Source organism: Dromiciops gliroides, chromosome 5, assembly GCF_019393635.1.
Source record: "Dromiciops gliroides isolate mDroGli1 chromosome 5, mDroGli1.pri, whole genome shotgun sequence".
Classification (NCBI taxonomy): Eukaryota; Metazoa; Chordata; class Mammalia; order Microbiotheria; family Microbiotheriidae; genus Dromiciops; species Dromiciops gliroides.
Window position 1 is genome coordinate 286,700,540 of NC_057865.1, and position 69,890 is coordinate 286,770,429.

Genomic DNA, 69,890 nt, shown 5'->3' on the forward strand with positions numbered 1-69,890 from the left:
AGATCTAGTGCCGGAAAGGAGGCTGGCCTGCCCAAACCCTTGTTTTACAGAGGGGGAAACTGAGGCCCAGGGAACTGAAGGTGACCCCGCTAGGGTCATGAGACCAGAATGTCTAGGGCTGGAAGGGCCCTCCTGCCTTTTCTCTGCCTCCCTTCCTCCTGCCAGCCCTCTCTCTCCCTCTGATACCCAAGGGCATGTCTGACCACATCTGCTGCTCCTTTAACTTAGAATAGTTGTGCTCACCTCCCAAGTTTATTGACATTTAAAAAGAGAATCCTAGAATAGTACTTAATTTTTTTAAAAATGGAACTCTAATGATAGGATATCAGGCAGAATTGGAGCAAGATTTTTTAAGGGAAGGGAGAGTGTGACATGGGAGAAGGAAGATAAAACTTGCTGATCTTAGAATCAAATCATAGCTTGATGAGGAAAGCTGAGAATCATAGAAAATCAGAGCTGGGAGGGGCCTCAGAGCAGGGAATGGCAGAGCTTGGACAGCTCTAGAACAAGGAATGTCAGAGCTGGAAAGGGCCTTAGAACATGGGATGTCATATAATTTGAGACAGGGCATATGTGGGAATTTGTTTATGTATCTTTGTGCTGAAGGCTCATTTTTCTATTTCTTTTTTAAAATTTCCTCAGGTGTTAGGCTGGATTAACAAAATAAAAGAATTAAAACTAGGGAATGGCTATCTGAGAAGGTGATGGAGAGGCATCCAGATAGATGGAAAGCTGGGTTATGTAAAAATAGAACCTATCAGGACAACTATGTGGTGCAGTGGATAAAACACCGGCCCTGGATTCAGGAGGACCTGAGTTCAAATATGATTTCAGACACTTGATACTTACTAGCTGTGTGACCTTGGGCAAGTCACTTGACCCCTACTGCCAAAACAACAACCAAAAAAAGAGCCTATCAATAAGAGTTATTTAAAAAAATGTGAAAGAACAACGTCCAGACTAGAAGGATCTTCCATGACAATGGTGGACACTTACATAGAACTCCAAGGTTTGCAAAACTCTTTATAGTAAAGGAGATTCCAGTGATTTAGCCACGGTCAAACACTGGCACAACCAGGGCTCCCCTGCCCAGGTCTCCCAGGTCTCCTAAGTCCCAGTCTAGCAGTCATGGTGTTTGTCTCATGCCCCCAGGTAAGGGCAGGTCTGAGAGAGGAGGAGAGGGGGTGACTTCTGGAACATTCTGGTTGTGGTGAGAGAAAGGGAAGTCAGGCAGTTGTTATCTGAGTCAGCAGCCAGAAACATTCATGAATCCAACCTATGACCTCCACAGGAGCCCCATGGTCCTGACCAATATAAGGCCCTTGCCCTCATTCTCTACTTACTGTTGGACTCAATGGTATTTTTTTTTTGTGGGGCAATTGGGGTTAAGTAACTTGCCCAGGGTCACACAGCTAGTAAGTGTCAAGTGTATGAGGCCGGATTTGAACTCAGGTCCTCCCGAATCCAGGGCCAGTGCTCTATCCACTGCGCCACCTAGCTCCCAGCACACTGGCCTCCCTGAGATCTGGGCTAGACTAGTCCTGTGGGTCTGGGGCCTCTTTGTCAGTCCTTGGGTCTGGGGCCTCTTTGAAGCACATCAGTCTTCCCAGAACAACAGTGCCCTTTCATTGGGCCTGTAGATGAGAACCCTATACCTCATGTCCCTAGTTAAGATGTAAACTCCATGGGGTCAGGGCCCAAGTCCTACTGCTTGTATCAGAGTGGAAAGAATGCTAAGATTCAGACCGGCAGTTCAGGTCCAAATCACAGCACCTGTGATTATGAAGGTCGTGACCTCGGGCAAGATTCTTTCAGCTGTTTCCCTTTCCTCACTTGTAAATTGAGAAGATGGGTCCAGATAATCACTAAAGTCCCTTCTACCTTTAAATTTCTGAGCCAGTTTTTTGTTTTCAATCAACAGATATTCTTTGGTCTGGGTCACATTTAAGAAATTAGATGGAATGTTCAGTTATTTTAAACTGGTCACTTTTACCAAAATCTGTGTTTTGTTTTGTGAGACAATTGGGGTTAAGTGACTCACCCAGGTCACACAGCTAGTGTCAAGTGTTTGAGGTTGGATTTGAACTCAGGTACTCCTGACTCCAGGGCCGGTGCTTTATCCATTGTGCCACCTAGCTGCCCCTCAAAATCCGTGTTTTTAAGGCCAGTATTCTCCCTGCAACAATCTATAGCTGTGAATCATGGCAGTAGGTAGATTGGAAAGATTACTAGATCTCAAGTCAGGGGACCTGGGTTTGAATTCCAGCTGGGTCACTTACCATTTTAGCATCTCTTGGCCTCAGTTTCTTCTGGAGAGACTGGCCTTGGTGGCCTCTAAAGTCCCTTGCAGCCTTAAGTCTTTGATTTTTTTCGTCTTTGAAAAATCAAAATGGTGGTTAACCAAAAGGGTAGTAGAATGAATCATAAGGGTCACACATAATAAGGCTGTTGCAGGTTACTGATGATGACTGGAGAAAGGGAAGACAATATCAAGGTCACAAAATTAGCTTGGTGGTACAGTGAATAGAGCGCTGAACTTGGAATCAGGAAGATCCATTGTCATGAGTTCAAATCTGGCCTCAGACACTTACTAGCTGTGTGACCCTGAGCAAATCACTTAACCCTCTGGGCCTCAGTTTCCCTCATCTGTCAAATGAGCTGGAGAAGGAAATGGCAAACCCCTCCAGTATCTTTGCCAAGAAAACCCCCAATGAGTTCATGAATGAAATGACAGCAGTGAAATGAAATGAAACAACAATCTTCCTACCTAGATTACGGTAGCCACCATTATGGGATACTATAACCTACACTCAGTCTTCTCTTCTCCAAGAGAAATGCCTCTTATTCTTCGAGCCACAGATCATACATAACATTTCTCTTTTTGGCAACTAGGTGGGACAATAAAGGACAATAAAGTCCATCCTGGGTTGAAGGAGTTTTACCTGATGAGCAATGAAGAAAATGAAGGATCCTGTTTGTTTCCATGTTCTCTCCCACCCCAACCCCAGAGGGTAAATTGCTTTCGGCTTTATCCAGAAGGTAGAAAGAATGGAGCTAACGGATCTGGATTCAAATCCCGACTCTGCCACTTCTAGTTCTGTGACGTTGATCTAGTCATTTAATCTCTGGGCCTCAGTTTCCTCATTTGCAAAAGGAGAGTCTGAGACTAGATGACCCCTAAAGTTTCTTCCAGTTCTCAATCTATGATCTTTCAGCTGACTAGGAGGAGATCAGAGCAAGGGGTGTTTTCATTGGAAGTGTCCTCCTCTGACTGGGAAAGTTACTGAAGGGGAGAGGATTGAACACATTTTTGAGGGATAAAATCCCAAAGATTCCACAAACTCATCTCACTGGGCAAACCTCAGTAGCATCCCTGTGCCAAGCCCTCCTATCGAAGGAGAGGGGCAGGCAGCTAGGTGGCCCAGTGGATAAAGCACCGGCCCTGGATTCAGGAGGGCCTGAGTTCAAATCCGGCCTCAGACACTTGACACTTACTAGCTGTGTGACCCTGGGCAAGTCACTTAATCTTCATTGCCCCGAAATAAAATAAACACTTGTTCGGGGACTACACTGCCTCTAGTCTGGTCCCTCCCAGAACAAGAACCCCTCCGTGAGCATCCCCAAGAAGCAGCCCCATCTTGCCTCTGCGTGCAGAGTTCCTCCAGTATCGGGAGTCTCACACCCCAAAAGGGGGCGGTTCAGGGTACTATGGGACCCCTCCAGTTGGCAGCCAGCCTCTTCACCTAGCAAGATGCCAATTCTGCCCTCAGGAGCCAAGCGGGGCCGGCCCAATTCGTACTCGAGTAACTGGGGGGGTGGGGGGGGAAGGCTCAGCTCACGGGCAGGGGGTGAAGAGAGAGGGAGGAGCGGTGGGCGCCCCAAAGCAAAGCTGACCCCGCGCTTCCTTCACCCCTTTGTGGGGTCTCTTTTGTTTCGGAAGCACATCCTGTGGCCACGCTTTGTGCGGGAGGATATCCCAGGCCTCCCGTGCACCCGTTCGCCACCTCTATTGTCCTTCAGGGGTGGGGCCAGATGTTTGCACTGGTCCCCGGGGAGGCAGTGTTGCAATCAGCCCGGGGGAGGGCTTAGCGGAGGCAGCTGCGGTTCCCCACGTGACACCCCTCCCTCTTCGCCACGCCCCCACAGGGTATTAAAGCCGGCTGCGGGGCAGCGGCCGAACCAACTCAGTCTTTGCGATCCCAGGGCTTAGCGCGCAGCTGGCATTCGGCACCGCGCACTCTGGACCAAAGGAAACGCACTCAGCAGCCGGCGGAGGAGGACGCGATGGAAGCTACGAGGACACCGCAGCCCAAGAGGTGAGCGAGGGTTCGAATCCCGCCCCTGCTGCTCAGGGGCTGGGAGCCCGGGGGTGGGACGGGGGGGGGGAGGCGGGGAGCTCCCTGCCACCTCCGTGACCCACCGGGTGCCCACTTGGGCTCGGAAGACCCCAAACTCTAGCCTTGGGCTCGAAAGACCCAGACGGTCTCAGCTGTCATTTACCCCGGGGTAGTCTCGGACCGTGACTTCTCCTCGTTGGCCGAAGTTGGCTCAAACGTAAATTGTGGGTAGAGGAGACTCCTGGAGTCTGGGGCGCTCTCTCTGGAGCCAGCCCGCCCCAACTCTCCTGATCTGGGGAGATGATGCCCAGACCCTCCCCAATCCCGCTAGAGGGAAATGCGACGTGGGTTCGAAGGGTGGAGAGGGATGCTGATGTGGGGGCACCCGCAAAGCATCCCTCCCCCATCTAGAGGATTCTCCTGGCACCCAGAGCCAGGGACCTCTCAGTTTGGGGCACGCACGCCTTCAGCATTCTGAGCTTCCTCAGTTTCCCCATCCATAGTATGAGAAGCGTAGGCAGTGCGGTGTAGTGGGAAGAACTTCTTCATATTGTTTTCCAGGAAGGTTACCGACTTTTGGGGGAGGCTCTGGACTTGTTCTAGAGCTCTCTCCCCAGTTACTTTAGGATAGGGGTAACCAGGCGGAGAGAAACCTGACACACTGGACCATAGTTCAGATCCTAGCAGTGACTGGGGGCAAGTCATTTCCACTTCTCTGAGGGTCTCGTACTGACTGTCCCATCTTCTGGGGAGGAAAACATTTTATAGGATTTAATAGATTTAGAGCTAGGAGGAACCCTGGAGACCCTCTAATCCAACACACCCACATATTACTCATTCAGAGGCTGGGGTCTACAGAAGAAGTAGTGAATTGTCTCTTATTTTGTGTGTGTGTGTGGGGGGGGGGCAATGGGGGTTAAGTGACTTGCCCAGGGTCACACAGCTAGTAAGTGTCAAGTGTCTGAGGCCAGATTTGAACTCAGGTACTCCTGAATCCACGGCTGGAGCTTTATCCATTATACCACCTAGCTGCCCCCCCCCCTTTTTTTTTTTTGCTGAGGCAATTGGGGTTAAGTGACTTGCCCAAGGTCACACAGCTAGTATTAAGTGTCTGAGGCCAGATTTGAACTCAGGTCCTCCTGACTCCAGGGCCGGTGCTCTATCCACTGTGCCACCAAGCTGCCCTCGTGAATTATGTCCAAGTAAATGACAGCAGGATTTGAACCCAGGGCTGTCTTTGCACTGCTCAGTGCTATGTTTTTAGTAGACAAAGGAGGGGGCCTGGATGCCTGGACTGGAGATTTCATGGGTATAGGGAGGAGAGGTCCATAGATAATTTTAATAATCATTTTATTTTTCTTAATTTGATTTAATCTATCTGTATTGTGAAAAAGCGTGGAATCCATGTAACATTTCAATGTGTATATTTGTGTCTGCTTGTCTGTCTATCCATCTCTTAACATTGATACCTGAGAGTGTAACTTGACTTCTTAGAGGAAGTTGCCTGGGACCCCGATAGGTTGAGCAACTTGTCTGGAGTCACACAGCTGGTCTGTGTCCAAGGCAGGACTTGACCCCAGGTCTGAATTCAGGGCTTTCTGGATATCTTTATGCTCTTGCCTGTGCTATCTCTCTAATCTATGCTAGAAAAGAGCATTAAACCCACCCCCTCCCCCACCCAGTATGACCCCTCCCCCACTCCATGAGAAAGACTAGTTTGAGGAAACAATGAAAGCATAATGTTCATTGATTGGCCCATGAGCCCCCTCCACTGATTGGACTTGGCAGTTCCTCTTGTGACTTTTACTTGCCTGCTTGGGATGAACTTGGACCCTGGTCTCCCTTACCCCAAGTTGGGCCCTATTCATTTGGCCAACTTCCTCATTTTTTTCTTTAATGTAGAAGAAAACGTTTTCTTCCATTTTGAGGAGCATGGATTTTTTTTAAAGATGATATTGTTTTAAAAAATGAATATTCAATAGGAAGTCAGATTATCCTGTCTGTGGTTGTTTTTTCATTGGCCTTTGGTGAGCCCCCTGGTGAGGTCACCTTCCCTCCAGCAGACACCTGGAAGGCAGGATGGCTGCCAGGGTGAGGCCACCTCACAAGGGAAGCCCTCAAAGAATGTAAGAATGTGGGTCTTTTTCATGGGAGTCCCAGTAACAATGTGATTCTCTGGCCTTCCTTTCCCAGCATGCCTCAGGATTTGTCAGAGGCCCTGAAAGAAGCCACAAAGGATGTTCACACCCAGGCTGAGAATGTGGAATTCCTGAAGAATTTCCAGAAGGGGCAGGTGCCCCGGGAAGGCTTCAAGGTATGGTGGGACACCTGGTATGAACAGGGGGATGGGGCAGGTGAGGTCTGACCCTAGCAAGGGGTACAGCTTGAGTGATGACTGAAGCCTGGCTGAATAACATGACCTGGCTACACTTAATTAGCTATGTGACTTCTTGAATCAACAGGTATGTGCCAAGTGCCAACTCCCTGCTAGGCACTGGGGATGCAAAGATGAAGAATCAGTTAACCAGTCAGCAGGTATTTAGGTGTGTCGGGCACTAAGGATGAAAAGATCAGCCAGCCAATCTAGAAGTATTTATTAATCACCAATTGTGTGGCAGGCGCTGGGGATGAAGTGTTGTGATTGAGGAAGAGGAGGGAAAGAGAAGGTCAGTTATGTGGATCAGAGAATGAGAGGGAGAGGAGGTCGGTTCGTGGGGGCTTTCAGAGATTAAAAACCGTTTGTTTTTTTTATCTTTGAGATAATAGGGAGCCACTGGGATTGTTTCCATAGAGAAACACCATGGTCAGATCTGCATGTGAGATCACTTTGGTGTAGTGGCATGTAGGATGGACCAATTAGGAAATTTAAAATAATCTAGGCAGGTGATCAGAGGCTGAACCAAGGGATGTGAATTGAGAGTAGGGGTTGAGTGCGAGAAGTGTTACAAAGGTAAAACCCACAAGACTTAGTTGGTAGGTATGTGGGGTAAGGAAGAGTGAGGACTCTAGGATGAAGCAGATCCTGGGAGACCAGAAGGATGGTGGTGCTGCCTTCAAAAGAAACAAGGAAGTTTGGAAGAGAGGAGGGTTTAGGGGGAAAAGTAATGACTTCAGTTTGAGACCTGTTGAATGTAAAGGGTCTCCCTGTTTAAAATGACTGATGGGGCAGCTAGGTGGCACAGTGGATAGAGCACTGGCCCTGGAGTCAGGAGGACCTGAGTTCAAATCCGGCTTCAGACACTTAACACTTACTAGCTGTGTGACCCTGGGCAAGTCACTTAACCCCCATTGCCCTGCCAAAAAAGAAAAAAGACTAGAACACCCACAGTTGGCGGGGATATGAATGATTAGCCAAACAGGAGCCAGTAGACAGGCAGGAGAAGACTAGAGAAAGATCGGGGTCACAGAACCTCAAAGAGGGAAAGAGTATGGGGGGACAGGGGGTCTATAGCATGAAAGGCAGCAGGGCCAACAAGAAGGAAGAAGGCAAAGAAAAGACCAGCAGATCTGACTAACGAAATAATTGCTGACTTTGGAAGGAAGTGGTTTCTGTTGAGTGAGGAGGTCAGAAGCTAGATTACAAAGGGCCCAGGAGAAAGAAGCAAAGGAAGCAGGTGTAGACAACTTTCTCAAGGTGCTTATCCGCATTTTAGGTTCCTAGGATAACTAGAACCCAAAGGGGCCTTAGATCACCTAGTCTAACCCACCCTACCCTGATTTATTTGTTTTTTTTTGTTTTTTTGAGGGGCAATGAGGGTTAAGGGACTTGCCCAGGGTCACACAGCTAGTAACTGTCAAGTGTCTGAGGCTGGATTTGAACTCGGGTATTCCTGAAGCCAAGACTAGTGCTTTATCCACTGCACCACTTGGCTGCCTTCCCCCCCCCCCATTTAAAGATGAACGCCCTAAGGCCCAGAGAGTGGAGGTGACTTGCCCAAGGTCACCTGATTGCTTAGGAATTGAACCCTGCTCTTCCTCTCCCAGGGCCAGCTTTCTCTCACACAGGCTGCCTCCTTGGTATTTACAAAAATACTGACTCCTCAGTCCTTCGTTTCGACTTTGTTCCCCTCTTGACTTTTCACCTGAGTGGCTAATAGATGACTGGAGTTAATGAATAAATGACCGATTGAATGAAAAGCAATTACTGTTGGCAAAGCCCAGTGCCAAGGCTGAGCATAGTCAGGCGGCCCCTGGTATCTTGGGCTTATTGGGGTCAGATGGAAGGGGTCAGTGGTCCTTAGGGCACAGCAATAGGCAGATGGCCACCTTCTTTTCCTGTCAACCCATTAATTATCCCTGCTGTCAGGGCTTGCTCTCTCCCACCCCGCCCTTTCTCAGGAAGGTTAAGTGGCTTATTCAGGGTCACAGGGAGGCAAGGTCAGAACCCAGTTTCTGGCTCTAAATCCTATGGCACTTCCATGGGGGGGGTGGGGGGGGCAGGGTGTCTTGCTCGTTGCTCTCCTCTCCTTGCCTAGAGCATATGTTCCTGGAGGGCAGGCGCTGTGTCTTAGATTCGCACTGTGCCTAGCACAGGCCCGGCCCCAGAAGTGGAGCTCGGAGCCTTCCCGAAGGCCTCTCCTGCTAGTGCTTTCTCTATCCCCATCATCCTGTCTGTAGCTTGCTTTGTGTTTGCTCGCCTGCAGGTTGCCTAAGCTCTTTGAGGAGGCTCCTTGTGTCCCCAGGGCTCAGTACATAGTAGGTCCTTAATGAATGTGGGTTGATTGACCTCCTTTCTTTGGCTGACCAGCTCAGACCCGTGTCAGTGATCACTTGTTTGGTTTCAGATGGTGATGTCTGCCCTGTATCACATCTATTTGGCCTTGGAAGAGGAGATGATGCGGAACAAGACGCACCCTGCCATCACCCCCATCTACTTCCCTGAGGAGCTGAACCGCACACCTGCTCTGGAGCAGGACATGGAGTTCTGGTACGGCCCCCAGTGGAGGAAGGAGATCCCGTACACGGCCGCCACCCAGAAGTACGTGAATCGGCTTCGCGAGTTGGGCCACGGGGAGCCTGAGCTGCTGGTGGCCCACGCCTACACCCGTTACCTGGGGGACCTCTCCGGAGGTCAGATCCTCAAGAAGATTGCCCAGAAGTCCCTGGGGCTCCCCAGCACCGGGGAAGGGGTGGCCTTCTTCAATTTCCCGGCCATCCCCAACGCCACCAAATTCAAGCAGCTTTACCGTTCCCGAATGAATGCCATCGAGATGAGCCTGGCCACCAAGAAGAAGGTGGTGGAGGAAGCACAAACCTCCTTCCTCCTGAACATCCAGGTGAGGCCCCCCCTCCAGCAGAGACTGCAGGCTAGCACAGGCAGGGAGGCGACCTTGGAGTCGCTCCATTGAGGGCCCCATAGGTGCTTCATAAATGCTTGTTGACTTGACAGCGCCTTCCAAAAATGTGTAGTCGCATTCCTAGGGACCAGGGAACCACAGGCGCTAGGGAGACAAGGAGATGGCGTCCCCCTGCATGGGCTGCGTGCCAGCTCGCATCCAGCATCTCTGGACCCTTCCGCAGTCCTAAGAGTTTTGTCATCCCTAGGCCATGTTACATTCCCTCCCCTGGGGCCATCCGGGGGCTCTCGCCCAGGTCAGCTCTCCTCACTCTTTAATGGGAGTTCTCACACCATCCCCACCCTTGCCCTGGTCTTCATCCTCTTTCCCAGTGGAAAAGAGCCTCCTAGCCAAAAGAAGGGATGACCGGTCCCTGGGTGTCCCCGCCCCCGCCCTCCACATTAGATCCAAAAGCCCAGCTTGGCTCGCGCTGCCGTCCTGCACGAGCACCTTCTGACCTAGGGTGCTCCTTCTTGGGTCCATAGGTGTTTGAGGAGCTGCAGGCGTTATTATCTAAGAACCCGGAGAATGGGAACCTTCCTGAGAAGCAGGAGCTTCGGAAAAGGCCCGGCAACAGAGGACAAGGTGAGGCCAGTCTCCCTGCTGTCCACGAACCTCCCAAGTGAAGCTGCTGAGCTGGGGATCTTGGGGTACCGGGTCAGCAAGAATGACTCCTCCCCTCTCCCCCCTCATTAACGTCCGCAATCATCTGTTCCACAAGCCTTATGCTTGATCTGCTCAGCCTTAGAGGATGGAACTGGAAGCAATGGGAGGCACTTACAGGGAGACAGATCTCTGTTTCAAAGCACTGGACCTGGAGTTGGGAAGACTAGAGTTCAAATCTAGCATCAGATACTTAGTTGCTGTGTGACCCTGGACAAATCACTTAATCCTGTTTGCCTCAGTTTCCTCATCTGTGAAATGGAAATAACAAAATAGCCATATGTGAGGATCAAATGAGATGATGTCTATAAAGCACTTTGCAAGCCTTAAGTGACACCTAAATGCCATTGTTATTTTAACACTTCCAACTGTTAAAGTGGGATGGGTCACCTTTGGGGTTTCCTATTCCTGCTCAGAGGGGGTTGGGGGGGGATGGCTTTCAGGGCAGGGGGGTCCTTGTAGCTCTAAGAAGCTGAGATTTCATTAGCATCTGCATGGTGAAAAGCTCAAGCACCAGTAAGCAATGATTAAGCACCTACTATGTGCCAGTGCTAAGCACTAGAGATACAAAGAGTCAAAAAACCCCTGCCCTCGAGGAGCTTATGCTCTTAATGCCCAACCCCCTCTTTTTACCGATGAGGAAAATGAAGCCTTGGGAAGTTAAGTGATTGACCCAAGGTCATACAGCTAATAAAATGAGATTATAAGGCCCCTGAGGGCAGGGATTGTTTTTTGACTCTAGGTATCTCCAGTGTTTAGGGTAGTGCCTGGTACTCAATAAATGTTTATGAATTGGATTGAAGAGTTTGAGATTTGAACCCAGATCCTCAGACTTGAAGGTGCTTTTTCTGCCACCAGATGTTGCCTTTGACCTGAGATAAATCACCCCCAGAAATCTCAGTTCTCTTATCTATAGAATGGATTAGTTGGGAGCCTCTTTCCAAAGACCTTTCCATCTGTCCATCCTGTGACCTCCTTATTCTCCCAACTTCCCAGTGGCATCAGTGACTGTCCCATTTTGTTCTTGGGGACATATTTTCTCCCTTCCCTAACGCTTAGGCAGCTCCTGTTTGCGTGGATTGGCTGTGTGTTGTATGGTCTGGGAGATGTGACGTCAGTCAGAGAGGCTTTTGGGAATTGGCCATGGGGGCACTCCAGGGCCCAGAGGAAAACCAGCTGCTGGGGGAGGCTTCAGAAGGCTTCGTCATTAAGGGACCGTCCCTCCCTCGGGGCACAGCCCCAGCGAGCCCCGGTGGTGGTGCTTGCTGATCCTGGAATCCGTGTTAACCCTGCCCCCTTCAGAGCCATCCTTCACTGGGCATACACAGGAGAAGCAGTACTAGTGAGGAAAGCAAGGCCCCCCCTATACTTGGGAGACAGTGGGAGAGTAGAAGGAGCCTTGACTCTGGAGCCAAAAGGGACCTGGGTTTGACTCTCTCTTTTTTTTTTTTTTCTTTTTTTTGTGGGGCAATGGGGGTTAAGTGACTTGCCCAGGGTCACACAGCTAGTAAGTGTCAAGTGTCTGAGGCTAGATTAGAACTCGGGTCCTCCTGACTCCAGGGCCGGTGCTCTATCCACTGCGCCACCTAGCTGCCCCCAGCGGATCTGGGATTGAAATCCTACCTAGGAGACTTAAACTACCTTGGTGATTAGGAGCAGGTCATTTAATTTCCCTAAAATGAGGGAATCGCGGCCTCTGGGGACCCTTGCAGCCCTGCAGAGCCATAGGCTTAGGCTCTCCTCAGAGGAGCTCCTCACCTTCTCTGTCACCTGCACTGGAATATGAGGGCCTTCGAGGCCAGGAGTAGGACTGTTTTTACCTTTGTGTTTGTTCTCTGGGCCTGGTACAGGCCAGTAATTTGTAAACGCCCAATGATTTGTTTGTTGACTGACTGACTGCCCACTTGAGGAATGCAGATCACCTTTGCGCTCCCCAATTTCCCTGGGGAAGTTCAGTTTTGATTCACAAGACGGGCCAAAGGACTCATGAAACCTTGGATCAAGGAACCTGTCCCTCCTTTGCCTGAGCCAAACCAAGCAAACCAGCATTTATTCAACTCCTGTGTGCCAAGCAGTGAGGAAACAAAGATAAGAACGACCTTGCCCTCAGGAAGCTTACGTTCCATTGGGGAAAACCCAAATTCAGTTCAGCCCTAGAAGTGGAGGCCCTAGAGTATCATGTCTGACTTGCCCAAGGTCACATGCCTAGTAGTGGTGGATTTGAATTCGTACCTTCTGACTCCTAAATCTCAGCTTTTCCTATCACCCCTGTATTGTTCTCACTTCGGATCTGTAGCTGGGAGAGACCTCTGGGACATACATACAATCTAAACTCCTTGGTTTACTTTTTTTTATTTGTTTGTTTTGCAAGGCAATGGGGGTTAAGTGACTTGCCCAGGGTCATACAGCTAGTAAGTGTCTGAGGCCAGATTTGAACTCAGGTCTTCCTGAATCCAAGGCTGGTGCTTTATCCACTGTGCCACCTAGCTGCCCCTAAAACTCCTTGATTTACAAAGGAGGAAACTGAGGCAAACAGGATTAAGTGACTTGCTCAGGGTCACAGAATCTTAAGGTTAGATTTGAACTCAGCTCCCCGTTCCTGACAGCCTTTTCCCTAGAATTCTGCGCCCACAAGGGAAACTTGGAAAGGGGCTCACTCTCTCCAAAACAACTCTTATGAGTTGTGCATCTTTTGAATACCATTATCTCTATCCCTATTTAATATGCTTGGCACATGGCTCATAGTAAGTGCTTAATAAATGCTTCTTGACAGACCGATTACAAAGGAAATAAATGTTATTGAAATACAGGTATCAAAATATTTAGGGGGGGGGGCAGCTAGGTGGCGCAGTGGATAGAGCAACGGCCCTGGAGTCAGGAGGACCTGAATTCAAATCTAGCCTCAAACACTTGACACTAGCTGTGTGACCCTGGGCAAGTCACTTAACCCTCCTTGCCCCACCAAAAAAAAAAGGGCCCTTATTTTCTATTCCTCTTCCATATAGCTTGCTTTGTATACATTTGGATGTAACGGAGGGGCAGGGACTGTCTTTTGCCTCTTTATATCCTCGGTGCTTAGCATGGTGCCCGGCACATAGTAGGCACTTACAGATATTGACTGGCCCCTAGCCTGATATCAGGCGTATAAAGGGTCAGTGTTGCTGGGGGCCTTCTAGTAGAAGCCAGACGACCCGTTTTGGGGCTGTTGTAGAGCTGGATTTGGGTTAGAGGCCCCTTCTCACAGAAGCTTTTTTCTCTCCTAGGCCCGACTTCCACCGAGCCTGCTCCCCAGAAGCCCCAGCAGAGTCTCCTCTCCCACTTGCCCATCCGTTGGATCCTCACCCTCTCCATCGTGGCCACCGTCGCCATGGGGTTCTATGCCATGTGAATGAAAGAGGCTTCCCCTTTGGAGTCTGGACTGCTTCCAGCCTAAAAGTCACTCCGTGAGCCTCCTTGGGTCACGGTGGGTCAGGTTCCCTGGGACCCCGGCCCTGGTACTTTCCCCTCCGCTGGAAAAGATGGAGGAGAGCCCGACGCTGACCTAAAGCACCTCTGTCCTGAGGGACTTGAACTTTTAAGGCGGCCTTCTGTGGCTGCCCCCAGATGTAGCACTCTCCCCCAGAGACCCGACCCAGGAGTGACCGCTTTCCCTTTGGCCTCTTTGAGAATGTTGTGTCTTCCTTAGGAGCCAGGTTTCTGGGGGATTTTGTTTGGTCCCATTTCACAATGTTTGGGTTTGTTTTGTTTTTCCCCCAGGGTCAGGGGTTTTACCTCATTTTGTTGGGGGGTGTGTGTGTGTGTGTGTGTGTGTGTGTGTGTGTGTGTGTGTGTGTGTGTTTTTAAATACTACGGTTCCAATGCCAGTGTCCTTGAGCCCATCTGTAAACTTTCAATAAACAGTGTTGTCTTAACTTCTCAATATCTGACTCCCCTTGGAAGTTTGCTTTATTATTGTACACATGCTTCGGGCAAGGGTCAAATTCCAGGTGTCTTGCTTTGCCCTCAGGACTCCAGGGGCCCAGTTCGGAGAGGCTGGGCCATCAGTCAAGTCTGGCAAGATCCCAGCCAAGCTCTGGGTCATAAGTCACATGAGCATATCTTCCTAGATGAGGAACCTCACAGAGGTTCTGGCTCAACCACCTCACTCAAAAGATGAGGAAACTGAGGCATGGAAGAAAATGACTTGGGATCGTGAAGTCAGATTTAGATATGGTCTTTCAGGTTACGGAGATAGCCCCCTCATTTCACAACTGGGGAAACTGAGGCAGAGGAGAAGAGACTTGGCACTTGGCCCTTGGGATCATCAGTTCAGACCTGAATGAGGTCCAGAGAGAGCCAGTGATTTGTGCAAGATCACTAAAGCAGAATGTGGAAAGGGTGGAAGGTGACCCCAGATTCTTCGACCTGTACCCCAGACTGCCTCCCACACAGCCTAGGGCTGGGATGGGGAGAGGCTTGTCAAAGCATCGTCAGCTTCCTGTTGCTGTCTAGTTGACCTTGACCCGACAGATCTGGGGGGGAAAGGAGGCAAGCAAGGTATCTGGGCACTAATTCTACTGACCCAAAGCCGAGAAGGCTGAGACTCAAAGTCCAGCACGTTTAGGGTCCTGCCTCGGAGGCTTAATACCTGTGTGACTCTGGTGAGGCCCCTTCCAGCCCTTCATCTGTGAGCTAAGTCATTTTCCTTTCCTGGGCCTCAGTTTCCCCCTTTTGTAAAATGACAGAGTTGGGCCAGAGGGCTTGTGCCAGTGCTAACTCTGGCACTATAAGCCTAAAGGAAGGAGCGGAGACCTGGGCACTAGCCCGGCCTCGACCTCCAAGGCAGATCTTCATCTTTCTGGGCCTCAGCTTTCTCATCTGGAAACTGGGGATAATGAAGGGCTGCTGAGCGCTACCAAGTGCCAAGCTTGGCACACCTCCCAGTGGCAACATGGAGAAAATACTGAACCTGGAGTTGGGAAGACCTGGGTTCCAATCCTTCCCCTGGCACTTGCCAGCTGTGTGACCCTGGACAAGTGACTTAAACTTTCTGAGCCTCAGCTTCCTCCCCTGTATGGGGTGGGGGGTGAGGATACCTCTACTACCCCTTGAGATCCAGGACGACTTGTGCCTCTCTGTCCCCCGAGCGCCTGGCACAGGAGTAAGTATTTCACAGGAGGATGAGACAGTGCCTGTAAAGTGCGCTTTAATCTCCAGCCGGGTCGCCCACTGCTGCATCAAGCTCCACCCAACCAAAGTTGAGCTCCTCATCCCGTCCTCCCCACCCCGAGCCTGCCCCTCCCCTGACTTCTCCAGTCCTGTCGATGATAGCACCAACATTCAGGGTCCCTAGAGCCCCACCCTCCTCCATCACCCTCCACGACCAATCGGTTATGGAGGGAAACAGGCTACAGTAGTCTCACATCTGTCTCCTTTCCAGTCCCACTGCAAACAACTTCTTTCAGGCATGAGGATCTGCAGGAACACGGGCCTAGAGCTGGAGGGGACCTCTGAGGTCATCTTCATTTTCATGTGGGGAAACTGAGGCCCAGCCTGCTGATGGGGCTTGCCCACAATCATATAGCTAGTAAGTGGCAGAGACAGGATTTGAACCCGGGTCCTCTGCTTTTACTCATTGCCTTCTTTATCTCTCCCGTAGACTATAAGCACCTCCCAACTGGGATTTTGCTTCTGGGCTGATGCTGCTGTCCAAGCAGTCTCCCCAGTGTCCCTTTGCACCCTGCCGCCTCTCGCTGGTGGCTCACCACTGCCTCTTGCAAAGGCCTTCACCCAGGCACCATCCTTTCCAGCCTCACCTCTCCCACATTCCCTAGGTGACTCTCAAGCCCCTGTTCCCATCCTGTCCTAACTGGGAACATTCAGAGGAGATTGGAGGGACCAGGAAGTGACCCTAAGCTTGTAAAGAAGGATTAGGTCCCAGAGAACCAAGCAGGACTGGGAGTGATGAGTGGCAGGAGGCCGGGCACAAGCTTTCCCAGGGCATGTGCTGCCTCCACAGGGGGGCGGGTCACCTCTCTCTGGAGGTGCGTGGCCAGGGGTTGGATGGGGGTGACTTTCCGTCCCATTGGCTGGTGAGAGCCCCCCGAGGAGGGTGCTGCTGCTGGGCCACCAGCTGGGGCAGAGCCACGGGGCTGACTTAGTCCCTGGCTAGTTGGCAGAACAGAGAAACCGGACCTCCCGATGTTCCTGTCTGGTCCCAAATCATGAGCCCAGCAGCCAGATGGAGGAGCCGCACGGGCAGAGGCAAGCTGGGATCCCCAAGAGCTTTGAGACAGACGCTGGTGAGAGGCTAGGTCTGAAGAGACAAGGGACAGGGGCCTGGTCTGGCCAAAGGAAGGCTCTCAGGCTCACAAGACCTGGGGGCTCAGCAGGGACAGGAAGCAGGGTGTGGCCCCAGAGCTTCCTCTCAGGGAGCTGCCCTCCTTGGTTTTCTTGGGGAGGGAAGCTCCAGGCCTGGGGCTGCGGCCTCTGAAAAGGCCAATGCAGCGGGCCATTGCCTCCCTTCCCAAAGAGCTCTTGTTGGGGGCCTTAACTGAGGCTTGGAAAGAATTATTTATGGAAGATAAATAGCAAAGGAGTGTGACTTTGAGTCTGCCCTGGTGTGGCCCTCACTAGGCCAGGGGGTTCTCCTTCATCAATGAAAGGGTCTTCTATGGCCCCTCCCAGCTCTCATATCTCCTGTTCTAAGCTCCCTCTCAGGCCTGACATCCCCTGTTCTGAGCTCCCTCCCAGCCCTGACATCCCCTGCTCTGAGCTCCCCCCCAGCCCTGACATCCTCTGTTCTGAGCTCCCTCCCAGCCCTGACATCCCCTGTTCTGAGGCCCCTCCCAGCTCTGCCATTCTATACAAAATTCAGATAAGACACAGTCTCTGATCTCACAGAACTTACAGCTTAGTAAGAAGGTAAAATTCAAACCTAGCTATAATCACAATGTTACATCATAAATACATCAGGGAGGGGCCACACAAATGATCTTAATCCCAAGAGTGGTTATTACATGGGGGAATGAGGGATGGCTTTGCACATAGTAGGCCCTTCAGAAATGTCAGCTGAATGTTGTTTTCCTGCACTGATTTATGTGGTGTTGAATCCAGATGTTTATACTCTACATAGGTTGGAGACGTTTGCTTTCTTTGCATTCTTCATGTTGCCTAGCCCAGTCCTTGGCACACAGTAGGCCCTCAGTATAGCATTGTTCATAGATGTAGCATTGGAAGGACTTTAGAGATCAGCCAGGCCAAGCCCCTCAGTTTATAGATGAAGAAACTGAGATTCAGAAAAGCATCTGTGACTTGTTTGAGGTCACCCAGGAAGTAAGGGGCAGAGTCAGGATTTGAACCCAGATCCTTTGAATTCCAACTCGGTCGTCCTTCCAACCCTCAACTTTACAGATTCAGGGGAGGTTGAGTAAGTGGCCCAAGGTCACTAGAGTGGGCATTTAAGCCATGCTTTCCAAGGTGGAATGATTGAGCCCAGGTCTCCTGACTCTAGATGCAGGGCTCCCCCCGCCCTCATCCTGGGCGCTCTATGGATGCTGGGGGCTTAAACAAGAACTCCAGGACAAAGGCTATGTGGCTCTGGGTTGGTCACTCTCCCCTCTCTGGTACCAGATATGGGGTTCTTCATCTTTTCTGTGTCCTAGACCCCTTGGACAGTCTGGAGAATGGAGGCACTCCTCAACATCAGGCTTTTAAATAATTGAAGGAAATGAGGAGCTTCAGATGGAGGCTCATGAAAATTAAGATGCAATTTCCCCCATTCAAGTTCATGGATCCCTTCCAATCTGCCAGTGGGTATACTGGGGGGCTGCAGACCCCAGGTGAAGACCCTCCGGCCCCCAGGTTGATGATCCTGCTGACAATCTTTGCTTTCAAAGGAGGGCAGGGCCTTCCTGAGACACAGGATGTGGCAGTAAGCCAAAACAAGCCAGGCATAACTGAGTGTCAACGAATATAGCCAATAGTTTATTCAACAAACATTTATGATGAGTCTTGTATGTGTCCATGGCAGACACAAAATTTAGATTAGATGAGGTGCCTGCCTTCATGGACCACAGAACATGAGCTTTTGAGATCCATCCAGCTCTAAGATTCTCTCATTCTGGCCCTGCGGGAGAAGGGGGCAAAGAGGAAGGAAGGGGGGATGAAGGAAAGAAGGAAGGAAGGAAAGAAAGAAGGAAGGAAGGAAAGAAAGAAGGAAGGAAGGAAGGAAGGAAGGAAGGAAGGAAGAAGGGACGGAAGAGGGAGGGAAGGAAGAAAGGAAGGAAGGAAAGGAGGGAAGGGAGGAAGGGATGAAAGAAGGAAGAAATTAAGGGAGAAAGGGAGGAAGAACAAACAAAATACAAAGCTGAAACCCCCACAACAGTCCCGGCCCTTGATTATTTACATTCTGTTCATATCAGAAGACCTGAGTTCAAATCCACCCTTAGACACTCACTAGCTGTGTGACCATGGGCAAGTGATTAAATGTCAGTTTCTCTCATCTGCAAAGTGAGGACCTAATAGCACTTACCTCCCCAGGCTGTTGTGAGGATCAAGTGAAACAATATTTACGGAAGCTCTTAGTTCAGTGCCAGGTGTATAATTGGCGCCATATGAATGCCAGCCATTATTATCCCTGTCATAAGAGGGGGGAGCTGGCCTATGTTTAGGACTTCAAGGGACCCTCCAGGTCCTCAAATCTACCTTCCTCATTTTATGGATGGGAAAACAGACCCCAAGGGGTTAAGTGACTTGCCCAGGGTCACACAGCTAATATAGTCTATGTCTGGTTATATGCATTATTTTTGTTTTATTTCATTTTTTTTTTCAGGGCAATGAGGGTTAAGTGACTTGCCCGGGGTCACACAGTTAGCAAATATCAAGTGTCTGAGGTCATATTTGAACTCAAGGTCCTCCTGAATCCAGGGCCAGTGCTTTATCCACTGCACCATCTAGCTGCCCCTGGTTATACGCATTTTTTTTTTTTTGGTGAGGCAATTGGGGTTAAGTGACTTGCCCAGGGTCACACAGCCAGTAAGTGTTAAGTGTCTGAGGCTAGATTTGAACTCAGGTCATCCTGACTCCAGGGCCAGTGCTCTATCCACTGCGCCATCTAGCTGCCCGGTTATATGCATTATTAGGCCAGGAAATTCGGGCTGGCCTAGATGGATGGCTTCTGAGGTCTATTCCAGCTCTCTTCTGTTAGTAGGTGAGTCATTCCCCACCCAGCCTCAATTTACCCCTCTGTTAAATGAGGAGGTTGGACCAGCTGATCTCTGAGGCACTTCTCTCCACAGACTCACTGCCAGCACCATCTCTCTCTTTTATCTGAGCCCTGAGCTCAGAGGGTGATTGTAACGGACATTTGTTGAACAAATATTTGTTGCCTCCTTCTACTCTGTCCAGGCTGAGAAATTTCCCTCGGATGGATGCATCCGCAATGCTCAGCGACTTGGGCTCCTCCTCCCTGGACAAAGGGGTCCTGGGGGCTCAGAGCACAGAAAACAAGGTCATGTGTGCTGCTCGCCAGGCCTGGGTGGGGGGAGGTGGCCGGGGGGATCGAAGGGGATGGCGAGGCTGGGACGTGGGCCCAGACTCCTGGGCTCCAGCCTTGACCACAGCAGCAGCCCGCAAACCTGCCCCCTTCTTCTCTTCTGGCCTGTCAGCAAGAGGACAGCCTGAGATAACAGAAAGGAGGGGCAAACAACACTGACTGAAAGAGACAGACAGAGAGAGACAGGGAGAGAGACAGAGAGACAGATAGAGAAAGAGACAGAGAGAGACAGGGAGAGAGACAGAGACAGACACAGAGACAGAGACAGGGAGACAGAGAGAGATAGAGATAGACAGAAACAGAAAGACAGAGGGAGACAGAGACAGACATTAAGAGAAAGAGACAGAGAGAGGGAAACAGAGAGAGAGAGAGAGAAAGAGGAGGGAGAGAGTGTGTGAAGGGTTAGGGCTCAGTTTATCCACTTATTTAATTCAATATCTTATTAAACACATGCCTTAGCCAACAGTGGAGAGTAGTGGAAAGAGTGTGGGTATTGGGAGGCACAAGACCTGAGTTCAAATTCCGGCTCTTTAACTTTATGATATGTGGGCTTGGTTAAATTGGATGTGAGCTCTTGGAAGGCAGTGGATTTCTTGCTTTTCTATCTGTGCCATCCACACCCACAGAGCCTAGCCCCCAGCAGATGCTTAATAAACGCTTTTTGATTGGCTGAAATAAAAATCTCATAGCCCCAGTTTCCTCGTCCATCAGATGAGAGTGTTGGATTCAGTGATGTGTATTTTATAAGGTCCTTTTCAATAGTGATTCCATAACCCTACAAGGACCCGAAGCTTATTCCCTGGGTGACCTTGGGACCTTGTAAAATCGATCACTATATTAACATTCACCATAACAGCAAGCATTGCTAATGCGCTTCATATGTTATCTCATTAGTTCCTCACTACAACTCTTCGAGGTAGGTGCTATTATTACCCCCGCTTGACAGAAGAGGAAACTGAGGCACACAGAGGTTAGTTGACTTGTCCAGGGTCACACAGCTAGTAAGCATTTGATAAATGTTTGTTGAAATCGAATACATGATCTCTGATTTGCTCCTAGCTGTAAAACCTTGCCCTGCTCTCTCTGCTGGGTATCCTTGAGTAAGTCCCACTAACCCCTTTTGTATTTCAGTTCCCCAATCTCTCACTGGGGTGTTTTGTTCCAGCTTTAACCTTCTAACCAGATCTGGAAGGTCAGTTTGAGGTTTGTGATCCAGAGAGACCCTGGAATTGTGGTTTTGTCAAGAAGCAGATGGGGGGCGGGGAGCTCTGAGGAGGACAGCTGGATTCGGATGGGTGGAATTTGCATTTTTGAAAGTGTTTCCCTTTCACCAGAATCCTTGATGGATCATAACTGCTTTGGGAGGCACATCTATAAGTTAATTCCTGAAGTGGGGGTTGGGGGCAAATAGAAATACAAAGAACTAAAAAGAGGGTTAAGATTTCATCTTGCTCTGGAGAGCTTCATTCAGGTGAGAAAACAAAAAGCAAAAAAACCTCTCAAGGTTATTATTTTTACCAGTTATTTTTTTTTATGGGGCAATGAGGGTTAAGTGACTTGCCCAGGGTCACACAGCTGGCAAGTGTCAAGTGTCTGAGGGAATATTTGAACTCAGGTCCTCCTGAATCCGGGGCTGGTTCTCTATCCACTGCGCCACCTAGCTGCCCTCTCAGTTATTTTTTAAAGTTTCTAAAATAGCAGAGAGGGAAGTGAGTGCTCGAATTGGAATCTCTTCATTTTAGGCTAGAAAACACTGATGGTAGTAACCAAAGCAAGGAGACTCTGGATTGGGGACCTCAGCAAAATCACCAGCCTCCAGTATGAAGAGAGGGATGGGAGGGTCAGGTCACCCAGTGCACCCCAACATAGCGGGGCAGGAAGCTGATGGAAAGAAGTGGGGAGAAAAGAGGAGAATCCACCAGCCTTTGCCCGCACATGGATGCCTGTTAGTTACATAAGGCACAGCCTTGCTCAGGACTGAAGGGCTCTTCGGAGCCCCCAGCCCCAGGGGAAATGGGCCAGACTGAAGAATTTCGGCCCCGCCGAAGGAACCTCATTGTGTCCAGTGGAATGAAGACCGGACTTGAGTTAGAATCCTGCCTCTGATTCACCAAGGCGGAGTCTCAGTGGCCTTAATTATAACAAGATGGGGTTGCTATTATGATTATCATCATCGTTATTAATTGGTGCTGTAGTTGTTAATGATGTTTATGTCCCTCCAAAGGCGGAGCTTTCCCGGACGGCGGGGGGCGCTCAGGGACCGCCCCCTCCCACCAGCACTGGGCTTTCTCGCAGTTGCCCCGCCCATGCCCCGCCCCGCCCACCGAGGCGGGCCCTTCCCAAGCCGGCGCCCCGCCCCCTCCGCCATTTCCGTTACCTCGCAGACGCCCCAGCTTCCTTCTCCGCCGCAGCAGTTTCGCGCCAAACTTTCCCGGGCTCACAAAATGGGGCCGGCGGGGAGGGGCGTGGCCATGACGTCAGGCCCTCGCGGGCCAATGCGCTTCCACTCAGCCCGGGCCGCGCCTGCGCCGGCGAGAGGAGGGCGAGGCCCGAACGCCGGATACACTCGCTGGCCAATGGCGGGGCTCGCTGCCCCAGCGAGAGCCAATGGGGTGGCTCCTCGTCCCGGCGGCAGAACGTCCCGTGTCTGTTTTTTCCCGCGAAACTCCTCCGGCCGCCCGGGTTTCTCGGTCCAGGTAGCGTGGGTTTGGCGAGTGGGAAGTGAGGGGACGCCAGGTAGGGAGGGGGTGCAGAGGGGGCTGGGGACTCGGGGAGATCCCCGGTGGGGGGTTTGGGGGAGTCAATGCGGGCCTGGGGTGCAAGGGGACCCCGGGAGGCAGGAGGCTCCCGGGGCCGGAGGAAGGTCGGCTAGACTGGCGAACCTTGGGGGGCGGGGGCGGAGGGGGGGCGGGGGACGGGGTGCCCTGAGGCCCGGGAGGGCGCTGGGGGGCGGGGTCAGCCGAGCGCGGCCCCACCTGACTGCGCCCCCTCCCCTCCTCCCCGGCAGCCGCAGCCATGTCCGGCTTCGATGACCCCGGGATCTTCTACAGCGACAGCTTCGGGGGGGACCCCGGCGCCGACGAGGGGCAGGCGCGGAAGTCGCAGCTGCAGAAGCGCTTCAAGGAGTTCCTGCGCCAGTACCGCGTGGGCACCGACCGCACGGGCTTCACCTTCAAATACAGGTGCGGCCCGGGGCACCCCCGGAGGAAGCCCGGAGCAGGGGCTGGCAGGGCCGGGAGGGAGCTTAGAGCGGGGGATGGCAGGGCTGGGAGGGAGTTTAGAGCGGGGGCTGGCAGGGCCGGGAGGGAGCTTAGAGCGGGGGCTGGCAGGGCCGGGAGGGAGCTTAGAGCTGGGGATGGCAGGGCCGGGAGGGAGCTTAGAGCGGGGGCTGGCAGGGCTGGGAGGGAGTTTAGAGCTGGGGATGGCAGGGCTGGGAGGGAGTTTAGAGCTGGGGATGGCAGGGCCGGGAGGGAGCTTAGAGCGGGGGCTGGCAGGGCCGGGAGGGAGCTTAGAGCGGGGGATGGCACAGCTGGCATGGAGCTTAGAATGGGGGATGGCAGGGCCGGGAGGGAGCTTAGGGCGGGGGATGGCACAGCTGGCATGGAGCTTAGAATGGGGGATGGCAGGGCCGGGAGGGAGCTTAGGGCGGGGGATGGCACAGCTGGCATGGAGCTTAGAATGGGGGATGGCAGGGCCAGGAGGGAGCTTAGAGCGGGGGCTGGCAGGGCCAGGAGGGAGCTTAGAGTGGGGGCTGGCAGGGCCGGGAGGGAGCTTAGAGCTGGGGATGGCACAGCTGGCATGGAGCTTAGAATGGGGGATGGCACCGCTGGGAGGGGCCTCGGGACAAGGGATGTCACAGCTAGGGGGAGGAGCCTTACTGGCCTTCTTGTCTAGCACCCTCATCTTACAGAGGATGATGCTGAGTCCTAAGGGAGCTGCATTGAGGGGCAGAGCCAGGCTTCTGACTCCAGAGTCAGCCCTGCTTTCCTTTGTACCAGATTGTAGAAAGGGGGGCTCTGCCCCCATGAGCTTGGAGGGGATCCGGGTGCCAGTCAGCATCTACCATTTGCTAGTCGCTATACTAAGTGCTGGGGATACAGAGAAAGGCAAAATAGAGGGTCCCTGGAAATCTGGAGGGGGTGGAGAGCATTAAGAAATGGGGGGTGTTGCAATCCAAGAAGGCTTCCTGGAAGAGGCACCTGCTCCAAGAAGTGCCCAGGAGCAAAGATCTAGTCCGGAAGAAAGACATCAGCCCCCTTTACTGTCTGGAGCAGCGTCCCAGGGCTTCCTCTTCTGTGGAATGCAACAGGCACTTATTCGGGACTTCTGTGTACAAAGTCCTGGGCTGAGCTCCGGCAGGGATGTGAAGGTTGGGGCCCTGGAAGGAGGGAAAGGAAAACATACTGTTTGCACTGGATGCGCTAAGTGGCTGGACTGGAAATCCACACAGCACAGGTGCCGCCCTGCCGAGGAGGTCGAGCCAAGCCTGGCAGGCAGTGCGGCCTATTGCAGCCTGCCATGTTTCCTTCCTCCCATCCCTCCCTCCCTCCTTTTCTCCTTTCCTCCCTCCCTCCTTTTCTCCTTTCTTTCCTGCCTTCTTTCCCTCCCTCCCTCCCTCCCTCCCTCCCTCCCTCCCTCCCTTCCTTCCTTCCTTCCTTCCTTCCTTCCTTCCTTCCTTCCTTCCTTCCTTCCTTCCTTCCTCCCTCCCTCCCTCCCTCCCTCCCTCCCTCCCTCCCTCCCTTCCTTCCTTCCTTCCCTCCTCTCTCCTTCCTCCCTCCTTCCTTCCAGGAACTTAGCTTTATTGGGGGCAGACAGGGTGCCTGGAGGGAGGGTGCTTTGGCCTGGGGGGTGGTGCTGTGCTTCCATGTATTGACCACCAGGCCTTTCTGGGGGTGGGGCTCAGAATGGATTTGATGTTTCTGTGACAGAGCCGCAGGGTGGGCCCAGCTCTTGGTGGCCTGGCCCAGCTCTGGCCCCAGGCCCCTCGGGGAGCTTCCGTGTGGGCTTCTAAGTCAGACTCCTGCCACGTGTGTCTTAGAGATGAGCTCAAACGCCATTACAACCTGGGTCAATACTGGATCGAGGTGGAGATGGAGGACCTGGCCAGCTTCGACGAGGACCTGGCTGACTACCTGTATAAGCAGCCGGCGGAGCACCTGAAGCTGGTGAGGCTGCCCGCGGCCGCCCCTCCCCCTCCCCTGGACAGCCCCTCTGCCCCCCTCCCCCGCAGGGGCAAGTTCTAACAGCCTGTCTGCCTTCCCTGCCCCCAGCTGGAGGAGGCGGCCAGGGAAGTGGCCGATGAGGTGACCCGGCCGCGGCCCGAGGGGGAGGAAACCCTGCAGGACATCCAGGTCATGCTGAAGTCCGATGCCAGCCCCGCCAACATTCGGAGCCTAAAGGTGAGTGGGCTCCACGGTGTGATGGAGCAAGAAGCTTCCCCAGCATCGTTCTGGGCCTGTCTCCCGGTCCTCAGGCCCTAGCTCTGGAGCGGGGCAAGGCCCATTTTACAGACACTGAGGCCCAGGGAGGAGAAGTGACTCAGATCGGCTCCTGCCCCCCTCCTGGTCCCCAGCTGGGGACCTAGAAGCAGGGGGCTTCAGTCCTGTGTGCAGTGGGCATAACAACACCTGGACACGCCCTGTGAGCCGGGATTGCTTCCTTTGTACTTGTATCCTCAGCTTCGGGAGCAGTGCCTGGTACACAGCAGGTGATTAATAACTGCTTATTGAGTGGTGGATAGTACCACTGAGCACCACTGAGATAATGTGTGAAAGCACCCTATAAACCTTAAGTGCATGTGTCAGTTCTGATGCCACCTCAGGCAGACTTTGATGTCAGCGGGAGATGTCTGAACATTGGGGAGGGAGGGAAGGGGAAGGAAGGAAACAAGCATTTATTAATTCCCTACTATATGCCAGACACGCCGCTAAGACCTTATAAATGTTACCTTATTTGATCTTCACCACTACCCTGGTGCTATCATCCCCATCTGAGAGAACTGGCAGGTGGAGGTTAAGTGACTTGCTCAGGGTCTCACACATCTGTAAAACGAGAGGATTGGACTGAATGGTTTCTTAAGTCCGTAATTCTCAAAACTTCTATGTTGGTCATGTGGAAAAGAGATTAACTTAATTTGTGTTTGACTAGCCCAATTGTTAGCCCAGTTCTACTTCCAGAAGGTAGAACCAGATGTGGGACAGGTTGCCTCAGGAGGGAGTGAGTCGCCCATCACTAGAACTCTTCAAGAAGATAAGATAACCACTTGTCTGGCACATTTTAGAGGGGATTCTAGGTCAGTGATAGGTTGGACTAGGTGGCCTGCCACCTCAGAGGCTCTGGGGTTCTAAATGTAATGTCGGTCGGGACTAGAACAGAAGTCAACTGATGCCTGGCCTGGGCATCTTTCTCTTGCCCCACAGTGTGGCATCTGAGCTGGGATCCGGTGAGATGGGTGGCTTTCCACCCTTCCTCCCTCCATCCACCTTTCCTTCCTTCCTCCTTTTTGCTCTTTTCTCCCTCCTTTCCTTCCTCTCCTTCCCTCTCTCTCTTCTTCCTCCCTTCCTCTCTTTCCCCTTTTTATTTTTTCCTTCTCTCCTTTCCTTCCTCTCCCTTCCCTCCTCCTGCATCTTCTATCTCTAAAATGAAGGGGTTGCACTGACCACATAGCCGCTTCTGCCTCTGAATCTCTTTCATCCTCTGGCCTGTCCTCAGAGGGCCTGGGGCGGGTAGGGGTTGGTCTTGCCTAATTGCCCAATGTTTCTCCCCCAGTCTGACATGATGTCCCACCTCGTGAAGATCCCGGGCATCATCATCGCGGCCACGGCAGTGCGCTCCAAGGCCACGCGGATCACCATCCAGTGCCGCAGCTGCCGGAACACCATCAATAACATCAGTGTGCGCCCGGGCCTGGAGGGCTACGCTCTGCCCAGGAAGTGCAACACGTAAGGAATCGGGAGCCTCTAGGCCGTGTGGGCCGGACCTCGAGGCCACTCTTGTGTTCCCAGCGAGGCCCCATCAGCAGGACCGGGGAGGAGGGCTTGCCCTGGGCTGCCTGTTTGGGGCTGGGTGTCCACAGTGTGCTTTGGGTAGCCCGGTCCTGACCCTCTTGCCCTTTACCCCCTCATCCCTAGGGATCAGGCCGGGCGCCCCAAGTGCCCCTTGGACCCCTACTTCATCATGCCCGACAAGTGCAAGTGTGTGGACTTCCAGACCTTGAAGCTGCAGGAGTGCCCAGACGCCGTGCCCCATGGAGAGATGCCGAGGCACATGCAACTCTATTGTGACAGGTGAGGGCACAGGTGGCGTGTGTGTGTGTGTGTGTGTGTGTGTGTGTGTGTGTGTGTGTGAGAGAGAGAGAGAGAGAGAGTGCCACCTTAGAGCCCTATGGGCCAGATCAAGGCATGTCAGAGGATGGGGGATATTGTAGACATACATAAGGATGTCATTCACCCCCCGCCCCCCCAAGGGCCAGAACTGGGTGGTTTTTCTCTGTGTCTCCGGCCTGTGGCTCACAGGAGGTGCTTAAGGTATGCTGGTTGCTTGATGGTTGGGGGGTTCTGTCTGACTTTGGGATGAGGGGCTGGACTGGGTGACCTCTGGCATTTAGCAGGAAGCACGCGGGAGGTCATCTCAGGAAGCCGCCTCTGATCCCGAGCGGAGTCTGGAACGTCCCACCACGTTCCAGATGTTAACCCTGTCTCCTGCCTGCCAGGTACCTGTGTGACAAGGTCGTCCCTGGAAATCGAGTCACCATCATGGGCATCTACTCCATCAAGAAGTTCGGCATGAACTCGGCCAAGGGCCGGGACCGGGTGGGCGTGGGTATCCGGAGTTCCTACGTTCGTGTCCTGGGCATCCAGGTGGATACCGACGGTTCGGGTGAGCTGGTCGGGAAGGGTGGGTGGTGCTCTGCCATCCAACCTGGGGGCATAGCATCTAGAGCTGGCATCAGCTGAGCCCCTTAGAGACGAGGGAACCCCAGACCCTCGTCCAAGGCCTCATAGGAGGCAGTGAGTGATGGCCAGGATCTGAACCCCAGTCCACCAACTCCATGGCCTTCCATTTTCCCATTCCCGCAGGCTCTCAGGTCTGTGAATCTGTGTTTTGGGAGATTTTCCCCTAGGGTGTGATGAGGTGGGCACGGGGAAGAGACTGGAGTTGGGGAAGAGGTGGGCAGCCCTGTGAGAGTCCAGCTGGGAGCTAATTAGGGCCTGGGCTAGGATACTGGTTGTGGGGATGGGGGTGGGGTGGGGTGGATAGATTAATTGGGGGATGGGGGGGGGGGGCTGGACCTGAGGATGCCGAGTCCCAGACTGAGTATCTCTTTGGCCTTAGATGAGCTGCTTCCCCTCCCTGGGCCTCAGTTTCCCTTAAGTCAGATGGGGGTGGGGAGGAGGCTGGACTAGGTAGCATCTGGGGCTGTGGTCCCATGACCTTGGCGGTCCTGGCTCACCCAGACTTTCCCCTCCCTCAGGCCGAAGCTTTGCCGGGGCCACGAGCCCCCAGGAAGAGGAGGAGTTCCGGCGCTTGGCAGCCGTGCCCAACATCTACGAGGTCATTTCCAAGAGCATCGCCCCCTCCATCTTCGGGGGCTCGGACATGAAGAAGGCCATTGCCTGCCTCCTCTTCGGGGGCTCCCGCAAGAGGTCAGGGCAGAAGGGGAGAGCGTGGGGGTTGGGAAGCGGTGACTCCCTGGGGTCCTGGGACCTGAGTGTGTTCTGGGCAGAGGCAGCCAGGGCTTGGGCTGCTCCCGTTGCCCTTTCCGAGCTCGGCTAGTCTTGGGTAGATGGCGGGGCTGGGAGTGGTGGAGAGGGTGCCTCTGGCGCCAGGCTGGCGAGCGATGGCTAGTGGGGACTCCCGCTTCCCGGCCCCCGGCTCCTGCTTCCCCTCACTCTGACCCTCGCTCTCTCCCCAGGCTCCCAGATGGGCTCACACGCCGAGGAGACATCAACCTTCTGATGCTGGGTGACCCCGGGACGGCCAAGTCTCAGCTTCTGAAGTTCGTGGAGAGGTGTTCTCCCATTGGGGTAAGCAGCGCAGCGCGAGCCCAGGCCGCGAGGCCCGGGCCCGGCCGCCGGGAGCCCAGGGCTCTGCCAGAAGAAGGGAGTGAGCTACTGTGGCTGGATGTTTTCTGGTAGAGGGCTGCTTGTTGGCAGGGGTGTGAGGGGATGGGCTGAGTGTCAGGGTGAGCCGCTTCACCTTGCCTCAATTTCCCCATCTGTGAAACATGAGGCTTAGACTGGATGGCCCGGAAGGTCTCTCCCACTCTGGTTGTCTCTTGTCTGGTCAGAAGGGGGATGGGGAGAGGAGCATGGGTGACGCCTGCGTCTAGGGGGTGCGTGTGGGTGGGTGTAGGGCACCCGGGCCCCTTGGCACCTGCCCTTAGCCACGGGGAGAACGGGGCTCCCTGAACTTGGCCTTCTTCAGTCACCTCATTTCAGTAGACTCGGCTTCCTGTGTAGTCCTGCGCATTTCTCTTAGCCTGTTATAGCCTGTTAGTTGTGGCTTCCCCAGGGCCTGCCCAGAAGGCTGAGGGCCTCTGGCTGGTCCGAGCTTCTGCCCACCCCGGGGGGCTGCCCCTGGCAGGTGGAGGCACAGGCCCTAAAGTCAGGACCTGGGCTCCAGTCCCAGCCCTGCAGAATCTCAGAGTGGGACGGGGCCTCAGGGGCCGCCTCGTCCCATCCACAAATCCTCTCTGCCACATCCTGGCAAGTTCTCCTCCAGGGACGAGGAGCTCACTACCTGCCAAGGCAGCCCCTTCTCTTTTTGGAAGAAAAGCTTTTCCTTGGGCCGAGCCGCAGCTTCTGCCCACCTCCCACTAACTAGCCCTGAGCCAGGGTGTGATTGACGCCATGAGACCCTCTCTGGGCCTCAGTTTCTGCCTCTGTAAAAGTGGGCATCATTATAACTGCCCTTCTCCCTTCAAAGAATTATTGCGTGGCCTGGATTAATATACTAGGTGAGAAGATGCCTGGGGGAGGCAGATTGATTCTCAGCAGATGGGGAGGGGGCAGGGCCTGCCAGCCTGGCCCCATCCCCCTAACACAGGGCACAGACGGCATTTCTGTATCTTAAAAAAGGCTCCTATTTATTGGTGTCTTTGGAGTCCAAAGAGCCAAGTTCCAGTTCTGCCTCTAACCCATCCTGGCTGCGTGGCCTTGGGCAAGTCACTTCACCTCTGTGCTCTTAAGAAATCTAAGGCTTTCAGAGGAGGTGCTGACCTGCATTGATGGATGAAGTCATCATCCTGCCGCCCCCCCCCCCCCAACTCCCTGCCTTCTCTTGTTTTTGTCACCTTCATTTCTGTTTTGTTTTGTTTTGTTTTGTTTGTTTTTGCTGGGCAGTGGGGGTTAAGTGACTTGCCCAGGGTCACACAGCTAGTAAGTGTCAAGTGTCTGAGGCTGGATTTGAACTCAGGTCCTCCTGAATCCAGGGCCAGTACTTTATTCACTGCGCCACCTAGCTGCCCCTGTCACCTTCATTTCTGAGTTGATCTCTTTCCCTTCCCGATGCAGGGAGCCATCCCTTATAAAGATTTTAAAAGGAGAAAAAAGCAGCAAAACTAACCAACACATTCATATTGTCTGATTATATACTGTATTCCGCACCCATAGGCCCCCACATTCACAGTGAAGGCAGGATACTGATCCTCTCTGTGTTACACTCCTCTGGTTTACAGAATGCTTGGGGTGTGTTATGTCATTTGAGCCCCAAGGCCTCCCTCTCTCCTGTCCTCTAGGTGTATACCTCTGGAAAGGGAAGCAGCGCAGCCGGCCTCACGGCCTCTGTGATGAGGGACCCTTCCTCCCGGAACTTCATCATGGAAGGAGGGGCCATGGTCCTGGCTGATGGGGGCGTCGTGTGCATCGATGAGTTTGACAAGGTGAGGAGGACCGGGGGAGGGGGGGGGGCGGGGCCTTGTCCTGGGCAGGACAGAGGTTTTAATGGGAGCCCAACCCTGGGCTAGGCACTGGGGGGTGAAGGGTGGGGTCACAGCCTAGTGGGGCAGGGGCGACACAAACAGACTGTCTCTGTCTGCCCCCCTATTGTTTCTGTCTCTCCATCTGTCCCCATTTACCTCCCTATGCACTCCATGCATCTAGCTATCCCCTTCTGTCCATCCATTTTCCCTCTCCCCTCCCCTATCTTTTCCCCTTCCCCTTCCCCTTCTATTTTGCCTCCACCATCTACGTGATACCCAGTGTTACAGATACTTGACTTAGAGTTTGGCCACAGGCCATAGTGAGGACAGAGCCAGCCTCCGGGCCAGGAAGACCTGAGTTCAGGTCCTGGCTGCATTACCCTGGGAAAGTCATTTCACCCTCTCTGAGCCTCAGTTTCCTGCTTCATTGCAGGGGTCCAGTGACTTCCTCCCCCACAAGGTGCTTGTGAGGGAGATGCTTTGGAAGCCTTGAAATGCTGGTAGAAATATTTGTTTTGCTTTGGTCCCTGGACCCCAGACTCGGGGATTCCAGCTACACCAAAGGCTGTTTCTTCCGCTGCTGGGGGTGCTTCTGGCAGTGGGTGGGAGCTCACGGGGTTGGTTCAGCCTCCTAGTTTGGTTTTTTGTGTGTGAAGCAATTGGGGTTAAGTGACTTGCCCAGGGTCACACAGCTAGTAAGTGTCAAGTGTCTTAGCCTGGATTTGAACTCAGGTCCTCCTGACTCCAGAGCCGGTGCTCTATCCACTGTGCCACCTGGCTGCCCCCAACGTCCTAGTTTTACAGAAGAGGAAACTGAGGGCTGCTCGGGACAGGCAGGATTTGAACCCGAGTCTGACTCCAACTGTACCTCTTTCCACGGGGCCACACTCCCTCTTCTGCACACGCCTCTATGGGGAGGTTTGCCATGTAGGGGCAGGACCCTGACCCATCTCTCCTCTGAACAGATGCGAGAAGATGACCGAGTGGCCATCCATGAGGCCATGGAGCAGCAGACCATCTCCATTGCCAAGGTGGGCTGCCCCAGGCTGTCGGGATGGGTGGGGGCAGGACTGGCGATGCCCCTGGGGCTGGGCCGCACCCGGCCTGCGCCCTCCTTGTGACTCCTCCGCATCCCTGTCCCACCAGGCCGGCATCACCACCACCCTGAACTCCCGCTGCTCCGTGCTGGCCGCCGCCAACTCCGTCTTTGGCCGCTGGGACGAGACCAAGGGCGAGGACAACATTGACTTCATGCCCACCATCTTGTCCCGCTTCGACATGATCTTTATTGTCAAGGACGAGCACAATGAGGAGAGAGACATGGTATGGAAGTCCAAGGTGTCGCAGGCCATCGGGACAGAGTCATTTCCTCCTTGAATACCTTAAGGGATGGGCGGCTCACTACCTTCAGAGGCAGACTGTTCTCCTTTTGGGGGACTCTGATTGTGAGCAGTCAGGCTGCCATCTGTCTCCCTGTCACTCATTCTCCCTCCTCTTCTCTCAGGCCTGTCCCCTGGGCCTGGCAGACCCGGCTAAGCCTTTTTTTTTTTTTTAATTTAATTTAATTTAATTTTTTTGGTGAGGCAGTTGGGGTTAAGTGACTTGCCCAGGGTCACACAGCTAGTAAGTGTTAAGTGTCTGAGGCCGGATTTGAACTCAGGTCCTCCTGACTCCAGGGCCAGTGCTCTATCCACTGCGCCACCTAGCTGCCCCTAAGCCTTTTCCATACTCTCTGCTTTTTATTTTTAAAATTTATTTAGATAATTTTTCCAGTTACATGTAAAGATATTTTTTTTGAGCTCCAGATTATTCCCCGCCCCCCCCCTTTCCCGAGGACAGCAAACAGTCTGATAGAGGCTGTACATTCCAGTCATTTTCTTTAGATACTCCAAGGTGGTGCCCGTGCCAGGCCTTCTCCAGCCCTAACATCCCTCATATGTTTGGGGGAGGGGAGACACCCGGGGTGGGGGGGGACTTGTGAGGCCACATGTGCTGACGGTGCCTTGGGTGTGTGTGTGTGTGTGTGTGTGTGTGTGCACACACACATACACATCTACACATCTACAAAACATACATGTAAAACATGTGAATGTATACGTGCGCACACACACACATACACATCTGCACAAATCCAGCACAGTATAGTAGACAAGCACAGGCCTTGAGAGCAGGATGAGCCGCCTTCGAGTCCTGCCTGTGGGACCCTTAAGACTAGAACCAAGCAAAGGCAGGAGCGCTACCTGCCCTGGCAGAGGGAGTTTCTCCATCTGGGAGTTCTCTGTGCCAGAGATCCCAGGTTCCACCCCTTTCCCTCTGAGGATCAGTAGCACTTTCTTAGGCTCGGGAAGGGCATGTCACAGGGTTGTGAAGCCAGCATTTGAACCCCTCGCCAGATTCCATGTTCTTTCACGCCGGGGTGGGGGATGTGAGTCACCAGTGTGAGGTCTCAGCTCCCTCCTGCTGAGGACTCAGTGGACACAGGGTTATGAAGGGGGCATTTAGTGTATTAGAAGGGGCACCTTTCTTTTAGCAAGGCAATTGGGATTAAGTGACTTGCCCAGGGTCACAGCTATTAAGTATCAAGTGTCTGAGGCTCGATTTGAACTCGGGTCTTCCTGAATCCAGGGCCGGTGCTCTATCCACTGCGCCACCTAGCTGCCTCAGAAGGGGCTTCTTTCTCGGCCTCACTGGCTGTGTGACCTTGGGTCAGTGATAGCCCTCTCTGGGCTTCCCATTCCTTCAGTCTTTACGTTGAGGGGTACAGAAAGTGCTGAGTCTGGGGTGAAGAGGATCAAGGTTTGAATCCCGGCTCTACCTCTTCTCATGTGGCCTTGGTTTCCCTGTTGCTGCAATGAAGGCAGTGACCCTCAAAGCACCTTCTTGTGAAATCTGTGACCCTGTTTTCCGGCCCAGCACTCCCCCCACACCCCCTGCCCTCTCCTCTGCCTCTGCTTGGGGTCGGGCCTGTGAACTTACTGTGCGTCCCTTTGCGCCCCCAGACACTGGCCAAGCACGTCATCACCCTGCACGTGAGTGCGCAGACCCAGACAGAGGCTGTGGAGGGCGAAATCGATCTGGGGAAGCTGAAGAAGTTCATCGCTTACTGTCGATTGTGAGTCGGGGCTGCTTGCCCCTCACCCTGCTCCTCCGTGGCCATCCTCAGCCCGGGGGTGGTTGCTGCCACCGGGGCCTTTGACCGCTTTGCTGGTCGGTGTTGAGTCTCTAAGGCCCGTGTCCTAAGGGACAGGACGGTGCGCTTCCTAGGCCGAGTTACTGTGTCTTTCCCCTTTTCAAAGCTGTGATGAGGCCTGGCATTCAGTGGTGTTGGCCACACACCCAGGTTTAGCAAAGAGGCCGCCTCAGTCTCCTTACCCCGGGGCAGATCCCCTGCCTTGGGGCCTCCCTTGAAGACGAGTCAGCTGTCCTAAGAGACCTCAGCTTTCCTGTCTCTGTTCCTTCCCACCTGGGGCAGCTGGTGGGGCTTGAGGTTCCCCCTTGGGATCACCAGTGTGGCGCCTCGCCCATGCCAGCCTCACTCCCTTCTCCCCTCCCCATGCAGGAAGTGTGGGCCCCGCCTGTCTGAGGGGGCTGCAGAGAAACTGAAGAATCGATACATTCTGATGCGCAGCGGGGCCCGTCAGCATGAGCGCGAGAGCGAGCGCCGCTCCAGCATCCCCATCACTGTCCGGTGAGCTGGGGCGGGGGTGGGGCCCCCAGAGCTGGTGTATAAATGGGGTCCTGGCCCAGACCCACAGGGGCCCTTGGAAAAGTAGCGGCAGCTGCCCCCTGGCTTAGATAGACCCACATTGCACTGGTCGGGTTTGCTTATTGTGGGGGCCTAGTCCTCCCCCCGAGGGGCTTGTGAAAGGGCTCTCTCTACCCATCATCTGTCCTTGGAGTCAGAGGAGCCAGGTTCCAGTCCTGCCCTTGAGACCTGTGTGACCTTGCCAGATCTTCACCGCAGTTAAGTGACTGATGTTAAACTGGGCCTCAGTTTCCTCCTCTGTAAGATGAGGGGGTTGGAGCCACTATGGTCCCTCTGGGGGCTGTCTCTGTCCCCACTGCTCCCTCCCTCCTCTTGCTTCCCCCACCTCCCTTAGAGAGCCCAGGCCTGGACCAGCCCCCGAGCCCGTGGGGGCCTCCCCTGGGCCCAGCCGAGACCCTGCTCAGGGTCTCCTGTGCCCACTCCCCACAGGCAGTTGGAAGCCATCATCCGGATCTCCGAGTCCCTCAGCAAGATGAAGCTGCAGCCCTTTGCCACGGAGGCCGACGTGGAGGAGGCCCTGCGGCTGTTCCAGGTGTCCACGCTGGACGCTGCCCTGTCCGGCTCCCTGTCAGGTAAAGGTTGGGGCTTGGCTCAAACCCCACGGGGGCCTCGAACACTTGCCCAGGCTCCCCCAGCGTCCGGCGCTCTGGCCACCCCTGCAGCCCCCTCGCCAGTGATCCTGGCGGAGGCCCTTCCCCCTCAGGACCTGAGTCCCCTCAGCCACAAGACAGTCAAGGGCCTCACCGTGAGGCTTGGGATGCTGGCAGGTGTCAGAGGCAGCTCGGCCCGGGGGAGAGACCCATCCTGGCTCTTCCACTAGGAAGTGGACCTTGTAAAACATTGACACTCTCTGGGCCTCAGTTTCCCCTTTTCTCCAGTGAGGGGGTGGGGCTGGACGGCCTCTGAGGTCCCGGCCAGCCCTAGAGCTGACCTGGCGCTGGATGGGTTGTTTCACCACTTGTTCAGTGATGTCGGTGGCACCGGGGAGCGCCCTGGCCCTGCGTGTTCTTCCGCCCGTTTGTCCTTCCCTTCCCCCAGCCCCTTCCCCCCAGCCCGGCGCAGATGGCCAAGCCCACCTTTCTTCCCTGTCTGGCAGGGGTGGAGGGCTTCACCAGCCAGGAGGACCAGGAGATGCTGACGCGGATCGAGAAGCAGCTCAAACGCCGCTTTGCCATCGGCTCCCAGGTGTCCGAGCACAGCATCGTGCAGGATTTCACCAAGCAGGTAGCTAGTGCCTCGCCCCCCACTCCTGCCCCGGCCCCCCCTCCTGCCGCACCCCTTCTTCCTCCTCTGCCCCACCACCTTTTCCCTCATTCTTCCCCTCCCTCCCTCCCTCCCTTTATCTCCTCTGGTTCCCCCATCCCTCCTTTCTTCATTCTCTCCTCTTCCTTTACCTCCCCCCCCAACTCTCCCTAGTCACCGCCTCCCTCTCATTTATTGTGTGTATTTTAAACACTTAGATGTCGTTCCCCCAACCCCAGCAGAGCAGAAGCTCCTTGGGGGGAGCTCATGTGTGGCCTCTGTCCTCCCAGCACAGAGTGCAGACCTGCATATAGTTGGTGTCTAATAAGTGCTTGTTGATAGATGGGTTGGACCTGGCTGAGCCAGTGTCAGTTCAAGGCTTCTGGAAGGTGCCAACACAGGGGGATTAGAATGTCAGGAACCCCACTGCCCAGCAGTGTCTGGTATAGAGTAGGAGCTTAATAAATGCTTGATGATGGACTTGGATGAGGCTGGGCATTACAGCAGAGAGGATGGTGGGTTCATAGCCAGATGTGAGCCAGAAGCCCGTGTTTGATAGCTGAGTGACTTTAGACCAGTTACTACTCTGAGCCCCAGGATCGTCCTCTGTTAAATGGGATTATGGCCAACATTGATTAAGTGCTTACTGTGTGCCAGGCCTAAGACACACAATACCAAGAGTCCTGAGAGCATTGTCATGGGTAGGAAGGTCATTAAAACGACTTGGGCCCTTGCACAAACCCCACTTTTCCCTGGCTCCCCACCATTGGAAGGTAGAGCGGCCCTTCCAGGGCTCAGAAGGCAGAGGGGTCCCCACCACCCACCCAGCCTAACCCCCCCGGCCTTCCTTTGCCCAGAAATACCCCGAGCACGCCATCTACAAGGTCCTGCAGCTGATGATGCGCCGGGGTGAGATCCAGCACCGCCTGCAGCGGAAGGTTCTCTACCGCCTGAAGTGATCTCCCCTCTCCTTGTGCCTCGTGCTGCCTGCCCCTGCCCATGCACCCACGGCCTCCCCAGGACCCAGCAGGACCCTCCTGCCTCCCACCCTCCCACTGCCAGCTGTTCCTGTTGCTGCTGTGTCCAGGGCCAGGCGCGCCTCCCCTCTCCTGTGCCTGGCTGCCAGCTTGGACGGGGCCTTTTCCCTGTGGCCGGGAGCTGGGAGACCCAAGAGATTTTGGATGGTTTTGGTCTTGTTACAATAAAGAAGTGATTGATTTTGGGGTTTTCTGCAGCTGTTTCTGGAAGAGATTCAGAGCCATCGGGCAGGGGCTCATCGCTCATCGCGCAGCCACCAGCTCCTCCCTCCCTGCCCCTGGGGCCCGCTGGAGCCCTCCTCCGTTACAGTGAGGAGAGGGCTGTGTCTTCCCCCTCTGCCTCCCCAGTCAGGGCAGGTCGGCCCCTTTGCTGCCCCTCGCATGGAGCCTGAGCAGCGAGAGCTGATGTGACTGGTTTACAGTCACCAGGCCAGTCTTCTGCCTCTAGGCCAGAAGAATTAGCTAAAAACAGGAAGCTCCCAGCCTCAGTATCCCCAGTGAGCTGCTGATGTGGGTGTGGGAGAGGGAGGAGGACGGCTGACTGTCCTTTGTCTCAGTCATTGGTGTCGGAGCCTGACCTGCCGCCAGCCTCCCCCTTCCTGCCTCGATCATTATCCCCCAGGGACTAGCCATGACAGCCAGCGAGGGAGGCCACAGCCCTCGTGCTGCCTGCCCCTGCCCATGCACCCACGGGGCCGCCCCAGGACCCAGCAGGACCCTCCTGCCTCCCACCACCTCTCAGGAGGTGGAGGCTTTGTCCAAACCCAGGAAGGGGTTTCGGAGTCTCACAAAGAGGCCTTGAGTCTTGTCTGAAATGACCCAGGGCCTGTGGGACTGTGAGCTAAAGCCTCTGCTCCACCAGCCACCTGGGGTGGGGGCAAACGTAGGCTGTCACCAGCCTCCAGGGAAGCTGGTACTTGCGAATGCTGGAATCTGTCAGAAATGGTTCTCGGGGACCACGCGGGTCAGGAGCACCCCAGATCCAAAAGCCAGTCACATCTATTCATTAGGATCTAATGTCAGTTTAATATCAATGAGGTGCATTTAGCTAAATATCCATTGTCTTCACCTAAATGCCAACCCTGTCCATTAAAATCGTGTAAAAGCTGTGTCGTTCCCCGTAGGATTGATGACAAGGGACAGAATAAATCAATGGATTGTTCCTCCTCTGTCCGGCTTAGCAACGATGGGCCTAGAGAGAGCCAGGTGGGCAGGGACTGGGATTGGGCGGGGGGCACTTGGAGCATCAGGGCTGGAGGCTTCGAGGGAACGTCCCTGGGTCAGAGTAGATGCCCCATTTTACAGATGAGGAAACGGGCTGGAGTCAAGGTGTGTGTCTACCATACATTTCCGAGGCGGGGTTTTACCCGGGGTCTTCCACCACTACCCCTGTGACCTTGGACAAGTCACCTAGCCTCCCTGGGCCTCGGTTTCCCCATCTGTAAAAATGAAGTGACTCCTGAGGCCTCCCTTCGGCAGATCTGGGATCTCAAGCCTCCATTTTCTGATGCTCGGATGCCGAGGTCCCCAAGATGGCCAGAGTGTGATAATGATAGCGGCCACCTGGGGGAGCCAGAGGCCTGAGTACCGGAGCTGCCCGGCTCCCTGGTGCACCGCTGCTGCTGACCACCGTGTGGGCTAGGGAGCCTGGCCCCAGCTGATGAGTCATCCCATGTGCAGCTTCTGCCCTGTCCTGGGGTGGAGGAGCCACAAGGCCGGGGGGGAGGTGGGAAAGACCAAGGACTTCTCGTGCCTCAGTTTCCTCAACTGTAAAATGGCCTCAGGCTGCTGTGGCTGCTTCTATGATCTCAGATCTGACCCCCTAACCCACCCTCCCCTCCCCCGTGCCCAGCCCATAGATGTCGAGATGGGCCTCAGAGCTTCTCCAGTCTGGACCCTGCATGTTCCAGATGGAGAAACGGAGGCCCCCAGAGCCCCGCCCGAAGCCCTGACCATTAGTACGGCTCTCTCCCATTGGTTCTCTGGGGAAGGGCGCCCAGCAGCCCAGGGATGCACCCCGTGGATTTGGAAAGGTCTCAAGAGCTCCCTCAGCGGTACCTCCCACACCCATCTGTTAGGCAAAAAAGAGCATCTGTTTCAGAGGAGAGGACTTCGAATCCTGCCCCTGATACTTATCAGACCTGGGGAGCATCACATCCTGCTAAGGGAGGGTGATCCCTCAGGCTTCTGATGTTGAGCTGGGCAGAGAGAGGGTACTTCCACGGGCCCAGCAAGGGGGGAGAACTGCAGAGGATTCAGGTGGACCTGAGCCCAGACTGGCCCATTTGAGACCCCAACTTCTGTCCACTCTTCTTCCTGCTGCTGCTTTCAGAAGGCTCTATGGAAGGAGGATTGGACCTGCACTCACAGGACCCGAGTTCAAGGTTTCCTGTTATTTTCTTTCTTTCTTTTTTTTTTTTGTGAGGCAATTGGGGTTAAGTGACTTGCCCAGGGTCACACAGCTAGTGTCAAGTGTCTGAGGTCAAATTTGAACTCAGGTGCTCCTTAATTCAGGGCTGGTGCTCTATCCACTGTGCCACCTAGCTGCCCCTCCTGTTATTTTCTACCTCTATGATCTTGGGCAAGTCACTTCCCCCTCTGGGCCTCAGTTTCCTTATCTGTAAAATGAGGGGGTTGGATGATCAATGGTTTCAAAGAGAAACCAGCTATTGACTTAGAAAACCACAAATTAACATCATCTGTGTTCTGTTGTATATTTATTTTTGTTAAATGTTTTCCAATGCGTGTGTGTGCGCGCGTGCACCCAGGTACCTGCACTGCCCCCTTAAACTCAACAAACATCAATTATGTAACTATTACAGACCAGCCTGTGTTCTGGGCCCAGCCTCCAGGAGCTTTAGGAATCACAGCACCTACATCTAGAAGGGATCTCAGGGGCAGCTAGGTGGCGCCATAGTGCACAGTACATGGGGCCTAAAGTCTGGAAGACCTGAGTTCAAATCCACCTTCAGACACTTACTAGCTGTGTGACCCTGGGCAAGTCACTTAACCCTGTTTGTCTCAGTTTCCTTATCTGTCAAATGAGCTGGAGAAGGAAATGGCCAAGCATTCCAGGATCTCTGCCAAGAAAACCCCGGTTCTCAGACATAACTGAAAAACAACAAAAATAAGTCCCTCTTTCAGATGAGGAAACTGAGGCAGAGTTAATGTACTTGTCCTCTCCAATGGCGGGCAGGCAGGCACTGGCATACATACAAAGGCAAAATTCAGCCACTGCGCAGGGAGCTTACATTCTAACAGGAAGACAACATGCCAAATGTGTGAGGGGTGGTGTTGGGGGTGGTGGGCGAGCCTGGGCCGTTCCCCAACATGGAGCCTGCAGGAGGAGCCCCCATGGGAGAACAAGGTGCCCTTGCAGAGAGGTGTTCTAGGCTGGGAAGGCTGAGGGGAGCTTGTGTGAGCAGGTCCCAGGCAGAAAGGGAAGTTCCCGGATGAGATAGCATGGCTTGGAGATCCAAGAGCTAGGATGGGGCTGGGAGGACCCCTACTCCATCTGCTTCAATCCCGGTCTCTTCCAGCAGGAAGGACCGTCTGCTCTGGGCACCTTAGGGTCTGAGTCTCCTCAGCATCCCCTGCCACCCACTTGTGCCCCCCCCCCCCCGCCCCCAGCCAGCACAGATCTGGGAGGATAATTAAAGCTCTGATGTGGTTCAGGAACTGAGCTAGGGGCCGGGGACCCCAAAATGAAAGGAGAAATGACCCCTGCTCTGTAGGAAGGCATTATATGCTGGGCCCATCTGCCCCCAGCCCAGCCCGTGGCCAAGAGCCCAACGGGAAGGCAGGAAAGAACATTGACTAGAAACTTGGCCCAGCGGTAAGCTCGGCCCCCCCTTTTCCTCCCTCGTTCCCCCCAAGACTCTGCGGCTGAACTTTCTGGGGCCCAAGCTCCCCCTGGCAGCTTCAGGATTGGCAGGTAATGGGGTTATTGCATAAGCTGAGCAGAACAGGAGGTGTTTTGACAAGCCTGTTCGCGGGCCCCCACAATGGCCTCACCCACAAGCAGCAGAGTTTGGGGGTGGGGGGTGGGAGGTGCAAGGCACAGCTGAGAACAGCTGTGCAAAGTCTGAGGCTGTTTCCCTCCCATTCTGCACCCGAAAGGACCAGATTCCGAGGCAGGGGCCTCTGGGTCAGGCCTGGAGCCTTTCCTTGGCCCCTGCCCCGTCACTGGGCCCTCCTCCAGCTCCCCTTCCCCCCTCCCCCAGACCTATTAGGAGGAGAGGGGGCAGACCTCCTACATAAGCTTGAGGCGGAGCAGAGACCAGCAGATCGGGATCCTGACTCCCACCTGTTTGACTTTGAGCAAGCTCTGCTCCCGGTGGCCTCTCCGGTAAAGTGGGGAGAGGAGCAGGGGCGGAAGGATGGACGGGCTGGTCACAGTTTCCTTCCAGTCCGGACCCCTGTGACCCCGTGTGGCTGGACATCACCTTGGCACCTGGGCCTCAACCGCTCCTGGAGGCCCCCTTACTCAGGCTCCGGAGCCAGAAGGACTAGACTGGAGGGGTTCCTCCGGGGCTGGGTCCAGGGCCGGGCTGAGGGAAAAGGGTCCGAGGGAAATCAGGTCCTTGGGAGCCACAGACAGGCCACGATGAGAGAGGAGGGAGGAGGGAGGAAGGGTAACCTCTGCTTCACTGAGGTGGGGAGGCCGCCCAGGGCACAAGTGATTCCCCTATCTCTGTTCCCTGCCCCCTTTCTTCTTTTTTTCTATCAGAGCTGAATTTTGTTCATCCTACTTTTAGAGGAACTTAAAGAAGGTCAGTGCGGTTTAGAGGGGAAAGGCCTCAGGCTGAAATCAGGAGAGATTTGAGTTCGAATCCAGATTACATGCAGTGTGGCCCCTCTGAGTGTGTTTCCTCATCACAGTAGAGTCAAAGTTCAAGTGCTGGCTTTGTTGTCAGAGAACTGGGGTTCCCATCCCTGCCCTGACAGATAGTAAGGGCCTCCACAGGACTCAGTTTCTTCATTTGTAAAATGGTATGGGGGCTCAGCTCTAAAGCATCGACTCCAGTGACTTGCTCCCTTCCAGCTCAGTATCCTACAGGACCTCCCTAGGCCTCAGTTTCCTTAGCTGTAAAATGCAGAGGTTGGACTAGATGGGAGCATAGAGTGCTGGACCTGGAGTCAGGGAAACCTGGGTTCAAATCCCCTCAGTTACCTAGTTAGTAGGCATTTATTAAGTGCTCACTGTGGGGGCCAAGCATTGGGCTAGGTGTCAGGGATGCAAGTATAAATGAAACAATCCCTACTCAGAAGGAGTTTCCATCCTAATGGGGGAGAAAACAGCGTTCATAGGGGTATACACAGCACGTAAATAATAACATAGGCATGAAGAAGAAATACTACAAGAAAGTATCTATTTAAATATAAAAAACTATGAATAATTATATGTGTGTGTAGAGGGAAGAGAGGAGAGAGGGAGAGAGAGAGAAGAAAGGAGAGGGAGGGAGGAGAGAGGGAGAGACAGACAGAGAGAGGGAGAGAAGGGAGGAGAGAGAGGGAGGAAGGAGAGAGGGAGAGAAAGAAGAAAGAGGAGAGGGAGGAGAGAGGAGAGAGAGAAAGAGAGAGAGAGAGAGAGAAGAAAGGAGAGGGAAGGAGGAGAGAGGGAGAGAGACAGTGAGAGAGAGGGAGAGAAAGAGAAGAAAGAGGAGAGGGAGGGAAGGAGGGAGGAGAGAGAGAGAGAGAGAGAGAGAGAGAGAGAGAGAGAGAGAGAGAGAGAGAGCGCAAGCAAATACAAGGCAGTTTGGGGGGGTCAGGAAGGGCTTCATGCTGAGGATGCATGGGCTGCATCTTGAGGAAGAGAGGAGGTGGAGGCGGAGGTGAGGAGAGTGTTCCACGCCTGGGCAGTGGCTGGGGCAAAGCTGAAGAGATGGGAAATGGGGTATCTCGTGTAAGGGCTGGAAGGAAGGTGGGTCTGGCCGGACCCCAGGCCCGGGAGGGGGCGTGATGTCCGACGTTGCTGGAAGGACAGACGGGGCCAAGTCTTGCAGGGCTCCCAAAGCTGACCAGAGCATCTCATCCTGGAGACACTTGGGAACCACTTGCAGGGACTGGATAGGGGAGGGAGGGCTCCGATCCTTATAGTCTGGTCTGGAGAAGGAGGCAGCAGGACCAGAGAGGAGACAATGGAGTGGATGTGGAGGAACCTGGAGGGCTGGAAGGATGGTGGGGCCCACTTCTGTGGGCCTCAGTTTCCCCATCTGTAAAATGAGGCGGTTGGATTCAGCAGCTCCCTTTTCTGATCCGATGGGGAATCAGCCTGGACTCCCTGCCTTCCCAGCTATTTGAGGAAAATGCCTTGTAGGTCCTAGAAAGTTACATAAGTGTGAGTCACTGTGATAGGTCTGTCTCGTTAGCCCCAGGATGGCCCGGGAATGAGGCGCCCTGCTTGTGTTTAGAGAAGGAGGGAGGGAGGGAGAAATCAAGGGGCTGTCAAGGGGCCCCAGGGAGGCCTCGAACCCATGAGGTGGACCCAGGGGAGGACATGGACAGGACACATGGGATGGGGGAAAGAAGGACCATTGATGAGCCCCTGGATCCAACCCTCACTTTATTTTGTTTTGTTTTTTTGGTGAGGCAACTGGGGCTAAGTGACTTGCCTAGAGTCACACAGCTAGTAAGTGTCAAGTGTCTGGGGCAAGATTTGAACTCAGGTCCTCTTGAATCCAGGGTCGGTCTTCTATCCACTGAGCCACCCAACTGCTCCTTAACTCCTCACTTTATAAAACAGAGGCTTCAAGGTGTTAAATACGGATTATCAGAGCTGGGAGGGCCCTTAGAACAGGGAATATCAGAGCTGGGAGGGGCCTTGGAATGTGGAATGTCAGAGCTGGGAGGGCTCTTAGAACAGGGAATGTCAGGGTTGGGAGGAGCTTTAGACATCATACCTTACAAAAGGGGAAAACTTTCCAGTTTGATCTTGAATGCAGCATCTGGTCTTTTCCTGCCCTGCCCTCCAACACCCCACCCCACCAGGAGATGGGGGTGGGCAGGGTGTGACTTTGCTGGTGCAGCTGTGGATGTCAGGACAGAAGGCCAGCTGAAGTCTTTGGCTGGGACACAGATGGGGCCTTCCAGGCAGCTCCGCTTCACAGGAAGTTGGCCCAGGGAGCTGCTAAGTCTTTAGTCCAATCACAGTCTCTGAGTCAACATTCTTGACCCTTCCCCTTCTCTCAACACTTATTTCATTTCATTTCCCAGCAAGCATACATTAAGCACCTACTGTGTGCAAAGCCCAGAAACTGAAGGAGTTCTAGAGTTCAGATCAGGCACCTTCGCTGCCCTCAAGCAGCTCACAGTCAAGAAGGGGATATGACAAAACCCTAAATCTGCAGTATTACACCATAAATTCTCGGCTTCCTGCAAAGCCCAGCCCAGCCATCACTGTCTTTTCTGTGAGAACTTTTCCAGTCCTGCCGGGTGATAACGCTCTCCCTTCTTGAAGTGACTCGGCATCACTGGGCACAAGCTCTGTATTTAATCCCTTACGCACTGCACCTTCCATATGTTCCCAATGTATTTGCCTCTGAATCCCCAACGCCCTGCTCAGTGATTAATAAATGCTTGTTAAATGGAATGAGTGCATCCTAGATGGGGTGAAGTGTTCTGTGAGGTCTGAGGGCAAAGAGCGGGACTGCGAAAGGTTTTCTGATTCTGCATCTAGCACTCACAAGGAGCCTCGCAGAATTCCGAGCTCATGGTGCCCAGCCCTGTTTACAGAGGAGTAAACTGAAGCCCGGAGGGGGAAATGTTCCAATCCCAGCGGTCTTTCCGCCAAGCCACTCTCCCTAAGGTGGCTCTCTACTTCCAAACTCCAGCATTCCCGGGTAGGTGGGTGTGAGGGTGGTGAAGAAGTAGACCTGAGAAGGGCCTCAGTTTCCCTAGAACCAGCAGGGAGCACCCCCTCTCCCTATCCCCCAGCAGGCCTCCTTTCCTGAGGGGAGGGAGGTGGGGAAGAGAACACACCGGCTCCTGACCTTTCCACAATTTTCCTTTTCAGAGAAACAAGTTTTTCTGGTTGCCATGGAGACCAGAAGTGGTTCTCTCTGTGGGTCTGGCTTATTTTAGATCTCTGGCTGCTATGATGGTATTGTCCGTCCTGCTGTCCCGCTGGTACCTTCATTCTGGGGCTTCTGATGTGGCTCTGGGTACCACAGGTCCTGACCTGCCTGCAGGACACCAGCAGTGCCCAGCTGGACCAAGTGAGAGAGGAAGCAAGGGGGTGGAGTAATAATGGAGCAGGTGGAGCAGGGCCCTGTCTCTAGTGATCTGTCCCTCTCCACAAGGTTCCCTGAGACCCCACCTAGCCCCTTGGAAAAGCTGCCCTTCTGCCCCATCATGTGGGAACAGACAAATGAACTTGTAACAGAAGAAAGGATAAAGTCTGGAATTTGGAGCCCGGGAGGTGGGTTCGAATTTTGATTCTATTTTATTTCATTCTGTCTGTGACCTGGGCGTTGGTCATTCCCCTTCTTTCATTTGTTTGTTCATTCATTCATTCATGCATTTATCCATCTAATAAGCACTTATTAGTGCCAAGTGAAAACATGGCATGGTATAGGGAGTAGAGAACTACCCCCTTGGAGTCAAGAAGACTTGGATTTAAGTCTTACCAAACCATTTAACTCCTTGGTGCCCCAGGAAGCTCTCTGAGAATAAAGTCTGGATGCTTTGTGCTGGGTATCCCCTCTCAGGGAGTTCTCTGTACCAATTAAATCACAGGGCTGGTCCCAGCTAGATGTTGGGAATACAGAGACAAAGATAAAACCATGAGTTCCACACTGGGAGGAAGTGATGTGCAGACAGCTCAGGAGATTGAAAATATATACACAATAAATAGAAATTTGGGGGAGAGAAAGATCTAGAAATTTTGGCCTTGGTTTACTAATTTATGCTAACATTTTGAGTTCACTTTGTGAGAGCTAGTCTCTGGATCAAAAGACCTAATGTCTTTTGTCTATCAGGCAGGTCCGATAATTCTTAGCCATGTTACTGAAGAACAAAAAATATGTCACCTTATTGAACCTCAGTTTCCTCCTCTGTGAAGTACTAACTTTACTTCAGAGGGTGGTTGTGATGAAAGTGATTTACAGACCTTCAGTTAATACAGAGAATCGAGTGATGACGATAATGTTAATATTGATGATGATGGTGCCAATGATGGTGGTAGGCTATTTCAACACATGGTCTCAGTTTTCTCCTCTGTAAAATGAGAATTTAATTTTTAGACATGGACAACATGGGACAATATTTGTTATACTGAAGATTGTGTGTGTTTGTGTTTTAATTTTTTGTTTTTGTTGTTGCAGGGCAATGAGGGTTAGATGACTTGCCCAGGGTCACACAGCTAGTAAGTGTCAAGTGTCTGAGGGCAAATTTGAACTCAGGTCCTTCTGAATCCAGGGCTGGTGCTTTATCCATTGCTCCACCTAGTGGCCCTATAAATATTTGTTATAAGACCTTTTTTTTTCTTTTTCTTTTTTTTGTGTGTGCAGGGCAATGAAGGTTAAGTGACTTGCCCAGGGTCACACAGCTAGTAAGTGTCAAGTGTCTGAGGCTGGATTTGAACTCAGGTCCTCCTGAATCCAAGGCCAGTGCTTTATCCACTATGCCACCTAGCTGCCCTCTGTTTTTCTTTTCTTTTTAATGGGGGTAGGAAGAAGAGAGAGTAAATGCTTGTTAATGGAAAAAAATAAAATTTTAAAAATAAAGTGAGGATTTAGAGTGAAGACCATTAGGAGGGAGAAGTAGAAGAGGATGTTAGAGACGTAGTCCAACCTGTATATTTTTTCAGATCAGGAAACCAAAGCCCTGAGGGGGAAGTAAATGACTGGATGATCCCCAAGCTCCACTTTCATATAACTTCATCTTTCATCTTTCCCTGTAGAGTGTATGCTGCTTGAGGATAGGGGAATTTTGGTTTTTGTATTCCTAGCACAGGGCATAGCACAGAGGAAGCACTTTGATAAACTATTTTAATAAATGGTTTTAAATACATGGTTGATTGATTTCCAGCTAGAAATCTCTGCAATTCTTTGTGGTCAGCATGATCTATTGGGAATGGAACAGAGAAAATTGATATTGAGTTAGGAGGCAGAAAGCCTGACCTCCACTCTCTGCTCAGTGACTTAATGGCCTTGAACAAGTCACATAATCACAGACTTTTTTTCTGGCGCTTGATGGTAATGATCATTTCAACTCATCCCTCTCACTTTACAGAGAAGGAGACTTAAGACTTTGGAGGAGAATGATTTATTCAAGATAATAAGAAAAGAACAAAGCTAAATGCTGTGTAATGGTAATCATCAATCTTGGCATTGGAAAAGAGATAAGGAAATGCATCCTTCTTCTTACCTTGGAGAGGTGGGGGGCTATGGATGCGGAATGTAGCACAGGCTTTCAGATGTCACTGTGTTGATTGCTTAACTTTTTTTATTATAAGAGAAGGCTGGGGGCAACTAGGTGGTACAGTGGATAAAGCACTGGCTTTGGATTCAGGAGGACCTGAGTTTAAATCCAGCCTCAGACACTTGACACTATCTGTGTGACCCTGGGCAAGTCACTTAACCCTCATTGCCCTGCAAAAAAACAAAAACAAAAACAAAACAAGAGAAGGCTCCTTAGATGGAGATGGGGATGGCATATGACTTGATGTAAAAAAAAAACAACACATCAAAATGTTAATTTAGAAAACATCATGCAGCAAAAAAAAAAAAAGAGAGAAAATAAATAACATAATAAAATAAAAGTGGGAATAAAAGTTGGGCTTTAAGACCTCCAGGCCATGATATTGAGTTGTCTGTCTACTAAAACTCCCAGATCACTCAGTGGAAGAGCTGAAATTAATATTTGAACCCAAGTTTTAGACTTTACATTTATCCCTACCAAATTTCAGTATATTTTATTTGGTCTCAGCTTTTATTTTTTAAATTTTTATTTATTTATTTATTGATTTTGGTGAGGCAATTGGGGTTAAGTGTCTTGCCCAGGGTCACACAATTAGTAAGTGTCAAGTGTCTGAGGCCGGATATGAACTCAGGTCCTCCTGACTCCAGGGCTGGTGCTCTATCCACTGCGCCATCTAGCTGCCCCCCAGCTTTTATTTTGTCAAGATCTTTTTGTAACCTGGTTCTGTAATCCAGTGTGCCGTTATTTGTGTTGTCTATGTATGTCATAAACATGTCCACTATTCCTTCACCTGAGCCATTGTTGAACGGGGTAGGGCCATCAGGTTCCCTAGGACATTCCCACGGACGTATCCCTTTAGGTTGACATTGAGAATGGTGGGACTAACCATTGAAGGTCATCATGCAGAGATATTCTCTGCTTGATTCCAATCCAACCCAAGAGAGCCTTTGGTGAACCCAACCCTGGGCAGGAGTGACTGAAGGGCTGGTATCGAGCCCAGGTGAGACCAAGGAATCCGACTGGTCCCACCAACAACAGGAAATGGTGCCAGTCGCCATCAAAGCAGTAGCAACTGGTGAAAAAGGAAGCACTTGAAGACACATGTGGTAAGACGGTTACTCAAGGAAGATGATGGTTTCAAAGAGCATGGCCTTGAATAGAGAAAGAATAGAGCTAAGGACTCTAGAAAGTCAGAGCCCAGTGAAAACCACAACTGAAGGGAACATCGTAAGGATTCCACAAAGCCAGGATAGCACTTCCAAGGCCAAGAATTGGGAGGTGCCTTTTGGGCTACAGATACCTCCAACCCACATGCTTCAGTTATCATTATTCTTTAAGCTTGAGCCCACTTTTCTCATGGACTTTGTGTGTGCAAGGATAGAGTATCAGCTGATTTGAAGGTAATTTGTACCCGTATTTCTTGCTATAACTTCTCAGTAAATCTTCCCCCCCCCCCCCCCAAAACGGAGTTCAGCTGGTTGACTGGAAATGCAGGACATATCAGTGGGGTCTCTTGAGCAATAGAACTAGAAACTCCATTCTCTCAGGGTTAGCCCTGGTACCCTGTGGTATTTCATACTGTGGGGACTTCATCTGGCATAACATTTGGGCCTTTCACATTGGCAAGAACCCAATGTAGGAATTCTCCAACTAGAGTCTCATTCTTGGTTACCCTACATCTCAAAGATCTACTAGAGAAAAGGTAACTTTTTTTTCCCCTTCTGTTTTAGGTCATATTCGGGCAGTTTGTTTTCCAGTGTGTTTCCTTCGGGTTAGGTCAATTCCATCATAACATCCTTGTTTGAATGTTCAAGTACTGATATCTTTTGTATTACTGTACTCATTTGTTCAAAATTACCCAACTATTTAGTCACAGATGGCTCATAAGTGTTCATTTTTTTATTTTTTGTTTTTAAGCAGACCTAGATTTCTTGCCTTATTAAAACTAACATTTCTATAACATTTACTGTGTCAAGCACTGTATTAAGTGCTTTACTATTATTATCTTATTCGATTCTCACAACAACCCTTCAAGTTAGGTGCCATTATTGTTATTACCATTTTACAGATGAGAAAACTGAGGCCAGCAGAGGTTAAATGACTTGCCCAAGGTCACACAGCTAGTGAGGTCAGATTTGAACTTAGGTCTTCCTGATTCCAGGGCTAGCACCCTGACCACTGTGCCTCCTTATGGACTGGAGGTCCATAGAATAATGTTTGCTTGTTAGCCTAGAAATTCCTGAGTAACCAACCTCAAAGGCTTAATCCCTTTGGAGAAGCCCATAACTCTTTGAGACGTTTCTGAGTTTGGTTTCCTTCTTATTTGTTCTAGTGTTGGGGGATTAGAAATTCTATTTGGATTGCCTTAGTGCATTTCCAGGGAACTTTTTTTCCCCAGGGAACTTTTAAGATATTTTGGATGCCCTGTGGTACAAGGACCCAAGGAAAATTTATATCTGGTTCTATAATAAGATTGTCTTATTGCAGAAGGGATCCCTGGAGATATCTGGAGTATCCTGTATGCATGAGGACCCGTGGAAATGTTTTGTTCAGGCCTTCATTTTGGATTGTTCTGTATGCTAAATAGAATTATGGAAGGATTTTCACCCAGAGCAGTTTGATATTATCTAAGGCTGACAGGCTAACTTCCAATCAACTCTAGGTCCTAATTCCTGTGGAGAGATGTCAGCCTGTTCTAGGAGCTTTGTAGGGACCAGGATTTCCCCATGAGAAGCTTAATTTTCTTTATAACATTTTCTTTATTTCCTTTGGTTGGGTAAGGACTTTGCTAACATGGGCGGTAACAGGAGGACTTTGTAAAAAATGTTTGTTGGGGGCAGCTAGGTGGCACAGTGGATAAAGCACTGGCCCTGGATTCAGGAGGACCTGAGTTCAAATCTGACCTCAGACACTTGACACTTACTGTGAGACCCTGTGTGACCCTGGGCAAGTCACTTAAAATGTTTGTTATCACAATATTTTTGGAATTGTGTAAGAAAGTTCATTTCTAGACTGTTTGTTAACTGTGCCACATGAACTTTTCTGAGGCTCTTGAGTAGAAGGAAGTAGAAAAAAACTGGAAAAGCTCACCCCAGAGCAATAGGGACCACATGGCACAGGAGAGAGCAGCTGATCCCCAGTCACCCTGCACCACCTGCAAGACCCACAGCTCCTGAAATAACCACTTCTGGAAGGCAGCCAGCCACAGCCACTCAGAAGCAGGGGTGCAGGCCATGTCTTCCTGTCTCCTCTGGCCCTGAGCCCTGCACAGAGTCCTGGAGCCCTGACCTGGCAGAGGTGGCTTCCTGTCTCTGTCCTGCCCTAACTGCAAGGGTGTGAGGGTGCTGGGAGCTTTGATTCACAACCTAACCTGGGCTTGGGATGAACCTTAATGGGAAGAGCTGGAAGAAGGATCAATATTATGCTTCCTCTGATTTTGCCTCCCCCACTGGGCTGAACTGCTTGTGCAGTGGTCTGTGAGGGAGACAGAATGGAGGAAAGGAGAGGAGAGGGAGGGAGAGAAGGAAGGAAGGAAAAGAAGGAGAGAGAGAGAGAGAGAAAGAGAGAGAGAGAGAGAGAGAGAGAGAGAGAGAGAGAGAGAGAAGGAAATAAGAAAAAGAAAAGAAGAAGGGGAGAGAAGAGAGACAAAAGCAAAGGGAAGGAGAGAAAAGAGGAAGAGAAAAAGATGGAGGAGAAAGAAAAGAGAGAAAACAAAGGAGAAAGAAAAAAGGGAAGAAAGGAAGAGGAAGAGAGAACGGATAGAGAAAAAGGAGGAAGGAGGAAAGAGGGAAAAAAAGAGATATGAGAAGAGTAGAGAGAAAAAAGGAGAAAATAAAGAGAAAAGAGAAAGGGGGGAAAGAGGAGGAAGATAAAGGACAGAAGAGAGAAAAGAAAGGAGGGAGGAAAGAGAAAGAAAAAAGGGAAGGAGAAAGGAAGGAAGGGAAGAAAAAAGGCAAAGTTTTAAAGAAGGCAGAGAGGGAAAGAGAGGGAAGGGGAGGAAGGACCAAGGAGGTGATGGAGGAAAGGGATAGAGAAAGGAAGAGAGAAGAAAGGAGGAATATTTAATCAAGGTGGAATTCCCCTGAAGGACAATACAGTCTTATCCCAAGCATAATAACTCCACCGGAGGACAAATAGGTATTTGCCCAATGACCTGTGGAGAAATCTGCGCTATTATTAGAGAGGGGAGGGAACAGCACCAATCTCATGTCCTCAGAAACTCTGCCCAAGGGTCTAATGTACAGGAATTAGCCCAGTCTGCTTTGTGCTAGCACATCCCTGAAAACATTTTGAAAAGTGTTATATAAAAGTAAAGGGTGATTTGTAGGTTGGCCATGGAATGGGAAGTAAAATCGGTTAGCTGCTGAGGAGGTGCCATCCAGCTTTGAGAGTCTGGGATCCAGATGGGCTCCCAGAAAGCCAGTGAGTGTAGGAAAATAAATCAGTGAGGAGATTTTCACTCATACACACAAGGGGCACACTGCCTCACAGGTTACTGCGTGATTAGTGGGAGATGGGACTCACATAAGGAGCCCATGTGCCCAGAAAATATGCATGGTGGGGGTAGGAGGGCAGACATTTAGGCATCACATATGGCTAGCAACTCATAGAAGACTCATGTGGCTGGGGAACATGACTGGCTAGGGCAGCTCTTGCCTCTGATGCTACAAAGATGCTGGCATCATCTGGCAATGTCATTTCCTGAGCTATCCCTCAGATGAACTGGGGTCCTCTGCCGCTCTTTTGATTTTCTCATGCTGCCTTCTGCCAGGGATCTCTGCTGATGCCCTTTGGCACCATCGGCTGGTCTTCAGATGCTCTCTACAGCCATCTGCTGGACTGTGTAGCCACTATGCAACTTCTTCCCTGGATGGGGATGTGTGTACCAACCAGCTCTTTAGTTTGTGGGCCTAGGACTAACTTTAGCTCTTTTGTGATATAGGTAGCAGCCAGTCACACCCAGTCAACCAGACAGTAGAGGAAAGCCTTTCATATTTTAAAATATGCCCTTGAACTTTTTTATTTCTACCATTGCTTAGGTTTAAATTCTTTTCTGAGGTATTGTTGGAAATTCTTTTTAATTTCTATCATATCCTTGGGACAGGAACCTGGATCTCCTTTAATCATCTTAAGAATTCCACTCAGCAAAATAACAAATGATTTACATGGAATTGAGGTGAGGAGGTTCTTTCCAACTCTCATAACTCCCCTGGTTGCCAAGCAAATCAATTCAGTAGCAAGACTGGGAAAAAAGGTCAGGAGGGAGCTAGTGGAGCTGGTAACCTTTGCCCTGCTTCTCACTGGCAACCAAAACTGCACTATTAGTTGTGGTATATGAATGTAATAGAATAATATTGTGCTGTAAGAAACGATGACCAGGTGGATTTCAGAGAAACCTGGAAGGACTTAGAGGAACTGATGCTGAGTGAGATGAGCAGAACCAGGAGAACATTGTACACAGTACCAACAACATTGTGTGTTGATCAGCTGTGATAGACTTGACTCTTCTCAGCAATACAATGGTCCAAGATAGTGCCAAAGGACTCATGATGGAAAATGCTCTCTAAATCCAGAAAAAAAGAACTATGGGATCTAGATGCAGATTGAACCATACTATTTCTCTTTTTTTGGTTTTTCTTTTTTTGAGGTTTTTCATTTTTGCTCTGATTCTTCTTTCACAGCATGACTAATGCAGAAATATGTTTAATGTGATTGTACATATATAACCTATATTAGATTGCTTGCTGTCTTGGGGAGCGGGGAGGGAGGGGAGGAAGAGAGAATAATTTGAAACTAGAAATCTTACAAAAACAGATGTTGAAAACTATCTCTACATGTAACTGGAAAATAATAAAATACTTTTATGGAAAAAAATCAGAATTGAAAAAAAAACCCAAAACCCCCCCCTGCACTACTGCCTACATATATTGTGGTTCCTGCACCTGTCACCTAATCTGCTTTAAAGTATGATGAGCCTGTGTTGACTGCCTCAGTATTCTTCTTCTGTAAAATGGGGATATTATATCTGTTTCTTATTACAGAGGATTAAGAATTTACAGGTTGGGGCAGCTAGGGGGCACAGTGAATAAAGCACTGGCCCTGGAGTCAGGAGGACCTGAGTTCAAATCTGGCCTCAGACACTTAATGCACACTTACTAGCTGTGTGACCCTGGGCAAGTCACTTAACCCCAATTGCCTCACCAAAAAGAAGAAGAAGAAGAAGAAGAATAAGAATTTACAGGTCACCTTAAAAATCAGAAACATTATAGAAGAAAGTCTAGTCTCATGAACTCACTGCTACCCACTGTTAGGTTGAGATAAATGGGGTCTTCTGAGAGTCAAATATCTTGGCTAATAAAGAATTCCCATGTATATCATACACAGATGATCAGTTATCACAGCTATTTTTAGGCTATTCCTCTATTAGCATCCCTTAATACACTCTCTATTTTGGAAATTCATGGATTCCAGTTAGATCAGGTGATTCTTGGTATGGATATCTACTCACCTTAGGGTTACTCTGTCAAGTTACTCAATGACTTAGCATCTAGCTCATGGTCCCTTCTTTTTTTTTTTTTTTTTTTTTTTTTTAGTGAGGCAATTGGGGTTAAGTGACTTGCCCAGGGTCACACAGCTAGTAAGTGTTAAGTGTCTGAGGCCAGATTTGAACTCAGGTACTCCTGACTCCAGGGCCGGTGCTCTATCCACTGTGCCACCTAACTGCCCTCTCATGGTCCCTTCGTTACCCAATCCCTTACTGTTATCCTTGGGGGCTTCAGTATTGACATCAATGACCCCCTTTGATACCTTGGCCTCGATTTCCTCAACTCTGAAGATGTCTTTTTCTACCTTCAGCCACACCCTGCCATATGTGACTGTGCCTTGGAGCTCAGCACCTAATTTTCCTCCAAGGACTTGAACCTTGGAATCCCACTCTCTGTCCACAAACTGGAGGCACTGTTTTATAATGGATCTGGAGTCAGAGGACTTGGGTTTAAGTCTGGCTTCTCTCATTACTTTGAGCAAATCACCTTAACCATGCCAGACTTTATTTGCCTCATCTGTAAAATAAGGTTATTAGACTTAGTCCCTAGGGACCTTTTCAGCTCTAAATTTATGATCCCTTAATTTCTTATACTACCACCTCTCCTGCTCCCTTGGTATAGTAGAAAAGAACACTGGCTTTGGAGCCATAAGACCTGGTTTCAAATCCTGCATTAATTATAATTCAACCTCTCTGAGCCTGTTTCCTAATCATAAAAAGAGGAGTTTGGGTTTCTTTCATCCCCAAACCTATGATCCTGGGATCATACACTATACTAACTACACAATACTATACTACACTATACTACATTACACTACACTATACTATGCTATACTATACTATAACATATATAACATAACACAACATAACATAACAACATTGACATAACATAACAATGCAACACAATATACTATAACATAACAGGCTTATTATTTGCCAAGTATTGTACTAATCAATAGTACAAACAAATACATAAAACAAAAATTGTTGTTAGCCTAAAGGAGAGGGAGATATTCTAATATGGGAGATAGCAAAGAAAGGCGAGTGATGGCCAGGGAGGGGCACTTTGTCGAGGAGGCTGGGGGAGGTAGGGTGGTAGACTGACACACTCCATCCAGGAACAATGGAGAGTTGACTTGCTTGATAGTTGCTAGTTTCAGAACTAGGTAGAGAAAGTGGGGTGGAGAAAAAAGGGAGAATCTGAAAATGAGAGTGAGGTGAAGCTGTGTTTTTTCCTGAAATAGTGGTCCAGAGAGGAAGTCACCAATTAGGGGTCCAAGAGCTCCAGGGCAGAAGTTAATTCAGGGATGGAAGGCAGTTGGTAAGGAGGATGGGGAGCTGGAGGAAGAAAAGACTATGGCAGCATCCCCTGAAGAGGAGCTCTCCAGCCCTTGGCCTGGCCATTGGAAAATTCACACCTCCAGGTGTGGGACTGAAAGTCAATCTCCTTGCTTCTTGTCATATGAAACTGCTGGGATATTGGCTGATAGGGTGCTGAGAGCCAAGCTGGCTCCTTGTGTCACCCCATCTATCAGTGGGCACTGAGCCATGAGGAGGACAAGAAAAATGCACGGGTGGGGCATGTGAGTCGCTTCTGCCTTGGCACTGGGGCAATGGAAAGCCATGACCCTAGGAAACACCAAAGGAGTCAGCTGGCAGCCTGTCTTTGGCAGGTTTCCAGCCAGTGAAAGTGAATGAAAACATAGATGGATGGACAGATGAATGGATGGATGGACAAATAAATGAATGGATGGACAAACAAATGAATGGATGAATGGATGAATGGATGGATGGACAAATGAATGAATGGAGGGATGGATGGACAGATGGATGGATGGATGGATGGACAAATAAATGAATGGATGGATGAATGAATAGATGGATGGATGGATGGATGGACAGATGAATGGATGGATAGACAAATGAATGGATCCATGGATGGTTGGACTAATGAATGAATACATTGATGGATGAATAAATGGATAGAAAGATGGATGGATACTGTTTGGATGGATGAATGAAAAAGGATTTGTTAAGCACTGACTCTCATGATTGGGCTGCGCACCTATGGGAGAAACCGGTAGCCAGGGAGGGATCTCAGAAGACAAGTGAGACTGAGAGAGAAATTAATTTGGCAGGGTCACATAGATAATCATTTTTCAGTCAAGAATTGAAGCTATGACTTCTGACTTTATGAGAACTAAAAGTTTCTGAGAAGCACTTTAAGCACCATAATGAGTTACGGCATGGGTTAGGAGGGTTTGGTTAAGGGATCTTCTTGCAAAAGTGCCCCCCTCATTAGACTGGCCCTGCTGGAAGACATAATGCTAAAAACTCGGGTCACCTTAAGCAAGATTTTCTGGTTCTGTGCCTCAGTTTCCCCATCTGTAAGAAGATAGGAGTGGACTAGATTATCTCTAAGGACTACCCCTTTCCCCCATCAACCCTGGCATTCTATGAATTTGTGTATTGCAGTTCAGCTTGTGATTCAGCTGCATGAGCTCATTTTCCCAGGAAATCAACTGGAGATGACTACAGGAATACAAGAGAAATCGAGGATAAAAATAACGATAACATAGATGTTCATGAGAGGAATTTACATTTATAGCAATTTACAATGACAAAAGCACTTTTGCATGTATCTCCTCCTTGTTTGTCCCAAGGAACTTGGGAAGGAGGTCATGCAAGTATTATTATTAGAATTTTGCAGAAGAGGAAACTGAGGCTCAATGAGGCATGAGGGGAAGTGACTTAACTAAGGTCATGCAGCTAGTAGGTGAAGAAGCCTGGATTTGAACTTAGGTATACTGCTCAGCAGTAAAGCACACTCAGCCAACATTCCAAAGCACACAAACCAGTTTGATAAGGTTTGGATACACACTCAGCCAGCCCAGGATGCTTCCCTCTACCCTGGCTAGTGACAGATGGACCTAGAAAAAGGTCAAGTTGTTCCTTCAAGACAAAGGTCTGGTTCTCACAGATGGGCAGAGGGGTTGATGGTGACTCAGACTTGCTGCATCTCTCTGCCAAGTTCAGGGTCTGCACAGAGATATTACCCAGTGAGAGAATATATGGTAAGCACTTGGCAAACTCCAAAGTGAGAAAAAAGTCTATGGAATGCTGGTGAGTACTGCCTTCCTAGGTTTCCTTATCGATAAAATGGGAATTAAAATGGCACCTACATCCGAGGATTGTTTGAGGATAAAATGAGGTAATATTTGTAAATCACTTAAAAAAATCTTAATCTTTATATAAATGCTAGTGGTGGTGGTGATGATGCATTATTGTTATAGCAAATAGAATGAGAGACTCAGACACTACTGGAGCTGGAAGGAATCCCAGACTAAAGAGTGATTGATGAAGGATAATCCCTAACAGAAGACCCCAGGGCCTGGGGTAACTTCCCACAAAAGCATAAAAAAATGAAATAGTAGTGCTGGACCTGGAGCCAGGAGACCTGTGGGTCTATCCCAGTCTTGACATTTACCACCTGTTTAACTCTGGACAAGTCATTTCCTCTCCTTGCACCTCAGTTTTCCTCTCTATAAAATGGAGATAATGATAATAATTGCAGATCTGAACTTAAAAGATTGCTGTGAAAAAAAGCACTTTAACAAAATGTGCCCTAAAATATGAGTTATTCATTCATTTGTCCTTCCTTCCTTCCTTCCTTCCTTCCTTCCTTCCTTCCTTCCTTCCTTCCTTCCTTCCTTCCTTCCTTCCTTCCTTCCTTCCTTCCTTCCTTCCTTCCTTCCTTCCTTCCTTCCTTCCTTCCTTTCTTCCTTCCTTCCTTCCTTCCTTCCTTCCTTCCTTCCTTCCTTCCTTCCTTCCTTCCTTCCTTCCTTCCTTCCTTCCTTCCTTCCTTCCTTCCTTCCTTCCTTTTTTCCCTCCTCTCTTTGTCTCTGTCTCTCACTATCTCTCTGTCTCTGTCTCTCCCTCTGTCTCTTTGTCTCTGTTTCTGTCTCTGTCTCTTTGTCTTTCTGTTTCTGTCTCTCTTTCTCTGTCTCTTTGTCTTTATGTCTCCATCTTTTTTTTTTTTTTTTTTTGCGGGGCAATGGGGGTTAAGTGACTTGCCCAGGGTCACACAGCTAGTAAGTGTTGTATCTGAGGCTGAATTTGAACTCAGGTCCTCCTGAATCCTGGGCCGGTGCTTTATCCACTATGCCACCTAGCTGCCCCTCTCTGTCTCCATCTCTCTCTGTCTGTCTCTGTCTCTTTGTGTCTCTGTCTCTGTCTCTTTGTCTCTCTGTCTCTGTCTCTGTCTCTTTGTCTCTCTGTCTCTGTCTGTCTCTGTCTCTTTGTCTCTGTCTCTCTGTCTGTCTCTGTCTCTTTGTCTCTGTCTCTCTGTCTCAGGCTCCTTCCCCTCTAAACTTTGTAATTAATTCTGGAGGCTGCTGAGGATAAAGAGCTATTGTCTATCAGTCCCCAAACCTACCCCTCACTCTTCTGCTAACACTGCCAAGTTCCAGAGTCCCACAGCCCCACCTCTAAGGGGGAATTCCTGGGAATTTTCCCGATCCAGCCTCTCTTCTTTTTTTCTGGCTTCCTGGACCTGCCTGCACTTGCTTGTTCCTTTCTCTCCTGCAGGACCTCTACCACTTGTGTTCTCGCTCTCTGTCTCTCCCCTGTACCCACAGCTCTCACTTCTGCAAACCCCCAATCTCCCTTGACAAGTTGGCTGACTCTTCTGAATTGCCTTTTTCTCCTTTTATTTTTTTTTCCCCTGTCACCAGGGATGTTTTGCTGGTTAGAAGAGGAGAGAGGGATATATTTGGAATTGAAGGTGATGTAAAAACCAGATATTAACATTTTTAAAAAAGGGCAAAATCTCAAATCATTTCATCCTGAGGACCCCTCATTTTTCCCTCCCCTGCCTCCCGGTATTCCATCAGAGTTTCTAATCTCTCACTCTCCTCACTTACCCTTCTTAGGATCCTGGGTGTTCCCTGAAGCTCTGCCCTGCGGCTTTTCCTCATCCCTTCTCCCACCCCAGTCAATAACCTTGTATCTATTTTGTGCACATGTTCTATGCCCCCGTGTAATGCTTTTTTTTTGGGGGGGGTGAGGCAACGTGGGTTAAGTGACTTGCCCAAGGGTCACACAGCTATTAAGTGTCAAGTGTTTGAGACCAGATTTGAACTCAGGTCCTCCTGAATCCAGAGCTGGTGCTTTATTACACGTGTTCTATATATCTACATATGAACTCCTTGTCTCTCCTGCTGCCCCTCCCTGCAATTAGATTGGGAGTTTCTAGAGGGCAGAGAGGATGCCATCTTTTTGTCTTTGTCTCCCAGGCACCTGACCATAGGTAGAGCTTAATAAATGCAGGCTGATAGATAGATTGGTTGTTTGACCCTGGACCCCACACTCTTCTTCTGGGGGTGCACATTGGCCAGTTACACAATCCCTTTTATTTTTTATTTTTTGGTAAGGCAATGAGGGTTAAGTGACTTGCCCAGGGTCACACAGCTAGTAAGTGTCAAGTGTCTGAGGTCATATTTGAACCCAGGTCCTCCTGAATCCAGGGCCAGTGCTTTATCCACTGTGCCACCTAGCTTCCCTAAATCCTATCTCTTTTGTAATTTTTTTTTGTTTTTTACAAATCACTTCTCTTTGAGTCTCAGTTTTCTCATCTGAAAAATGGGGATAATAATCACCCCCCTATAAGACAGGGGTTTTTGTGTGTGTCCTCAACCCCTTTGGTAGTCTATGAACCCTTTGTCGGAATGTTTTTTTGTTTGTTTGTTTGTTTTTTTGGTGAGGCAATTGGGGTTAAGTGACTTGCCCAGGGTCACACAGCTAGTAAGTGTTAAGTGTCTGAGGCCGGATTTGAATTCAGGTCCTCCTGACTCCAGGGCCGGTGCTCTATCCACTGTGCCACCTAGCTGCCCCCAGAATGTTTTTAAACATATAAAATAAATTGGAAAGGATTACAAAGGAAATGATACTGGAAATACAATTTAAAATACATATTTTTTCAAAAAAGCAAGTTCACAGATTCCAGCGTTCTCCCTTTTCAGAATAATGCTTTAAAATATGTAAAATATTGACAAAAGAAACTATATTGAAATTCAGTTATTAAAACTACATCTGACTAATGTGGTAATATTTTACATAATTGCTCATGTACTATATCTGATTGTTTACTGCCCCAGGGAGGGGGGAGGGGAGGGAGGGAAGGAGAGATAGAATTTGGAGCTCAAAATTATAAATAAAAATGTTCATTACAACTAAAAATCCTATGAAGACAAATGTTGAAAACTATCCTTACATGTAACTGGAAAATAATAAAATACTTTTATTAAAATAAATACATAAACAAACAAACGAATAAAAAGAGAGTACCACAGCAAGAAAGGAAAAATGTTCATTACCTATTACCTAAACAAATAAATAAATAAAATGAGAAAAAATACCTATTTTTAAAAAGCACGTTCCAACACCCCAGCTTTACCCCTGCTCAGAATAATTTTTTTAAAACATACAATAAATTACAAAGGATTACAAAGGAAACAATACTGAAATACAGTTATTAAAAAATATATTTTTAAAAGCAGGTTCTAACACCCCAGCTTTACCCCTGCTCAGAATAATGTTTTTAAACATATAAATGACATAAGATTACAAAGGAACCTATGCTGAAATGCAGCAATTAAAATGCACATGCATTTTGAAAGTAGGACCCCACTTAAGTACCCCTCCTTGTCAGGTCCGCCTCTTAGTTAGGGCATTCATTATTGGCTCTACACATCTTGGCTTCTGGTGTCCTGGGGTTGCTTTCTCTTTTATACCATTTTCATGCTCGGAAATGTCACAATGACCATTTATATAACTCTTGCCTCAGTCTGAGGTTTCTAGATCCTCAGAGGTTTGGGGGAGGCCTTTTGTGGGTTTGTTTTCCCTACATGGGGAAAGCTGCCTTTGTCCCCAAATATTTCCTCTACTACGTTTTTGGCCAATGCCTAAAATTTCTCCATCAGTGTTTTGTTTCTTGTCCTTAAAACTAATCCTCCATGAAAGATGAAAAGCCTCTAGCAAAAGTAATAACAATAACCAGCATAGTGCTATCTCTCACCCCCCACCCTTCACCCCCATCTCTATTGAATCATCCCTTGTAACAAAGGAAAACAGTTAAATAAAACTGACCCACAGAGCAACTAACTCTGATGGTGTAAGCTGCATCCTGTACCCATAGCCTCTCACCTCTCTACTGAGTAGAGGAAAGTATGTAACAACCTCTCTTTTTTTTGTTTTCTTTTTCTTTTTTTTAAAGTGAGGCAATTGGGGTTAAGTGACTTGCCCAGGGTCACACAGCTAGTAAGTGTTAAGTGTCTGAGGCTGGATTTGAACTCAGGTACTCCTGACTCCAGGGCCGGTGCTCTATCCAATGCGCCACCTAGCTGCCCACAACCTGTCTTCTTTAGATCTAAGACTGTTCATTGCAATTAATCTGAGTTCAGCTGCCTTTTAGAATTGTTCAGTGAGTTTTATAGAGTGCTAGACTTGTGAAGTTCTGAGTTCAAATCCTGCCTCATCTGCTTACAAGCTGTGTGACCCTGGACAAGTCACTTAACCCCTCTCAGCCTTAGTTTCCTCGCCTCTAAAATAAGGATAATAAGAATTCCTAATTCCCAAGGTCCTCGTGAAGATCACACGAGACAATATATGTAAAGTACTTTGCAAACCTTAAATCAGTATAGAACTGTTATTGTTTGGATAGGTGGGTTGTGCAGTGGATAGAACACTGAGCCTGGAGATTTCAAATCTGGACCCAGACACTTACTAGCTGTGTGACCCTGGGCAAGACACTTTAACCCTGTTTGCCTCAGTTCCCTCATCTGTAAAATGAGCTGAAGAAGGAAATATCAAACCACTCCAGTATCTTTGCCAAGAAAACCCCCAAAAGGGTCACATAGCATCAGACACAACTGAACAACATTATTATTGTTTATTATTACCATTTTACAAACAGAGAAACTGAGACTCTAAGATGTTAACTAATCTGCTCAGGGTCTGAGAAAGTGACTACAGTTACCCAGATCTCCTGGCTCCAGTGCTCTATGGGCTCATCACTAAGAGAGGGTACCTAGTCCAAACCCTGCTTATTAGCTCATTTCCACCCTGCTAGCTAGGGTGTGGGGTTCAGAGGGGGAGGAGGCCTGGAGGCTTGGGGCAGGTGGGCTCCCTTCAGAGATAAATGTGCTGAGGACAGATAAGGCAGGAAATGGCAGAGGGTGCATTTGGTAATGAGGTTAGGTACTGGCCGGCCTGTGCCCAAGCTTGGTTAAAGCCCAGACACTCCCCTGCCCTCAGTCAGACCACCCCAGAGCTGTCAGGATGAAGGTCCCCAGGCACCCACTGCCAAGAAACCACCGGAGTGGAAAGACGTGGAGGAGCCAAACAGAATGGGGGGAGGAGATGAGGGGGACAGCTTCTCCTCTCATGGTTCTAGGAAACTGGTCTCAAACTCCCTGTGTATTCCCCAGTATCCACATGCTCCCTCCCCCACCCCACATGCCCATTTGGGCTTTCATGTTAAAATTTCCCTCTTATATGGTCTAAGAATCATAGGATTTAGAGCTGAAAGGGACCTTCAACATCAACCAATCCCAGACACTGCATTTTACAAATCAAGGAAACTGAGGCCCGGAGGAGCTGTCCAAGGTCACACAGACAGTGTGTGACAAAGGTAGATTTTGAACCCAGATCCTTGGATCTCAAAGTCTTTCCACTGTAAGCACGTTGCTTCTCTCTAGCATTCTAAAATCCTAAGATTCTGTGATACATTGAGTGAGCCGGTCTTACTGGAACCCAGGGGCCTCTAGGGAAGACACAAAACAACAAATCTGCAACCTTCACACATGCTGAGTGCTGGCTGCCTTCTTCCCAGGAAAGCTAAACCCTTCTTCTTTAGTCCTCGGCCCTAGGATGCCTCTTCTTACACCCACGTTTCACTTCCCAGCAGGGCCAGCCCTAAGGTCCTGATGAACAATAAATCCTTACAGTTCATATTTTTTACTTTCCCATGTGTTTCCTGATTCCTTGTTTTGTCTGACCGGTGTGTGGGGGGGCAGGGGGTGAGCAGGAATCAGAGTTGTGGTGAGGAATTAGTGCCCCTGGAACCCTTTAAAAGGCAACCACTGAATCCTACTCCTAGACCTGGAAAGGACCTCAGGGCCTGTCTGGTCCAAACTCCCTATTTTACAGAGTAGGAAACCGAGGTCCTACTTGGTTCTGACTTGCTCAGGACTTAGATACTAAGTTACAGCATCACAGATTTAGAGCCCGGAAGGTCTGAGAGGTTACCTAGTCTGAACACCCCAATTTACAGAGTAGGAAACTGAGGCACAGAGAGAATAAGTCGATTGGAGGGATTTGCACCAGGTTTCTCCGAGACCAGCCCCGGGCTCTGAGGTTCTATGGTTCCGGGACCACGTAACTAGCTTCAGTTGTTGGGGGAGGGGCCCCTTTCTGACTTCAATCCCCTGGAAGCCGGAGCGGGGAGGGGGCGGGGACGTTGCCCTGACTACCAAAGTTTCCAAGTCAATCCAAAGTTCCCACAGCCGTGTGATGGAGAATGACATCCAAGAACCAGGGGAGATGGTTTCCATGGCAACCAGAATATTTCAGTCAGATTCCGTGGGTCTCAGATACAGAGCGATTACCCGTAGCAAGTCAAATAAACTCGGCAAACTTGCCAGGTATTTCTGCTCTCTGTCAGCTCCCCATCCACTTTCATCTTGGGAGACAGCCCTCTCCCCTAGCCCGCCCCGGGGGGCCTAAGTCTAACCCTGTCTCATCGTCTCCTGTGGAGATGAATGTCTGTTATTCTCTCTTCTTCTCTGCCACGACACGGAGAATCTGCAGGCTTCATCTGGCCCTTCTCTAGGTGAGAGATTGGAGCCCGGCCCAGTGAAAAGAGTCCTGGGTTCTGGGGCAGAGGAACTGGGTTCAAGTCCCACCCCTGAGACTTTGTCCCTGAGTAACACTGAGCAAATCCCTTTACCTCAGGGCCTGCGCTTTCTCAGCTGTAAAACAGGCAAGGGAATGGGATGGCCCTTGAGGTCCCTTCTGGTTCTGGGCTCTAGACATTGCCCTGGGATACTTTACCTTGTATTCCAGTTATTTATAGGCATGTCAGGTCCCCTCATCGTAAACTCCTCAGGAGAAGGGATGATCACCATTTTCCACTTGCTATCCCTAACATCCAGCTCATGCCAGGTTTAATTACTGTTTTTGGAAGTAGCTACTGGGGTGGGATGGGTGGATCAGGAAAGCCTTCCTGGAGAAAGTAGCATTTGAATTGGGTTTTATGGTAAGGGTGGGAATTCACCAGGTCTGATGGAGGAATTCTAGGCACTGTAAACAGCTTGGGCAAAGGCACAGAGGATGGAAATTGCATCATGATGAGTACAGCGAGTGAAGAACAGTGCAGGATAACCAGAGAGTGCATTGTAAGGACTATGTAGGCCACCTCCCTGTGACTGTGGGCAAAGAGCTTAACCTCCCTGGGAATCAGTCTCCTCAACTCTGAAAAGAGAGGAATGGGTCCAATGATCTCCTCTGTCACTTCCAGATAGAGAGCTATGATTTTATGAGGGGAGGAGTGTGGGGGAAGGTTAGGAAGTCAGGGTGATACCAGGTGGTGGCGGGTCCTAAATGTGACACAGAGGAGTTTGAAATACACCCCACAGGCAATGGGGGGCCACCAAGAAACATTTGATCAAAGAAAGGACAGAATCCTATCTTCTAGTGTTGAATTGAATTGTTGTAAGGGGTGAGGGAGAGGGAAGAGCCAATGAAAACATCAGGGTTTGGGGATTGGGTGGTGCCATTGGCCAAAGGTCAAGGAGGACCTAGGTTTGTATTTAGGACATCAGGGGGATAGCTAGGTAGAAATGTCTGACAGATGAAGACCTGAACCTTGGAGGAGAAGGGCAGGCTGGAGAAATAGAGTTTGGAGTTATGTGCTTGGAGGCAGTAGATGTCATGTGGGAACAGAGCAGAGAGAGAAGAGAGAAGATCATCTACCATCTCCAGGCTTTTGCATTGGTTGTGGAAGTAGGAGGAGATGGGATCAAGGACAAAGGTATAGGGATTGTTCTTTCCTTATTTCTGTGACTTAAGGGAAGGGAGTGATGGGTGATGATCCTGAGATTGGAAGAGTGTGGAAAAGGGAATTGTGATACAGGTCTCATTGGATGCTCTTAACCTCAGTCACTTGCTATGATGGGGACTCAAGGTGGGAACTTGAAAGAAAAAAATTTTGGGGCAGTCACTGTGGGGAATGAGATGGTAAGAGTAAAGCAGAAAGCTTTTGGAGAAGTCCTGAGAGCCAAGTGGAAGCTATATACATTCATTCATTCATTCATTCATTCATTCATTCATTCATTCATTCATTCATTCATTCATTCATTCATTCATTCAATAAGCATTTGTTAAATGCCTACTGTGTGCCAGACACCAGAGAGACAAAGAAAAAAAATGTTCTGTTTATTTCATTCCTCATCAGTTCATATGAGTCATCGTATGTTTCTCTGAATTTCTCAAATTTGTTGATCCTTTTGGCACAATAATAATATTCCCTTACATCCAGGAACCACAATTTGTTCAGTCTTTCTCCAGTGGATGAGCACCCATTTTGTTGTTGTTATCACAAAAATTGCTGATAGAAATATTTTTTATGGGACCTTTCAAGCTGTCTTGGATTTACTTGGAGTATATGCCAAGTAGTGGTATGGCTGTGTCAAAAGGTATTTTCTCCTTTCTGTTTTCATCTTTGTAAAGTGAGGTGGGCAGATGAAATGACCTCTCAAGTGTCATCCACCTCAAATATGATTCTTTCCTCCCACACACACCTATGCTTTTATATTTTTTTCTATCCGAAGCAGGGATGTAGCTTCAAGTGTATTTAGGGATGTGATCTGAGAAGCTTGGTGTTTCCACTACCAGCCAGTAGCTGCTTGGGTTAACTCCTCCCCTCCCCACCTCAAACTCCACTTTATCTAGAGAGAGAAGGAGAAAGATACTTAGAGAGACAGATCTGAAGATACACAGCTTTACTTAACAGAAATCAGAGGACACTTGACTCGCTCTGGGATTGTCTGAGAACTCACCTGGGGCTGGATCCCTTTTCACCCAGGCAGTCCTTCAAGGGTAAGGGAGGCAAGATGGCCTCACACCAAGCTGAGCCACTCTACCCATTAGGCTTTCTCATTCTCCTTTCTGCCTCTCCATCCTCCTCCTATGTCTCTTGCCTCAACAAAGTCCACATGCAATAGCCTTCCATTGTAAATCAGCAGGCATTTCAAATGAATCATGCTCTCATCCCTTGGGGCTTCTTCCTCCCCTATTCCAGATTTTCTACATCTTTAGTAGGTAATCTATTTTTTTTTTTTTGCGGGGCAATGGGGGTTAAGTGACTTGCCCAGGGTCACACAGCTAGTAAGTGTCAAGTGTCTGAGGCCGGATTTGAACTCAGGTACTCCTGAATCCAGGGCCGGTGCTTTATCCACTGCGCCACCTAGCCGCCCCGGTAATCTATTTTTTAAAGTAAATGTTTATTTCTGTCTTTTGTTTTTATATCTCCTACATTTCCCAGTTTAAGTTTCCCAGAGAGTCATCCCTTATAATACAGAACAAAGAGTTTAGCAAACCCAACCAACACATCAAAAAAAAAAAAAATCTGACCTTCTATATGGTGTTCCATGCCCAGGAAACAAGCAGGGGGAGATACTGTCATTTCCCACATTTATTTCTTCTTTGGGTCCTATGCTGGTTATTAAACTTTCACACCATTCAGGTTGATTGAAGTCATAGTTTTCCAGGTTCTGCTTAGTCTGCATCAGTCCACCCAAATCTTCCTATGCTTCTCTATATAGTTTTCATAGTTATTGTTTCTTGTAGCAGAGTAAGATTCTGTTGGGCAGTTAGGCAGCAGAGGGGATGGAATGCTGGGCTTAGAATCAGGAAGACTCTCATCTTCATCAGTTCAAATCCAGCTTCGGACACTTACTAGCTGTGTGACTCCAGGGCAAGCTACTTTACCTAATTTGCCTCAGTTTAACCATCTGCAAAATGAGCTGGAGAAAAAAAATGGTAAACAATTCCAGTGTCTTTGCCAAGAAAATCCCCAAAATGGAATCACAGAGTTGGACACTACTACAACAAGGATTCTGTTACATCCATGTCCCACAGTTCATTCCTTCCCAGTTGATGGACACTTACTTTGGTTCCAGTTCTTTGCTTTTGTAGACAGTTTCAAGAGTTGCTGTGGCCAATAAAGTGATGATCAGACCTGTGGTGGTGGTCTCTTCATTTTTTGTATGTGTGTGGAGCAATGGGGGTTAAGTGACTTGCCCAGGGTCACACAGCTAATAAGTATCACATGTCTGAAGCTGCATTTGAACTCAGGTCTTCTTGAATCCAGGGCTGGTGCTCTATCCACTGCACCACCTACCTACCCCCAGTCTCTTCACTCTTAATGGGGGGGGGGTCTCCTGATGGCAGACTCATGATTTCCAAATGCCCAACCTTAACACTTTCACAGCTTTGTAGGACCAGTCAGAACTTGAAGCATAGCTTTTGAGAACCCAAGATTGCTTCTAAATCATGACAAGATACAGGAGGAAGACCTTAGTGGTAATTCATACCAGTATTGTGCATATGTTTTCTTTTTAAAAATAAGCTTTTATTGATCAATTTCCATTTTTAAATTACCATTGTTTTCTCCAGTATCCCTCTTCCCATCCCAGAGAGTCATCCCATATAACAAATAGTATTTTTTAAACAAAATAAAAGGAAAAGAAGAGGGGGGAAATTGGCATAACTGGTCCAAACACTGAGAAAAACTAAAAATAACGTGCAATGTACAATGCTTGTGGACCTCCCACCTCTGCAAAGGGATGGGGTAAGGGTATCTTCTTATATTTTTTCTTTCAAGCCAACCTTGTTCTTTATAATTTTGCAGCATCCACTGTTGACTTGTCTGTGTGTGTCTATTCTTTCCATTTATATTGTTATAATCACTATGAATATTGTTTTCTTGGTTCTACTTTCTTTGATCTGAATCAGTTCATGTAGGTCTTTCCATATTTCTCTGTATTCATCACACACATCATATCTTAGAACACAGTAATATTCCATTACATTTGTATCCCATAGTTTATTTGTTCAGTCATTTTTCTGACTCTTTGTGACCCCATTTGGGATTTTCTTTTTTTGGAGGGGGATTTTCTTGGCGAAGATAACTGGAGTTGTTTGCCATTTCCTTCTCCAGGTCTTTTTATAGATGAGGATCCAAGACAAACAGGGTGAAGTGACTCGCCCAGGGTCACATAGCTAGGAAGTGTCTGAGACCGAATTTGAATTCAGAAAGATGAATCCTCCTGACTCCAGACCTGGCACTCTATGCACTATGGTGCCACTTAGCTTCCCTATAATTTCTTTAGCCATTCCCCAAAGGAAGAGCATCTACTTTGTTTCCATTTTTTTTGCTTGTATGTTTTCTATTTGGACCTTTCTGTTTCAGAATTCAGTTCAATTCACCAAATTCACATTCAGAGACAACACATCCAATCTGTTGTCAAATCTTCTTGTTTCTAGCCATACAACATCACTTATTGACATCTTTCCTCCCCTCACACAACCATCACCCTTAGTTCAGGGCCTTGTCATCTCTTACCTGGACAGTTACAATAGCTTTCTCATTGGTCTCACTGACTCATGTCTCTTTATATCCCAATCCATCTTCCACTTGGCAAGCAAAGTGATTTTTTTCTAAAGCTTTGGGCAGATAAAATTCTGGACTTGGAACCAGGAAGATCTTACCTCTAACATTTACTAGCTATGTTATCCTTGGCAAGTCTCTTTTTAAAAAAATGGTATTTTAATTTTTTCCAATGACATATAAAGACAATTTCTAACATTTATTTTTATAAAATTTTGAGTTTCAAATTTTCTCCCTCCCCCCTGCTTCCCTAAGATGAATTTGATATAGGTTATATATGAGTACTCATGTAAAGCATATTTCCATATTTCATGTTGTGAAAGAAGAAACAGAACAAAAGGAAAAAAACAACAAAAAAGTGAAACTAGTATGCTTCGATCTGCATTCAGATCTCATCAGTTCTTTCTCTGGAGCTGGAAAACATTTCCCTCATGAGTCTTTTGGAATTGCCCTGGATCATTGTGTTGCTAAGAAGAGCTAAGTCCATCATAGTTGATCATCACATAGACAGCACAAAGTTGCTTTTACTGAGTACAGTGTTCTCCTAGTTCTGCTCATTTTTCTTTGCATCAGTTCATATAAGTCTTTCCAGGTTTTTCTGAAATCTGCTTGGCAAGTCTCCTAATCTCTGTATGTCTCAGTTTCCTCATCTATTCAACTATCTATGTTCAACTATCATCTCTATGCAGATCATTCACAGGTACATAGAGATAGATATAGAAGGATATGGATAGGGATAGAGATAGAGATGGATGGATGGATGGGTGGGTGGGTGGGTGGGTAGGTATATATATATATATATATATAGAGAGAGAGATAGATATAGATATAGATATTGATATAGATAGATGGATAGATGGATCCAGTTCTAGTTTCTTTCTTGAGTTCCAAGCTTGCATTACCATCTGCCTAATGGACATCTTGAACTGGACATCCTATGGGCATCGAAGACTCAATGACGTCCACAATTAAACTCATCTTTCCCCTATTTCTGGCTTTCCTATTAATATCTCAGGTACCATTATCCTCCCAGTGACCTATGCAGGGAGGATCCTTAGAATATGGAGCATCGGAATTGGGATGGGCCTTAGAAGAGAAAATGTCTTCTTCCATAATTGCCCCTATACCAGTTATTTCCCTTTCTCTTCTCTTACATCCTCTCCTCCTCACCTATCCCCCTCTGGGTAGTCATATCTCCCTCTCCCCTCTTTTCTGAAGGCCCAGCCCTTGCAGTTTACTCCCAGGAACACTTATGTAAGTTCTTTCTTGGCTCAGAATGGGTCTGGCTAGTTACGAGCTCCCAACAGTTAAATATTTACAATCCCGTTGTCTCCTGGGGAACATTGTCTGTCTCTGTCA

General features: G+C 49.9%; 2 protein-coding genes across 3 annotated transcripts; both read left to right on the top strand.

The window, feature by feature from the left end:
* Positions 1-4,160: 4,160 nt before the first annotated feature.
* On the top strand, positions 4,161-14,231 carry HMOX1 (heme oxygenase 1). The gene is made up of 5 exons (XM_043965168.1): positions 4,161-4,316; positions 6,531-6,651; positions 9,122-9,613; positions 10,159-10,258; positions 13,600-14,231. Exons 1-5 carry the CDS (start codon positions 4,285-4,287, stop codon positions 13,722-13,724), a joined length of 870 nt encoding a protein of 289 aa, XP_043821103.1. The 5' UTR covers positions 4,161-4,284; the 3' UTR covers positions 13,725-14,231.
* Positions 14,232-22,445: 8,214 nt separating this feature from the next.
* On the top strand, positions 22,446-37,017 carry MCM5 (minichromosome maintenance complex component 5). Of its 2 annotated transcripts, none has more exons than XM_043967135.1 (17): positions 22,446-22,567; positions 22,879-23,053; positions 24,910-25,036; positions 25,142-25,270; positions 26,640-26,812; positions 27,002-27,157; positions 27,583-27,749; positions 28,345-28,516; positions 28,786-28,897; positions 30,610-30,753; positions 31,758-31,823; positions 31,939-32,115; positions 33,792-33,904; positions 34,352-34,480; positions 34,988-35,130; positions 35,655-35,782; positions 36,658-37,017. In XM_043967135.1, the coding sequence occupies exons 2-17, from the start codon at positions 22,887-22,889 to the stop codon at positions 36,757-36,759; spliced, it is 2,205 nt and encodes a 734-aa protein (XP_043823070.1). In that variant the 5' UTR covers positions 22,446-22,567; positions 22,879-22,886; the 3' UTR covers positions 36,760-37,017. The 2 variants fall into 2 exon arrangements, with proteins under 2 accessions (XP_043823070.1, XP_043823072.1); XM_043967137.1 differs by having other exon boundaries at positions 22,558-22,607.
* The last annotated feature ends 32,873 nt before the right edge of the window (positions 37,018-69,890 follow it).

Coding starts and splice junctions, on each gene's coding strand:
- MCM5 (XM_043967135.1), top strand. CDS start 22,887: ATGTCCGGCTTCGATGACCCCGGGATCTTCTACAGCGACAGCTTCGGG. Junction 31,824..31,938: donor AGACCATCTCCATTGCCAAG/GTGGGCTGCCCC, acceptor CTGTCCCACCAG/GCCGGCATCACCACCACCCT. Junction 33,905..34,351: donor TTCATCGCTTACTGTCGATT/GTGAGTCGGGGC, acceptor CTCCCCATGCAG/GAAGTGTGGGCCCCGCCTGT.
- HMOX1 (XM_043965168.1), top strand. CDS start 4,285: ATGGAAGCTACGAGGACACCGCAGCCCAAGAG. Junction 4,317..6,530: donor AGGACACCGCAGCCCAAGAG/GTGAGCGAGGGT, acceptor TTCCTTTCCCAG/CATGCCTCAGGATTTGTCAG. Junction 10,259..13,599: donor GCCCGGCAACAGAGGACAAG/GTGAGGCCAGTC, acceptor TTTCTCTCCTAG/GCCCGACTTCCACCGAGCCT.